At 61.2% G+C, this 59,296-nt stretch overlaps 2 protein-coding genes across 4 annotated transcripts; both read left to right on the top strand.

Moving 5' to 3' along the window:
- Positions 1-8,027: 8,027 nt before the first annotated feature.
- On the top strand, positions 8,028-34,677 carry SMARCA4 (SWI/SNF related BAF chromatin remodeling complex subunit ATPase 4). Of its 3 annotated transcripts, XM_088525774.1 has the most exons (34): positions 8,028-8,286; positions 8,914-9,046; positions 9,152-9,550; positions 9,971-10,069; positions 10,943-11,201; positions 11,633-11,759; positions 11,895-12,068; positions 12,686-12,859; positions 13,785-13,952; positions 14,266-14,316; positions 15,269-15,399; positions 15,867-15,924; positions 16,591-16,709; positions 17,290-17,440; positions 17,886-18,049; positions 18,182-18,248; positions 18,597-18,707; positions 19,740-19,982; positions 20,589-20,702; positions 20,877-20,984; positions 21,788-21,874; positions 22,465-22,511; positions 22,667-22,833; positions 25,460-25,623; positions 26,864-27,091; positions 27,295-27,393; positions 27,692-27,769; positions 28,648-28,866; positions 31,969-32,228; positions 32,561-32,669; positions 32,859-32,960; positions 33,055-33,187; positions 33,395-33,534; positions 34,561-34,677. In XM_088525774.1, the coding sequence occupies exons 1-34, from the start codon at positions 8,065-8,067 to the stop codon at positions 34,591-34,593; spliced, it is 4,938 nt and encodes a 1,645-aa protein (XP_088381900.1). In that variant the 5' UTR covers positions 8,028-8,064; the 3' UTR covers positions 34,594-34,677. The 3 variants fall into 3 exon arrangements, with proteins under 3 accessions (XP_088381900.1, XP_088381915.1, XP_088381908.1); XM_088525789.1 differs by lacking the exon at positions 27,295-27,393 and having other exon boundaries at positions 32,564-32,669; XM_088525782.1 differs by lacking the exon at positions 27,295-27,393.
- A 2,064-nt stretch (positions 34,678-36,741) lies between these two features.
- LOC148596235 (low-density lipoprotein receptor-like) lies at positions 36,742-45,334 on the top strand. Its single transcript, XM_088525765.1, is given in 19 exon segments — positions 36,742-36,799; positions 39,093-39,215; positions 39,290-39,409; positions 40,175-40,537; positions 40,609-40,731; positions 40,824-40,946; positions 41,029-41,148; positions 41,221-41,346; positions 42,160-42,331; positions 42,409-42,636; positions 42,727-42,845; positions 44,005-44,144; positions 44,219-44,360; positions 44,444-44,611; positions 44,682-44,761; positions 44,828-44,877; positions 44,879-44,967; positions 45,050-45,207; positions 45,283-45,334. Coding segments are annotated over 19 exon segments (2,538 nt in total). The 3' UTR covers positions 45,319-45,334.
- The last annotated feature ends 13,962 nt before the right edge of the window (positions 45,335-59,296 follow it).

Here is a 59,296-nt window from a genome sequence, read left to right as displayed (position 1 = left end):
GGGCGGTCGGGAGCGGCGCGGGCGCGCATGCGCGCTACGGGGGCGCGCGGGGGGGAGGCGGCGGCGCGCGCGCGCGGCTCGCGCTCCCTCACGGCCGGTACCGGCGGCGGCTCCGGTTCCGGTTCCGGCTCCTTTGTTGGCCCCGCCGGGGATGGGCCCGGCGCGAGGCTCCGGCGGCCCCGAGCGCGGTAAGAGCCGGCGCGGGGGGGCGAACGGCACCGGCGCGGGGGGTCGGGGCGGGGGGGGGGGGAGAGGCTACGGCGGCCCCCGAGGGTCACGCGAGCTCGGAGTCGCGCTCGTGCCTATTGTTCGCCCCCCGGTATTGTTTCACCCCCCGGGATTGTTTCCGCCTCCCCCCGGGGCGCTCCGGGCCTCGCTGCAGTTCGACCCCCCCCATCTTCATCATCATTTTCATCCTCCTCCTCCCCATCCCGCCCCTCCCCCGCATCCCGTTTCTTTATTTGCCCTTCCAGCATCCCCCATTTGACCCCTTCTTTCATCGCCCTCCTTTTATTCCCCTCATTTAACCCCTTCTTTCCATCCCCTCCATCTCTGCAGCCCCCCCAAAAATCTCTTTTTCTCCCTCCTTTGTGGCAGGGAGTCCCCAGTGCTGCCCCATCCCGATCCGTCCTTAGGACCCCATCCCATATCCCCATCATCCCCCTGGAATAAATCCCGTGCCCCCCCCTCCTGGTGCCCTTCACCCTTAGGGAGGACGCAGCCCCCCCTCCCCAGCATTCCCGGTGTCTCCAATGCTGCTTCCCCACAAAAGGATCCGCTGGATCCCGCGCCGGCGACGGGATCCGTGCGGAGCAGCCGCTCCGGCTCCGCGGGATCCCACCCTGCGCGCACAAAGGAGAGCGGCGCCAGGGCCCTCCTTGCCGGAAAGGATCCGGAGCGAGGAGGGGGCCGCACGACGGGGGGGCTTTTTCCAGCATTCCGGGGGATTTTCCAACATTCGGGAGCAGCCACCGCTTGGAAAAACCCCCCGGCAGCAGCTCCCGGCCAAGGCAGCCCCGGGTCTCCGAGTGCATCCAAAAAGCCGGGGGCTGCCCCAATATCCTATTCCGCTCATCCGTGCTCCTCCGTTCCCTGATTTTTTGGGAAAAGGAGGGATCCCCCTCCCAGCCGCCCGCGTCTTTTGTTCTGAGCTGCCGGCGTCTTTATCCCGAGCGAGCGGTGGGATTGGGAAGCGGGGGCTGTGCCGGGGGTTTCCGGTGCCCCTTCCCAAATCCAGGCTCCTTTTAATGCTGCGGCTGCCGAACGCTCCCGTTTTCCGTTTGCGACGGCCCCTAAACGCGTCGCGCCGCTCTCAGCCCGCATTAAAACCTTGGAGGCCTTTGGAATGACAGCAAATCCTAGGAAATTCCCATTAAAAACATATCCCTGATCCCAATTTTTGAAAAAACCCTGCATAAACGCCCGGGTTTTTCTGTTCCCAGACATTTAAAGCTCTCGAGACGGAGCGTTTTCCTGCTCCGTGCGGATGGGATTTTCCGCCTGCGCAAACGCGGCGGCGGTTTCGTGCGGAGCTCGAAGGTTTTTGTCCCTTTTTTTCCCTATTTTTGTTGGGATTTGTGAGCACCGAGCGCCGCTGGCGCCGTTGAAGGAGGCCGGGCAGGCGAGCTGGGAGAATCCGCTAATTTTCCGCGTTAAAATAATTTGTATTTTCCTCCTTCGCAGAGCGGCGTCTAGAGAGGAGCGGAAGAGGGGATGTAATTAAAGGATTTGTGCAGCTGGGTTTGAAAATTCATGAGTTGCGCTAAGATCCTCCGCGATCCGCGTGGATTTTGGGGCGGATTCGCTTCCCTTCCTGCACAGGTTACGTTTTCGGCGCTGCCCAACGCCCTTATGGGCAAAAAGACTGTCCCAAAATGGGGCTTTGGGGCCTGTTTTGATGTTTCCATTTGGGATTTTCACCATGTAGGGAGATAACGCAGCCAAATCCTGCCGGTATCTTTGGGAATCCCATCCCACCTGGAGGAAGTGCTGGGAGGAAACGTCTCTTTGAGGAGAATTTTTCCTAATAAATTTAAATCCTTCTTGAGGGTTTCAAACCTTCCCAAGGTTCCTAATAAAAATTCTGTTAAACTTTTCCTGGTGCGTGAGAGCAAAGAGAGACAAAAACTGCCTCAAATGCCAACAAACGCGTAAGGGGATAACTGCAAATTGCGAATGTAGGGGTTGGTTTAGCAAAAAAGACCTTTTTTTTCCAAGAGAGCAACTTTTCTTTGAGCCAGATGATCACAGTGGTTTCTTCTGGTGGTACGAGCGCTGAAAAAGCGCTGAAAAGCTGCATAAATAAGAAAAATAAGCAAGGCTGCCCATGACAAATGGCTAAAAAAGGCAAAAATCAATTTTTTTCTTCTCTAAACAAGGGCTTAATAACAACTCCCAGCTGCCGATCTTCTTTTTTTTTCCCTTTTTAATCAAATTATGGTCATGAAAACCCATCGGTCGCATTTTGAAAGCGCCCGAGCGCGTGGATTTCCGTTGCCTTAACGAGCGCCGCGGTCATTAATTTTAATTCTTTCGGCTCGCGGTGCCGGGGTGTCACCCCGTGTCACCCAGGTGTCCTTGGCCCCCTTTTTTCAGCATTTTTAGCGTTTTTAGCATTTTTAGCGTTTTGCGCCAACCAAGCGCAGAGCAGCAGGGCGGGCTCCTTTTCCTCAGGATTTTAACCCAAACGGAACGAGCTGCATTCCCGGCTCCAGCACCCTTGTGCAAGTGACTTTCCAAAGCATTTTCCGTAGCGTTCTGGATTCGTTCCCATCTTTAATGGTCTGATGAGCAGCCTCATTGCAACAATCTCCTCGCGTCTCCGATGCTCTTCCGTCAGCGCGATGCTCCGGAGTCGGACGCTGCCGTCGTTTCTGCCCCCGAAACCAGTAAATATGGGCTGAATAAATATGTTTTTTTCACAAATTGCCATTTTTCTCTCCGCAGCGCTGTGTTAAAAACTTGCAATCCCGAGACCTCAGGGGCCGTCACCGCTGGGAGATATCGGAGACCTCCATGTCCATAGGTACGTTCCCCTCATCCCCTCATTCCTTGAGGAATTCTTTCCATTTCCCAAGCTAGGCTTTATGGTTCTGAGCGGAAACATCCGCTCAGGTACATTAGGAAGCCAAATATCTCTTAATTTCAGCCATTAGAAATAAATAGAAGGTTTCCCTTACCCCAAACGGGTGATATTTGTGCTGTCCCGGTCGGGATTTTTCCCGACACCGTCTGGGTGACATCCGAGGATGGAGCTGCCATTGGATTCCAGCAAAAGCGCTCGGTTTGGCAGGAAAACGTCCTTCCAAATTCCCTAGTTCTCCTCAAAGCGCAATATTTATTTCATCCCTGTTCTCCAAACAGCAGTTGTCCTTGGAAGCGCTTGGAACCCGGGTTTGCGCAGCTGGAATAACGTGTTATCTATTAACAGCCAGAGGCTGTAATACATAACCCGGGGTGGTAAAAATACACCCAAAAGGAAACATTTTTTCATCGCTTGTGACAAAAGTTACAGGTTTGTGGGTCAGCAGTTCCCGCTTTGAGTTGGCACCGTCCTGATCTCGCCAGGATAAATTTAAATAATCCTAATAGTTACCTGTGTGTTAGTAATAAACGCTTGGCTCAAGAGAGAGGAGAAGGAAACAGCTTTTATAAGTTCAATTTTTCCCTGGGAGACGTCTCCAAAGGGCAGGAAGTAGCAAGAAATGAGCCTAAATGCAAAGAAATGAGCTCGGATCTAAATACCCGGGTTCTGCCTTAAGACAAAACTCGTTGTTTTCTGGCTCTCCGCTCAGCCCCAGCCCTTTAACCATGAAAATGTGAAACTGAAACTGTGCGAGAGGCGACTTCCACACTAGCAGGTCGCTGAGAGGACCATAGTGGAGCTAGAAATATGCAAAAAACAGCAAAAAGGGTTTAAAACGCAGATTTTCTGCTCCGGTCCCTTGACTTCTTATGCAGCTGTGCAAATCCCGACCTGTTCAGCTGGATTCTAGACCTAAAAAACTCGCTGCTCTCACCGCGAGGTTGGGAGGCAGCAGTCGAAGGACTCAGTGCCACGATCATTTAACACCTCCTTTCTTTTAAGCTGGGAAACGTGAAGCCTGAAGAGCCTGTTTTTTTTTTAAAAAAGCGCCGTTTCTGCGGCTTTCGAAGGCTGTTGCACAAGCTGGATGGTGAAGAAAGGGCAGAAATGGGTGCGCAGCTTTTGGGAACCCCCACATAGGTGTTTTAAGAGAGAAACCCCCACATAGGTGTTTTAAGAGAGAAACCCCACATAGGTGTTTTAAGAGAGAAACCCCACATAGGTGTTTTAAGAGGGAACCCCCACATAGATGTTTTAAGAGGGAACCCCCACATAGGTGTTTTAAGAGAGAAACCCCACATAGGTGTTTTAAGAGGGAACCCCCACATAGATGTTTTAAGAGAGAAACCCCACATAGATGTTTTAAGAGGGAACCCCCACATAGATGTTTTAAGAGGGAACCCCCACATAGGTGTTTTAAGAGAGAAACCCCACATAGATGTTTTAAGAGGGAACCCCCACATAGGTGTTTTAAGAGAGAAACCCCACATAGGTGTTTTAAGAGAGAAACCCCACATAGGTGTTTTAAGAGGGAACCCCCACATAAGTGTTTTAAGAGAGAAACCCCACATAGGTGTTTTAAGAGGTGAAGGCTGCTGCGGAGGGGGCCTGAATTTAGGACGGTGACAGCGACTCTCCGTGTCCTTATCCCCGTGCCCGGTAAGTCTGGCCCTTCCTGAACACGGTGGGAACCACAATGTTTTTTCTCCCATCTTCAAGCTGGAATTTTCTGGCAAAAACCCAGAGGCCGCTTGATTTTTTTCCATTATTTTCTCTGTGCTCTTGGAGCCGTTACGGAGCCACACAGACTTTTGGGGCTTCCCAAAGGGTCGGTGGACAGGGAAAAGGGTTGCACTTGCTTCCATACTGCCTCCTAGCAGACCTTCTGCGCCCTTTAAATGAAAATATTGCAGTGAATTCTCCTTTCTCATGACCATTCATTAATATAAAGGTTCATTTAATCCATAACACGCTTTTTTTTCCCCCCATCGCCTCATGTTGGAGAGAATGCCCTTGGCTTCTCCCTCCGACGTGTTTACAAAACACCACAGAAGTTAATTACAAATAAACACCCGGGCAACCACAAATTGCTAGAACAAATCCGAGGGAAATGCCATCCAGCCCAGCGTCCCGGCGGAGCGAGGATTCGGAAGGCAGCGTTGGAGGCAAGAAATTCCCTACCCCGTTTGCTCTATATTTCACCCCAAGCTTTAGCCACAAAAAAAAAAGGACCGTAATTAATGACGATTGGTCTGGATGGCTAAAAATCACCTCCAGTCGCCTCTTAAAATCTCATTTAATTAGTGAGAAATGCCTTTAATTTGTATCGCAGTGTTTCCCTGGAGATATAAAAAAATAGGAAATACAAAAGATGCTGCTAATGCTGGATCTTAACTAAAGTTGTTATAATATTACCTTGCCTTTTAAAAGGAGGGATATCTGCTCCAGAGGAAGGTATAAAAATATATATTTTTATACCCTTCCCAATGTGTATCCAGTATCATATATATCATTTTATCCCATGCTGCCAGGCCGTAAAGGCAAATATCAGCTTCGTGGTTGCTTTCCTTTAAAATAAGGAGCCCCAAATTCCCAATAATTGCATGTGGTTTCCCCAGGCTCGGAGAAACGGGAGTTTTGGAATGGATAACGCCGCGTCCTTGTCCTGTAGCTGCAGTTTAATTTATATTACCTGCCTTGCAAGTGTAGGAATCTTTTCTTAATCTGGACATTAATCTGTGGGTTTATGTCCTGTGAAAGCTACAGCGCAAGTGCATTTTTTAAGCAAAAAATGTGTTTTTTTTGTATCTATCTCTAACCCATTCTGATGGGGCTGTCAGCAAAGTGGTCAGAGCTGAATGCAGTAAATGTTCTGTACATTAACCATGCATTGTGCTCATTCACAGAATTCAAAATATTAAAAAAATACATACCTACATTTCCCTTTTTCACCGTATTTTGAAATAAAAATAATTTGTTTTGGCATTATATTCACAGAATTGGAAATCTTAAAAAAAAAAAAAGTGTGTTTCCCCTTTTCACCATACTTTGAAATAAAAATAATTTCTGTTTAGCTTTCTAATGGCCTTTTCCAGCTGAAGCCTCCCTGTGGCAAAGGCTTTCTCTTAGCTGGAATTTGCAATTATTTGTCAAAGGGAAACGCAGGTTTTGCTTCAGATGAAGCAAAAATATATTTTATATATATCTTTCAGTCTCCTTTTAAAGGAGACTAAAAAAATGTGATTTAAAGGAGATTAAAAAAAAATCTACACCTGAAATATTGCTGCAGCTGCAAATACGCTTCCAAAATGTTAAGTGAGAATGTGTTTTTAATAGCTATATTGTGCTCGTGGGGGTCTGAATTGGCTCAAACTAACCAGAAACCCGAATTTCACCTGAAATACACAGGGAGCAGTGGAAGAAAGATGCATTTCCCTGCGATTTGTCCTAAAATGGCCTGGAGCAGCTCCGGCAACTCCCAAGCCCGAGTTGACTGGGTTTTGGGCTTTAATGGGACCTTTTTTGCCCTCAATTCACCCTAAAAAGACCTGGAGCAGCTCCGGTGCCTCCCAAGTCCGAGTTGAGCAGGATTTGGGCTTTAATGCGACCGTTTTTGCCTTCAATTCACCCTAAAATGGCCCGGAGCGGCTCCGGCGCCTCCCAACCCTGAGTCGAGCTGGTTTGGGGTTTTAATTGGACCTTTTTAGCTCTTGATTTGCCCTAAAATGGCCCGGAGCAGCTCCGGCACCGCCCGAGTAGAGCAGGATTTGGGCTTTAATGGGGCCTTTTTAGCCCTAGATTCACCCTAAAATGGCCCAGAGCAGCTCTGGTGACTCCCAAGCCCGAGTCGAGCGGGTTTTGGGCTTTAATGGGACCTTTTTAGCCCTCGATTCACCCTGAAACGGCCCGGAGCGGCTCTGGCAACTCCCAAGCCAAAGTTGAGCGGGGTTTGGGCTTTAATTGGACCTTTTTAGCCCTTGATTTGCCCTAAAATGGACCGGAGCAGCTCCAGTGCCTCCCAAGCCCGAGTCAAGCGGGATTTGGGCTTTAATGGGATCTTTTTTCCCCTCGATTCTCCCCAAAATGGTTGGGAGTGGCTCCGGTGCCTCCCAAGCCCGAGTCAAGTGGGATTTGGGCTTTAATATGACCTTTTTAGCCCTCAATTCACCCTAGAACGTCCTGGAGCAGCTCTGGTGCCTCCCAAACCCAAGTTGAGCGGGATTTGGGCTTTAATTGGACCTTTTTTCCCCTCGATTCTCCCAAAAATGGCTCGGAGCGGCTCTGGCACCTCCCAAGCCCGAGTCGAGCGGGATTTGGGCTTTAAAGTGACCTTTTTTGCCCTCGATTCACCCTAAATTGGCCCAGAGCGGCTCCAGCACCTCCCAAGCCCGAGTCGAGCGGGGTTGGGGCTTTAATTGACCTTTTTTCCCCTCGATTCTTCTAAAAATGGCTCGGAGCGGCTCCGGCACCTCCCAAGCCCGAGTCGAGCGGGACTTGGTCTTTAATTGACCTTTTTTCCCCTCGATTCTTCCAAAAATGGCCCGGAGCGGCTCCGGCGCCTCCCAAGCCTGAGTCAAGCAGGGTTTGGGCTTTAATTGGACCTTTTTAGCCCTTGATTTGCCCTAAAATGGCCTGGAGCAGCTCCGGCGTTGCCCAAGTCGAGCGGGATTTGAGCTTTAATGTGACCTTTTTTTCCCTCGATTCCCCCTAAAATGGCTCAGAGCGGCTCCAGCAACTCCCAAGGCTGAGTTGACTGGGATTTGGGCTTTAATGGGACCTTTTTAGCCCTCGATTCACCCTAAAATGGCCCAGAGCAGCTCTGGCGACTCCCAAGCCCGAGTCGAGCGGGATTTGGGCTTTAATTGACCTTTTTTCCCCTCATTTCTCCCAAAATGGCCCGGAGCGGCTCTGGCGCGTCCACAGCCGAGCTGAGGCCGCTCTCTCCCCGCAGGATCCTCTCCGGAGCCAGCGCCGTGACCATGTCCACGCCGGACCCTCCGATGGGCGGAACGCCGCGGCCCGGCCCGTCTCCGGGGCCCGGCCCGTCCCCCGGGGCCATGCTGGGGCCCAGTCCGGGCCCGTCTCCCGGTTCCGCACACAGTATGATGGGACCCAGCCCCGGGCCCCCCTCCGCAGGGCACCCGCTGCCGCCCCAGGGCCCGGGGGGCTACGCTCAGGACAACATGCACCAGATGCACAAGGTGAGTTCGGGCAGGTCGCCGCAAAAACGGCTCCTGTTTTAACAGAAATAGTCCAAATCCCCTCGATTTGGGCCTTTCCTGCACTCTCACGCTTCGTGTTTTTCCCAAAGAACGCAGAAACTGCACAAGGGTTGAGCTGATAGTTCAATTTTCTCAATTGGCAGCTCTGCTCTTGGTCTCTTAAACTCACTAAAAACCTACATTTCAAGCTCAGCTTGAGGATTTTTCATCCTAAATATGGAATAAAAGGAACATGAAGCTGCTCACAAAGATACCTGTCCTTGCAAGGGCTCCTTGGGAATTTGGAGTTAAATGAGCAAATAAACAAGCCCTCCTCTTTCCTTTCCATTTCCACAATTAAAGCATTTGCTCTTTTTTTAAAAAAAAAGAAAAAAATCTGCCTAAAACTCCTTTTTCTTAGCAATTCTCAGAAGTCCTGTAGTTTTTTTCGATCATCTCCAGTGTCGGAAGCTCCGAGGTGTAGAAATGGGAAAACATTTATTTTAAGTGTCTCTTAAATGTGCCCTTGCGTCGAGTCCCCTCCTTTCAATGGGGGGTCGTTAATCCGGGGCCTCGTTAGCGCCCGCTGCTCCAGCAGGTCTCAGGCTGTTGCTTTCCCCCTTGCAGCCCATGGATTCCATGCACGAGAAGGGCCTCGCCGACGATCCCCGCTACGGCCAGATGAAAGGAATGGGAATGCGGCCCGGCGGGCACGCGGGAATGGGGCCGCCTCCGAGCCCCATGGATCAGCACTCTCAAGGTTTGTTTCTTCCCAAAATCCTTCCTAATTTCATACGTGCTGTAGCTTTTGCTGTGATTTTTCAAAATTCCCGTTTTTTCCCGACTAATCCCCCTCTCCTTGCAGGGTACCCCTCTCCGCTCGGCGGCTCCGAGCACGCGTCGAGCCCGGTCCCGGCGAACGGTCCGTCCTCCGGCCCGGCCATGTCCTCCGGTCCCGGCGGCGTCCCGCTGGACGGCACCGACCCGCAAGCGTTGGGGCAGCAGAACCGGGGCCCGACCCCGTTTAACCAGAACCAGCTGCACCAGCTCCGAGCGCAGATCATGGCCTACAAGATGCTCGCCCGGGGCCAGCCGCTTCCCGATCACCTCCAAATGGCCGTGCAGGGAAAAAGGCCCATGCCTGGAATGCAGCAGCAAATGCCGACACTACCTCCACCCTCCGTGTCCGGGACAGGACCGGTGCAAGGACCAGTGCAAGGGCCTGGACCAGGACCAACACCTCCCAACTACAACAGACCTCATGGTGAGCGTTGAGGCTCGTGTTCAGCCTCGGGGGCAGCTCTGGCCTTCGCCGCTGCTTTTTCTTTCAGCCTCCTTTAATACCGGGCTGGTGTTGCCCAGCTTTGGGCTAAAAAACGAGATAATTCGGTTCGTGGCGATTTGTTTCCTGGGAGCGAGGACTTTGTCCGGGCGGGGAGGCTGAATCTGGGCCCTGTGGTGCCAAAGGAGGGAGGAGGAGAGACTCCTCCGGGCAATTCCGACTGTAGGTGGGTTGATTCATCCGCCTGTAGTCGGCAGGGACAGGCGCACCTGGGGCTTTATCCGCATGTGCCGTCCGGCTCTCCGGATAAACTCGGCTCCTGGTAAACGCGCGCTGGGTCAAGCGGTTGTGGATTTAATTGGAACGATGTCTTAACTGCAGCTTCTCCCTCTCCATGTGCAGGTATAGGAGGGCCTAACATGCCCCCTCCCGGACCCTCAGGAGTTCCCCCAGGAATGCCCGGGCAGCCCCCCGGCGGCCCCCCCAAGCCCTGGCCTGAAGGTAAAGCTGGGAGTTTCCTCGGAACCTCCTCGGAACCTCCTCGGAGCCTCCTCGGAGCCTCCTCGGAACCTCCTCGGAACCTCCTCGGAACCTCCTCGGAACCTCCTCGGAGCCTCCTTGGAGCCTCCTTGGAGCTTCCTCGAGGCCTCCTCGGAGCCTCCTCAGGGCCTCCTCCGAGCCTCCTTGGAGCTTTCTCGGAGCCTCCTTGGAGCTTCCTCGGAACCTCCTTGGAGCTTCCTCGGAGCCTCCTTGGAGCTTCTTTGGAGCCTCCTCGGAGCTTTCTCGGAGCCTCCTCGGAGCCTCCTTGGAGCTTCCTTGGAGCCTCCTTGGAGCTTCCTCGGAGCCTCCTTGGAGCCTCCTTGGAGCTTCCTTGGAGCCTCCTTGGAGCTTTCTCGGAGCCTCCTTGGAGCCTCCTTGGAGCTTTCTCGGAGCCTCCTTGGAGCTTCTTTGGAGCCTCCTCGGAGCTTTCTCGGAGCCTCCTTGGAGCTTCCTTGGCATGTTGCCATGAGGTGCTTCTGCCCGGCTGCTTGGAAATTGAGTTAAAACTCCCATAATTGGGGACTAAGCTCCCAAAAGAACTGGTTGAACTCACCTGTCCCTCTGCCCGGGATTTATGGCACTTAACAAAAACGTTTCCGTGCTCCAAGGCAGCCGTCCAAGGTTTAATGCCTTCGTGTGGCTCGGGATGCTGCAGGGTTTGTTTGCTGCCGAGTTTATGGCGTGCCAGATGGGTGGTGGCTTGGGAAGGCTTGGGAAGCCTTGGGAAGTCGGGCTTTGCGCGCACGGAATTGCTTTCCCGTTTCAAAGCGCCGCAGGAAAACACGGGGATTTTTTGTGAGGAAAAGGAGAGAAATGGGTTTTGTTTTCCGCCAGGACCAATGGCGAATGCTGCAGCCCCCACGAGCACACCTCAGAAGCTGATTCCTCCCCAGCCCACGGGCCGGCCCTCGCCGGCGCCTCCGGCCGTGCCGCCGGCCGCCTCTCCGGTGATGCCGCCACAGACGCAGTCGCCGGGGCAGCCGGCCCAGCCGGCCCCCATGGTGCAGCTGCACCAGAAGCAGAACCGCATCACGCCCATCCAGAAACCGAGGGGCCTCGACCCGGTGGAAATCCTGCAGGAGAGGGAGTACAGGTGAGGCCACGGCGCCGTCTTGGGAATTACGAGGTCCGGAGACGAAGGGACTGGCTCTTCCTTTGCTTTTCTCAGCCCCCTGGTGCTTTTTGTTCCCCTGAGGAGCACCGTAATGATTCCCTGTCCCGTTTTACATCTCATTAACGTGTCATGTACAGAGGGGTGAAACTTCCTGGGACATCTTCAGGCCATCTCATCTCCCGCTTCCAGGGGCTGACACCAGTCTGATGTTTTGTTAGGTGTCCATCTGCTAGGGAAGAGTCTGCTATAATAATTTCTTACAAAAGAGTTAAAATTCTGAACACCAAAAGGATATTGGGCTGCCGAGGACCTCCGTCATCCTAGAGAGGATCTGACAAGTGGGAGTTGTGTTTGGGAGCTTCATTTTGCTGCGTTTTGCCCGTTTTGAAACTCATCTCGTTCCTTCGCAGACTGCAGGCGCGTATTGCTCACCGAATCCAAGAGCTCGAGAACCTTCCTGGGTCCCTGGCTGGGGACCTGAGAACCAAAGCTACCATTGAACTTAAAGCACTGAGGCTGCTCAACTTCCAGAGACAGGTAGGTCCTTGTCACCCCAAAACACTTCCGTGTTCATTCTGAGCCTCGGCTGCCACGAAATGGAGGAAATTCTCATTCTCACAGTGCTGTTGGCAGAATTAAATCCTTTTTTTCGCACATCCATCTCTCCCAAAGCTGCGTCAGGAGGTCGTGGTGTGCATGAGGCGAGACACAGCCTTGGAAACAGCCCTGAACGCCAAGGCCTACAAGCGCAGCAAGCGGCAGTCCCTGCGCGAGGCCCGGATCACCGAGAAGCTGGAGAAGCAGCAGAAGATCGAGCAGGAGCGGAAGCGCAGGCAGAAGCACCAGGTCAGCTGGGGCACAGGGACACGCTGGGGTGAGGGCTGCCCCTTTCCAAGGCAACTGGAATCCCCAGGAGCCTTGGAGAGAGCCCCCAAGTTAGTCTGATGGCATAAATCCCGAGTGAAATGTTTTTGGAGTATTATGCTCAATGAGGAAACTCAGGCGTCTGTATTGAATAATATGGTAAAACTGTATTGAATAATACGGTAAATCTGTATTAAATAATACAGTAAATCTGTATTGAATAGTATAGTAAATATGTATTGAATAATGTAGTAAATATGTATTGAATAATATAGTAAATCTGTATTGAATAACATAGTAAATCTATATTGAATAACTTAGTAAATCCATATTGAATAACTTAGTAAATCCATATCGAAAAACCTAATAAATCCATATCGAAAAACCTAGTAAATCCGTATCGAAAAACCTAGTAAATCCATATCGAAAAACCTAATAAATCCATATCGAAAAACCTAGTAAATTTGTATTAAATAACCTACTAAATCCATATGGAATAATGTAGTAAATCTCACTTGGCTCTTGCTGTTAGAAGTACGTATTAACTCAGCAGAATGCACAAGCCCTGACTGCCTGGTTGTTTCTTTCCCTCGTTCCAGGAATACCTCAACAGCATCCTGCAGCATGCCAAGGATTTCAAGGAATACCACCGCTCCGTCACAGGCAAAATCCAGAAGCTCACGAAGGCCGTGGCCACTTACCACGCCAACACGGAGCGCGAGCAGAAGAAGGAGAATGAGAGGATCGAGAAGGAGCGCATGCGGCGCTTGATGGTACGGCCTCGCTCCAGGGAGCTCTATATGTGCATGTATATGTGTCACCGGGCGTTGCAGTGGGTGACAAGGTGACCACGAGGCGGCAGGGTGTCCCCAGGAGGTCAGTGGGATCCTGGGGGGCGTTAGGAGGAGGCTCCAGCAGGTCGAGGGGGTCCTGCCCCTCTGCTCAGCCCTGGTGAGGCCGCATTTGGAGCGTTGTGTCCACGTCTGGAGCGTTGTGTCCACATCTGGAGCATTGTGTCCAGTTCTGGAGCGTTGTGTCCACATCTGGAGCACTGTGTCCACATCTGGAGCACTGTGTCCAGTTCTGGGCTCCCCAGGACAAGAGGGATGTGGAGCTGCTGCAGAGAGGCCAGCGCAGGGCTACGAGGATGATGAGGGGCCTGGAACATCTGCCCTATGAGGAGAGGCTGAGGGAGCTGGGCCTGTTCAGCTGGAGAAGAGAAGGCTGAGAGGGGACCTGAGCAGGGTCTGTAGGTACCTCAAGGGAGGCAGTGAGGAGGATGGGGTGGCCTCTTTGCACTGGTGGAGAGCGATAGGACAAGAGGAAACGGCCACAAACGGAAGCACCAAAAGTTCCACAGGAACTCAAGGAAAAATTCCTAACATTGAGGGTGCCGGAGCCCTGGAACAGGCTGCCCAGAGAGGTTGTGGAGTCTCCTTCTCTGGAGACCTTCAACCCTGCTTGGACGCAGTCCTGTCCCCGTGCTCTGGGTGACCCTGCGTGTGCAGGAGGTTGCACTGGGCGATCCCTAGAGCATTCCCTGATTTTATGATATATTGATATATAGAGATATCAGGGGTGCATGATGAGTTGCTATGTACTTTGGGGTGTTCATGCTGCTTATGCTGTTCGTAGCCTGCTGCTGGTGTCAGCGACTTGTTGCTAGCAGGGTGTCAATGTTCCCTTTTTCCCCCTCAGGCTGAGGATGAGGAAGGCTACCGCAAGCTGATTGACCAGAAGAAGGACAAGCGCTTGGCCTACCTGCTGCAGCAGACGGACGAGTACGTCGCCAACCTCACCGAGCTCGTGCGGCAGCACAAGGCTGCGCAGGTGGCCAAGGAGAAAAAGAAGAAAAAGAAAAAGAAGGTGAGTTAAAAGGGAAGCTCTGCGCGCTGCTAGGGTGGTGCCTTGGCAAGAACCAGGCTGATTGCTGGTGGGGCCAGGGGAAAGTCAGGATTGAGGATTATCTCACTTGGAGGCTGTTTGGGACAGGAACCCGATTCTCAAGGGTGTTGCAGCTGGACTTGTCTGGCTGGGTCTGCAATTCCGCTCCCTTTTCCGGTTTTTCGGGGATAGTTGCATAATGAGCACAGCACCGAAGCGGCTGGTTCATCCCAGCTTTGCGTGTGTCCTTTCCTTCCGTGCGGAGCCGCTAAGAGTTATTTCCCTTTTCTTTCAGAAGGCAGAGAATGCGGAGGGGCAGACTCCTGCGATCGGACCAGATGGCGAAGTAAGCCCAATAATCTTATTTCATGCCGTGCCAAGGCGGATAGAAAACATTTGTTAGCCATGTGCTGGAAGGGCCTGTTGTAATCCCTCGTGCCTGGCTGGGACGATGAGTTTTAATGCAATAGGCAGCTAAACAAAATAGAACTTGCACCACGACGCAAAGAAATGTCTCTTTTGCCACCAGCAACGTGAGCGGTTTTAGCAGGAGGCCCCGGCCTTGCAGAAAGGCTTTGGACGTGCTGGGAAGAGCAGGATTTGGTATTTGGGACATCTGGGAGCTGCCGAGGCGGAGTTTGGCTTCCTCCTGGGACGCAGATTTCCTGCGTTATCTCCGATAAGTCAGTGTGGGGTTAGGATTCACCTCGCCCATCGCTCCGAGGGGATCAGGTCCCCTCCGTCCTCGGAGCGGGGCAGCTCCGGAGGACACTTCATTCCATAAGGGAATGGCTCCAGACGTGCACGTTGAGGATAAGCACAGCGATCATTGCCAAACACTCAGGTGCAGCTGCAATGAAGCTGTTAAAATACCTGCGAGGGATTCAGGACTTTACATATGTAAGCAGCCCGGATAATGCACCGGGATAATCCCGGCACTTAAAACTACATGTGCTTAAGACTTTGTGAAATCCCTTGGGAGCAGAAGAGCTTTTCAGCGGTAGTTAGTGATATTTTAAATTAGTCGCTCTTTTATTAAGGCTGGTTGGCATCTGAATATGCATTTTGTTCCACGTGCACAGTCTTAATTTGTGCATTCGTTTTTAAAAAGAAGATGTTGAATCTTTGCCCATCCTTTTAGGAAATGGTTGTTAAAACAGCCGCCTTCTTCCTCGTTGTTGTTGTAGTGGTGCATAAGTGGGATCGGTTAAAGCGGTGGTTATTGGTGTAAACACAAGCTCTGTTTTGAGGTGGAAAAGTCAAAAATACTCAACTGCAGCATGGTCTTGCTTTGTCAGCCTCTGGATGAGACGAGCCAGATGAGCGACCTCCCCGTGAAGGTGATCCACGTGGAAAGCGGCAAGATCCTCACTGGCACGGATGCGCCGAAGGCCGGACAGCTGGAAGCCTGGCTGGAGATGAACCCAGGGTGAGTCGTGCTGCATTTGTGCATGGAGCAATTTTCCCTCCCGGAGCCCTCCAGAGGGTTGGGAGCGACGTTCCGGAGTGGATCGGTGGCAGGAAAAGCGCTGAGCGTTGGCATGGGCCCAAACCCTAAACATTGGGAAGCTCCAAGAGCCCAAGGAAGTGGCGCTGGAGAGCAGAAAGGAAAGATTTCCTCAGTCGTGCTCTGTTTTGCAGCAGCTAAAATTATGTGGGAAAGATTTGCAGAAGTGCTTAGTGGGTGGCCCTGCACTTAGGCGTTTTTCCAAGAGCACATGTGAAAACTTGAAATCAGTAAGGAAAGATAAACAAGCATTTTATGATAAAAGTAATACTAATAGCAAAATTCCGGTTTAATCCAAGGGTTTATAGGCCCATGCTGATCTGGTGTTTTGTGTAGAGCGCTGTTGGTAGCAGATTTGAAATTAAACATTAATGTTTCTATTTAATTAGATACGAAGTAGCGCCAAGATCTGACAGCGAAGAAAGTGGGTCAGAGGAAGAGGAGGAGGTAAGGAGGAATATCACCAGCCATTTTTATGCTTTAATATTTCAAATATTCTTGAGAGAAGCAGCAGTAAATGTGATATACAGCACAAAGCTCGTCTCAGTGCTGAGCAAGTCCAACTAAAATAAGCACATTTAGGGTAAACTGGAAACCAATGTAAAGAGCAACCACAGGTAGTGTGGAGCAGGGAGACTTTAGTTTATTAGCTGTCTGTTTTTCTTCCTTAATATTTTTTCCACGTAATTCTTTGGACATTCAGAAGCAAATTCTGTGAAGTTCTGCCTCCCTTTTTCTTTTGGAGCTTCGTAACGCTGCTCCGGTGCTCTGGATTTCCTTGGCATGCTGACACAACAGGGATCATTTTAATTTAGTGCAGAGCGTCTCGTCTCCGGGGCTCCTCTGGCTTCTTCTTAGCCAAACTGTGTTTTCCTACCCTGGGTTCTGAGCAAAATAAATAGTTTTCCAAAAATATATATGGAGAAAATGCTCTGCACCTTTTTATTGGAGCCTGCTCTGCTGGTGCCCCTGGATGTGGTGCCTCTGGATGCGTAGCTGGAGAGTTTATCCCATGGATGTGCTTTGTGCGGACTCGGTCACTCCTCCCAGGGCTGTTGTGCAGGTTTTCCTGCCCTTTCCAGCATGGGAATAAGTCACTGTCTCCCCTGGCAGGAGGAGGAGGAGGAACAACCGCAACCTGCTCAGCCTGCCCTGCCTGTAGAGGAGAAGAAAAAGATCCCGGATCCAGACAGTGACGATGTGTCGGAAGTGGATGCCAGGCACATTATTGAGTAAGCTCCACCTGGCTGCCTTTATGGTTTAAATGTGGTGGTTCCCTCTTTTTTCCCCACATTAGAGGTTGGGATGGAGGGCCAGGACGGAGAGGTTGCTCCAAGGAGCTTTGCTGGACACTGGTACCTGCTAGAGGGAAATGTGTGCTGCTTTTCCTTGGGGCAAAAAGAAATCCTTGTGCCCCTTTGGCTGCAAGAAGCCTTTCACCACGTGAAGTAATGCTCTAATTTTAGGTACTTTAACTTTTACACTTTTAAACTCTGGAGAATCTTTGCTGTTAGCACAGCACAGATCAAGTACCCCTGGATTTTTGGCTTACAATGTGGGTAGGATTCAGAATATTGGGGCTTCTGTTTCGAAGCCGCTCCGTCTTTTTCCCAAATCCCAAGTGTTTTGTGTCGAAGGAGGGAAATACAGAGGGACAGGCGGTGTTTGCCTTGCTCCTGCTTCACGAGAGCAGCTTTCCAAAATGAAAGCTGAGCTAGTTTGGGTTAGGAGAAAGGAATTAAGCATCCCAGGCATCGCTGGGGCTCCTGAGCTGTATCCCAAAGGGAATGTGTCCATGTTTCCCCCCTCTAGGAATGCGAAGCAGGATGTGGATGACGAATACGGAGTCTCCCAAGCTCTGGCAAGGGGCCTGCAGTCTTACTACGCTGTGGCCCACGCGGTCACCGAGCGGGTGGACAAGCAGTCCACGCTCATGGTCAACGGCGTCCTCAAGCAGTACCAGGTGAGAGGCCGTGCCCGGGAGCAGCGTTTTGGGCAGGAAACAGGGAAATCCGGGTTATTCTGGGACGTTCCTGGCCGCAGGAAGCAGGAGCTGAAGGAAACCCCTGTAGAAACATGATGAGATTCGATGAGAGGGAGAGGTGAGGTGCAATGACCCGGGCTGCAGAGCTTTGGCTGCTGTAAAATAACGAGCCAGGCTTGCTTAAAATGAAAAATGTCACCTCGCCGCCTGCTCCTCAAAGGAGAGGAATGCATTAAGGCCAGTGACTGGTTTTAAATAATTAAAACAAGCTGCTTAATAGTGCATAGGGAGTTCATCTGCATAATGCATGAGATGGGGGTGGGCGTGTGCAGGTCATTAGCATATCCTGGATATGCGGCTCGTCTGGCTGGAGTCATTGTGCTTCATTTTCACCTCTTAATTCCTCTTTTTTTTTTCCCTTCAGATCAAAGGTTTGGAGTGGCTTGTGTCCCTGTACAATAACAACCTGAACGGTATCCTGGCAGATGAAATGGGTCTGGGCAAAACAATCCAGACCATTGCTTTAATTACATACCTCATGGAGCACAAACGAATCAACGGACCCTTCCTCATTATAGTACCTCTCTCGTAAGTGCAACGGGCAAATTCGTTGCCCCTTTTCAGTGCAGAAAAGCAGAGAAAACGCTTGGCTGTGCTCTGACTCTCTGTTATGCAAGGCCCACATTTACCATTCCCTTTTTCCTCTTTTTTTCTTTCCAGAACTCTGTCAAATTGGGCATACGAGTTTGATAAATGGGCTCCTTCTGTGGTGAAGGTCTCATACAAGGCAAGTACTGGCTTGATTTTTGCACTCACCTCCTGGGCTCTTTTGGCTGCTCATTTTGCAAGGATTCCTTGAATACCAGTTTGCATTTTCCCCTCCCTGGTATAACAGTGTTTCCCTTATCAAAAGGAATATGAGACTCTTCCTGGCACTAAATAGATTAAATCCACATTTGTTTTTCATTTCTTAACAAGAGAAAGAATCTGACTGCTGCTGCCTGCACAAATGTTCTAGCCACAGTGCCTTTATATAACTCCAGCCATTGTTGTCATGTTGATAATAACGATTTCTACCACTTCTCCTTTCCAAGGAATTATATTTTCACTCAATATTTCTTTCTGGAATCTTCAGGGCTCTCCAGCAGCAAGACGAGCATTCGTACCTCAGCTTCGAAGTGGAAAATTCAATGTCTTGCTCACTACTTACGAATATATCATCAAAGATAAGCACATTCTTGCCAAGGTGAGTTCTCCCAGCAAAAAGCAGCAGGATCTCCGTGGAATTCCTTGGATCTCCTTGGGAATTATTTATATTGCAGCAGAAGGATCACCCAGCCTCATTGAGGCATTGCACCCTTGTAACGGAGAACATCACCGTCCAAAAGATCTTGCCATTTAAGTGGGATTTAATTTACTTTTCTATTCCTTTCCCCTCTTGGGTCTCACTATCACGTGCTAGGATGAGAAGAGCTGCTGCCTACCCCAATCTGCTGGAGTATTCTCTGTGCCATTCATTATTTTTGGCTGCAAATCTTGTGATACTAGCTGTTTTTTTCCTTTTAAAAAAAGAAAATCCTGGGGCTATAAATACTGACTGGAAACTATGCAGGATTTTCTTGGCCTTTCCCCCCCAGCTGATCAGTGGAGGGTATTTATATACTTCGCAGCGTGCCACGGGGCAAAGATCCAATGTTTTGGGATTCCCCGAGGTTTGAGAAGTGCCGTTTCGGAAGAATGCAGCCGATCTGTGAAAACCCCTCACGGGAGCTGGCTTCATCTTTGCTTAAAATTAGCTCAACCTGGCACAATAAATAGGCAGCGCGGCTGAGCTTGGTGCCCAGGGCCCACGTGTGTTTTCGGATCCATTCCGGGTCATTTCTTACCTTGACTAGTCTTTGGAGGGAACTGTCTCCTCTTGTCTGCTCTCTTTGCACTGCTGAGAGTTAAATAAATCTGATTGTTTGTGGCTGAAAAGCTCAAGAAACACTGAAATCCCCCAAAGCCAGCATCAATCTCTGTCATCTATCTCACATTAGCATTCCTCCTTTTTTCCCCTTGCTCCTTCTTTTTGTTTTTTTTTTTGTCTCCGAGCCAGAACTATAAAGTGCTCCTGATGGGAGCAGCTTTGGAGAAGTTTGGGTGGGTTTCCACGACCCCGTTTAGCTTTGATCTCTCCTGCTTCCAAATTGGCCCAGATTTGGAGGTTGTCGGGGCCGTTCTCCGCTCGCAGCCGGAGCTCAGGCTCTTGCCCACGCTCCTCTCCTCCTGCCCGCAGATCCGTTGGAAGTACATGATCGTGGACGAAGGGCACAGGATGAAGAACCACCACTGCAAGCTCACGCAGGTCCTCAACACGCACTACGTAGCCCCGCGGCGCCTGCTGCTCACGGGGACCCCGCTGCAGAACAAGCTGCCCGAGCTGTGGGCCCTGCTCAACTTCCTCCTCCCGACCATCTTCAAGAGCTGCAGCACCTTTGAGCAGTGGTTTAACGCCCCGTTTGCCATGACAGGAGAAAAGGTATGGATGGAAGGAAGCAGCGGGAGGGCAGCTTAGGTGGGGGCAACACAGTTCTGCTGTTTTAACTTCTGCTAATTGCATTAGGATCATCATCTTCCTGTAAAATAGGGGTCCTTTAGCATGGGACTGACTGGTAGAGTAGAAAACTCGGAGTGTAACTGAGTGCTGGAAACGAGGGTCGAGGGGCTGTTCTCCCATCACTTAGAGCATCCATGTGGGAAGCTGGTTGGGCTCCTGCCAGGATGGATTCCCCAACCATGGAGGTGCTTTTAGTGCCATTATGTTCCTGGTTACGTGTCTGTGTGAAGAAACTCCTGCATTACAGCAGCTGAGGCTGGACAGAACAGGTTACCAAACAGCTTGGGGAAGATAAGGGAGCTTGAGCTTGAAAAATAAAATCAATGCAGAAACCTCAGGCTGTGGGAATTGCCTCAAAGAGACTTTAGGCTGGAAAACACGTTCTCAAAGTGCAGTTTATGGAGCATTTCTTCATTAAGTCTTACTTTCACCTTGGGAATCTTGCAGTCCATGAGGGCTGTGGAGGAAAGAGAGGAGCTCCTGCTGCTCATCACGTAATGATGTGTTTCCTGGGGTCTGGTAAAACAGGTGGATCTGAACGAAGAAGAAACAATTCTGATAATTCGGCGTTTACACAAAGTGCTGCGGCCCTTCCTGCTCAGGAGGCTGAAGAAGGAGGTCGAAGCGCAGCTACCTGAGAAGGTAAAGCCTGGAGGAACCGCCTCATCCGACCCTTCCTGCGTATCCATGTTCATTCCCACCTTGGTTTCACGTGGGGAATTTTGCTAAGAAGTAGCTTAAAAGGTTCCTTTCCAGGGGGGTGTTTTGCAGCTGCCCGCGTTCCCCTTGGGACTCACCTCTCCTTGGTCCTTGCAGGTGGAGTACGTGATCAAGTGCGACATGTCAGCCTTGCAGAGGGTGCTCTACAGACACATGCAGGCCAAGGGGGTGCTCCTCACGGACGGATCCGAGAAGGATAAAAAGGTTTGGCTGAGGAATTCCCTGTTTTGGGCAGTGCAGCGGCTTTGCAGGACCTTTCTGCTGGTGGAGTCGCTGTTAGTTCCTGGTAGACTCCAACCAGCAGCACGAAAGCCAGATCTGGCCCCTCTTGTTCCTTAAAGGAATTTTGGAGACTCTGTCAACTGTTTTAGAGCATCAACGGGCCAGTCCTGTGCTAAACATACGGGTTGTCCCTGGATTATGGATTGAGGCTGATCCACTACAAATCCCTCGTGCTTAGAGAAGAGCCTTGGAGGATGTGGTGGGTCTCACTGCATGGAGAGCTCTCTGCTCACCGAGGCCACCAGCTCGCTGTTAAAAGCAATTAAAAAGTCAAATGGCAATTAATTAACCAGAGGGGGAAAAAGAGACACTTGGGATTGAAAACAAAGAGGTGGAGATAAAATTCCTTATTCTTCCACCTACCTCCTTTCTGCTCTCTGTTCCCATAGAGCAGCTGGCTTGTAAAAACCCATCACTCCTTAGATTTCTCAAGGTGATTTTCATGTTTTCCTTAAAACCTTGAAATTCATCCCCGATCTATTAGAGGAAAGCCTGCTGCTAATAATAATTAGGAATAATTAATAAGCCCCAGGGCAGGGCTGTTTGGGGCAGCTTTTCCAGCTGTGCAGCCGGCCCTTTCCCAGGACTTGCTGCGTGTTGGATATGCAGGGAATATCCACCCGGAGCCTTGGCCTGTGCATTCCAAGCTCGGCACATCCAGAAGGGTTTTCCTGGGCGCTGCCCTCGCCGTTCCAAACTCACCCTTTTCCATCTCCTTTGTGCAGGGTAAAGGCGGTACAAAAACCTTAATGAATACGATCATGCAGCTGAGGAAAATCTGCAACCATCCCTACATGTTCCAGCATATAGAGGTAACGTGTCCGTTTTTGCACATTTCTTGGTTACAGATTCTCTAGAAACTTGTAAAAACTCTTCTGTCCACCAAATCTGCCCTCTGATTAAGGGGAGGTGTGAAGAGCTGCTAAGCCAAACGGTTCTTGTTGCTGCTCAGACCAGCCAGGATCCGTGTGTTAAAACCACAAGTGCAGGAGCCAGCAGATAAACTCTGCAGCCTTGGGTGGACCTCAGGCTCCTTCCAGAACCTTCCTTCTTGCCCTCCAAAATGCTGGGAAATCTGCTCAAACACATTCAGTGAAGCAGTGTTGCCTAAAAGAGCAAAATCAGTTGGATTTGCTGAGCCCTTTTGAGACAATCTCTCTGTCCATATAGGGAGCAAAACATCCGTTTTTTTATCCAGCAACGGGCAAAACATGTAAAAACGCTTCATTTCTGCGCCTGCCTCCCAGCACAGCTGCCCATTTCACACAAAGGCCCTTTGCTGCTGTTGCCCCTTCTCTGGGCCTGGCAGCCAGCTTTCTTTCTAGGGCTTTTCCAGGACTTTGCAGGATTCCTTGCTTGGAGGACAGGGTTTTATTGACGTTTTTCCTCTTTCTGCTTGCAGGAATCCTTTTCCGAGCACTTGGGTTTCACTGGAGGTATCGTGCAGGGGTAAGTGGAGGATTTTAGAGTTACAGGGAGTGATTTTTTAGCATCTTTGTGTGTGTGCACGTGGGGTTGGGGCATTGGTGCAATGCTGCAGCGGGTGCTGATCCCTCCCGCTTGGTTTTTAGCGCTGAATTCCCGTTTCCCCCCTTCTCTCCCAGCCTGGATTTGTACCGAGCGTCAGGGAAGTTCGAGCTCCTGGACAGGATTCTTCCCAAACTGCGAGCCACCAACCACAAGGTGCTGCTCTTCTGCCAGATGACCTCCCTCATGACCATCATGGAAGATTATTTTGCCTATCGCGGATTCAAATACCTCAGGCTGGACGGTGAGCGAATTCCCCGCGCAGGGCTGCGAATCCCGGTGCCCTCGGAGCTCCTGGAAATCCCACGTGTTTCCATTGGGAAGCTGCTGCTCTGCATTTCCCGCTGTTCCCTTGGAGCAGCTGGCGAGGGAGATGGATCTGGGAAAACCAACGCATCCGTAAGGCAATAAACCACATGCAGGATGCAGGAAAAAGGGAAAAAGAGACTAAATGGCAGCCCTTGAGTTTATAAAATCTCATGCTGCTCAAGATAAGTTAATCTTATCTACTATTAAATCTTGAAAACCTGGAAGATGCCATTAAGGGCCAGGTGATCCTATCCTGTATTGAAGTAATGGGAATATAAATTAGTTGAAGTCTGATTTTAATTCAGGAGGAGCGCACCGTAAACCTTAAGGTGGAAAAAATCTAATCTCACAAAGAAAGAAAGTCAATTTAGCATTTTATGTTGGAATGAGACATTAAATACTTGCAAAAAGATAAAACCCAGGGATGAAGCCATCAGGTGGCTGCCAGATCCTGCCTTCTTGGCTAGCAAAAGCGTCATAATTTTTAGGGACTTGGCTTCTGAATAAAGATAAAATGACCGGGAAGTCAGAAGTGCAAAACAAGATTCAAGGCCTTAATTTTAATTCAGGCTTCTTGACTTAAAGAATGACACGAATTAAATCGCTCCTTCGATCACAAAAATCCATGGGCTGCTGCGGCATCGTACGGAATCCGGCCCTTCCTGTTAGGAGCAGGGCAGTAATTCCCCCCCTGCTCCTGATCCTGCTGCCTTCCCAATGCTCCGCAGGGAGAATCCCTGCCCGTGGTGCCGAGGCCTTGACAGCCGTCGGCAGCAACAGCCGTCGGCAGCAACAGCCGCCACTTCTTGCGCCTGTTCCCTTTGCTGTAGGGATGAGTGTGTCCGTGCTCTGCCCTCTCCCTAACTCCTCTTGACACGTCTGGGAGTGTGCGGAGACCCCGCGGGATTGCGGAGCTGAATTTCCATGGATCCCGCATGATTGCGGAGTTGAGTTTCCCTGGATCCCGCGGGATTGCGGAGCTGAATTTCCCTGGATCCCACGTGATTGTGGAGCTGAGTTTCCCTGGATCCCGCGGGATTGCGGAGCTGAATTTCCATGGATCCCGCATTATTGCGGAGCTGAGTTTCCCTGGATCCCGCGTGATTGCGGAGCTGAATTTCCCTGGATCCCGCGGGATTGCGGAGCTGAGTTTCCCTGGATCCCACGGGATCGCGGAGCTGAATTTCCCTGGATCCCGCGGGATTGCGGAGCTGAGTTTCCATGGATCCCGCGTGATCACGGAGCTGAGTTTCCCTGGATCCCGCGTGATTGCGGAGCTGAGTTTCCCTGGATCCCGCGGGATTGCGGAGCTGAATTTCCCTGGATCCCACGTGATTGTGGAGCTGAGTTTCCCTGGATCCCGCGGGATTGCGGAGCTGAATTTCCATGGATCCCGCATTATTGCGGAGCTGAGTTTCCCTGGATCCCGCGTGATTGCGGAGCTGAATTTCCCTGGATCCCGCGGGATTGCGGAGCTGAGTTTCCCTGGATCCCACGGGATCGCGGAGCTGAGTTTCCCTGGATCCTGCGTGATTGCGGAGCTGAGTTTCCCTGGATCCCGCGGGATTGCGGAGCTGAGTTTCCATGGATCCCGCGTGATCACGGAGCTGAGTTTCCCTGGATCCCGCGTGATTGCGGAGCTGAGTTTCCCTGGATCCCGCGGGATTGCAGAGCTGAATTTCCCTGGATCCCGCGTGATCACGGAGCTGAGTTTCCCTGGATCCCGCGTGATTGCGGAGCTGAGTTTCCCTGGATCCCGCATGATTGCGGAGCTGAATTTCCCTGCATCCCACATTATTGCGGAGCTGAGTTTCCCTGGATCCCGCGGGATTGCGGAGCTGAATTTCCCTGGATCCCGCATGATTGTGGAGCTGAATTTCCCTGGATCCCGCATGATTGCGGAGCTGAGTTTCCCTGGATCCCGCGGGATTGCGGAGCTGAGTTTCCCTGGATCCCGCGTGATTGCAGAGCTGAATTTCCATGGATCCTGCGGGATTGCGGAGCTGAGTTTCCCTGCATCCTGCGGGATTGCGGAGCTGAGTTTCCCTGGATCCCGCATGATTGCGGAGCTGAGTTTCCCTGGATCCCGCATGATTGCGGAGCTGAGTTTCCCTGGATCCCGCGTTATTGCGGAGCTGAATTTCCATGGATCCCGCATAATTGCGGAGCTGAGTTTCCCTGGATCCCGCATAATTGCGGAGCTGAGTTTCTGATCCGCAGCCACAACTCGCTCTGGGGCTGAACGGACCCCAGGTTTTTCCTATATGAGCGATACCCCCGACTCCGGCTGTTGCTCTTCCCTCACAGCCGTTCTATGGAAAGCAACTGTGCGTCAGGCGCGCCGAGTCGCGCTGTAGCGTCCCGCCGGCGGTCCCGTCACCGCGACCGGGCTCTTCCCGGGCTTCCTTCCGCCTGTGCCGTTGTTCGTCACCGGCCGCCGTTGGAGAGGGGCTGCAGCACCAGTGGCTCCTCGCGTTGTCCCTGCTCCGTGGGGGACGGAATTCCACCTCATCCCGCGGTGCCTGGCGTTATTGCGGGAATAATCCTGCCTTTCCTTGTAGGAACCACTAAAGCCGAGGACCGGGGCATGTTGCTGAAGACTTTCAACGAGCCCGGCTCCGAGTACTTCATTTTCCTGCTGAGCACCCGCGCGGGCGGCCTGGGGCTGAACCTGCAGTCCGCGGACACCGTCATCATCTTCGACAGCGACTGGAACCCGCACCAGGTAAACAGCCCCCAAGCACAACCAGGAAGGCGATTCCGAAGGCCGGGAAAGCGATTCCGAAGGCCGGGAAAGCGACGGAGAAGAGCTCGGAGCCTCGGAGTTTTAGCACCTCTCCCTGCCAGCCCCGGCCTTTGGCCTTAGCGCCAGGACGGTCCCTTTGCACCGTGCGTCTCCCTGCAAACGCTGCCGTTTTTTCCTCCCAAAAAGGCCCGTTTTGCCCCTCCGATGCTGCCAGCCCTTGAGTCGCTGCTGAGTTTTGCCCCTTGTGTAGGAATTGGGCATTTCCTCAGCTCCACGAGCTGCAGGGAGCCTCGTGCGGCTGCGTTTTGCTAACAGCAACACTTAAAAACTCCCCACGAGCGGCTGCGGGCGCAGAGCCCTTGCTCCTCCATGGCACGTGCTGCGTTCAGACACCCCAATTTGGCTCCTGTGCTTTGCTCCGAGCCCGGTGCCGGCTGGGAAAGCCTCTGGAAAGGGCTTTCCAGGAGGAAAAGGAGCTCCCAGGGACAAACAGCTGGAATGCTACATGCAACAGCGTGATGGATCCTTCTTTTGTTATTACATCCAGTCCCCTAAGGACGGAGTAGCCATGGAAGCACGCGTTGATTATCCGGGAAGCCCCTTTCCCGTTGCGGGGAAGCCAACGCTTCCCGTGGGAAGCGGCTGCCTCGGGAACCCCCCGGCCCATGGAAGCACACGTTGATTATCCGGGAAGCCCCTTTCCCGTTTGGGGGAGCCAACGCTTCCCGTGGGAAGCGGCTGCCTCGGGAACCCCCCGGCCCATGGAAGCACACGTTGATTATCCGGGAAGCCCCTTTCCCGTTTGGGGGAGCCAACGCTTCCCGTGGGAAGCGGCTGCCTCGGGAACCCCCCGGCCCATGGAAGCACACGTTGATTATCTGGGAAGCCCCTTTCCCGTTGCGGGGAAGCCAGCGCTTCCCTTGGGAACCCCCCGGCCCATGGAAGCACACGTTGATTATCCGGGAAGCCCCTTTCCCGTTTGGGGAAGCCAACGCTTCCCGTGGGAAGCGGCTGCCTCGGGAACCCCCCGGCCCATGGAAGCACACGTTGATTATCCGGGAAGCCCCTTTCCCGTTGCGGGGAAGCCAGCGCTTCCCTTGGGAACCCCCCGGCCCATGGAAGCACACGTTGATTATCCGGGAAGCCCCTTTCCCGTTGCGGGGAAGCCAACGCTTCCCTTGGGAACCCCCCGGCAAACCCTGCGCACCTTCCCCGGCAGGACCTGCAGGCGCAAGACCGCGCGCACCGCATCGGGCAGCAGAACGAGGTGCGCGTCCTCCGCCTGTGCACCGTCAACAGCGTGGAGGAGAAGATCCTCGCCGCCGCCAAGTACAAGCTCAACGTGGACCAGAAGGTCATCCAGGCCGGCATGTTCGACCAGAAGTCGTCGAGCCACGAGCGCCGCGCGTTCCTGCAGGCCATCCTGGAGCACGAGGAGCAGGACGAGGTAAGGGGCAGCCCCGCGCCGCTTCCCGCGACACCCGCGCGCCGCCGGCGCCCGCGTTTTTGCCGCCCCGCTCTCTGCGGCGGCCGGAAGGAGCATGAGCACTCGGTGCTATCGAAGCGGCTTTTCGCGTCGGGGGAAAAAAAAAAAAAAAAAAAGTGCCGGATTGACAGCCCTGGAGACTGAAGTCCTCTATTTATCCACAGAACAGATACAGCGCGGGCAGCGGCAGTGGCAGTGCAAGCTTCCCCCACACTGCCTCCACCCTGTGCCTGAACGCTGAGTTGGAGGAACCACCTCTAAAGGTGAGAGGGGTTGTTCAGTCTCCACGCCCATTCAATCCTCGGCCTTGCTGCTGAGTCCGCCCCACGCACGTGCCAGCTCTCGACACTGCTTTTGCCACGTGGATGCCCGAGAGCACCCCCAAAACCACACGAAAATCGACACAAACACCCACATTTTTTCTTTTTCCGCGGGCAACCGAACCAGCGTCGGATGGTTTCAATGTTCGGTGCCGCATTTTTTTTTTCCGCTCCCGAGCGTACGAACGGCCGCGCCGGCTTCTCTCGCCGCTGACCGGGGGGTTTTCTTGGGATCCCGCAGGAAGAAGATGAGGTTCCCGACGACGAAACGGTCAACCAGATGATCGCGCGCCACGAAGAGGAGTTTGACCTTTTCATGGTGAGCATGGCACAGGCGGCGGAGGAGAAGCGAGGCCTGCTGTTCTCCGGGGTCTAAAACGGTCTTTCTAACAGAAATCAACTGAGAGTGCTTAACGGAGCCGTGATTCGTTCCGAGTCCAACAGGTAAAGGGAAACAGCAGAGCGGGGGCTCCCAGGACCCCCGCTAAGGGACGAGGCGCTGGGGGCCGCAGGGACAGCAGGACGCGGGGACGGAGGCGCCGGCGAGTTCGGCCCCGGCCCCGTTCGGCGCCGGCCGGGGGCTTTAATGCCCCCCTAGACCGGTCCCGGTCGAGCCCTTAAGAAACCAGGAGGTTTTTTGAAGCTCTTGCTTTAAAATAAGAGCAAAATCCAAGTGTCTCCCGTGCACAAAAGCTCCTGTTGGAGAGGAGCAGTTAAGGAAAGAGGTGGAGGCCAAAGTGGCTCCTCCTGCAGGAGGAGGAGAACGTTCAAGCCAAAGCCTCGGTGGAGCCTTTCCCGCCTCGGCATTTCTTATTCATTAATTAAATGCATTAAGCATTAATTATAACGGGCTGTTTGTGTCTCCTCCGGAGCCCCCGCCAAGTCCCGCACGTTTGTCCGTGTGCCGGCCGCGCTTCCGCTGGGAGCGGAAAACGGCGGGTGAACAATGCGGATTCATCCAGCGGGGCGGCCGGATTAACGAGCCCAAAGGGGCTAATTGGCCCTAGTAGCCGCTTCTGCTCCGGATTCATCAACCCGGTCCAGGGCTTGTGGTTGAGCAGCGGCCGCGGAGCCGTAAGCGGCTGGCGGCGCCGGAGCCCTTTGGCTTCCCGCCGCGGTCGTTCCCGTGCGGCCGCCGGGATCCCGGCGCGCTCCGGAGCGCCGCGCCGGCCCCACAGCCCATCCCTCTCGTTGTAGCGCATGGACCTGGACCGGCGGCGGGAGGAAGCGCGGAATCCCAAGCGCAAACCGCGGCTCATGGAGGAGGACGAGCTGCCCTCGTGGATCATCAAGGACGACGCCGAGGTGGAGAGGCTCACGTGCGAGGAGGAGGAGGAGAAGATGTTCGGCCGCGGCTCCCGGCACCGCAAGGAGGTCGATTACAGCGACTCGCTGACCGAGAAGCAGTGGCTCAAGGTATACATGGTACAGCACCGTTCTCCACTGGCCTTCTCCGTCGGCATCGCCAATCCCGGAGCTTCCCGGCTCGCGCGCGGCGCTTGCTCTGCCGGGATTTGGGGCATCCCGGGAAAATGGGGCGTGCTGCCGAGCGGCGCCTTGGGAAGCAGGAATAGCCTCAGCTTTAAGCCGTGATGTCGAGGCCGGGGTTTCCCCGTCCCGGAGAGGCTCTAACAGCCCCTGCTCCGGCTGCTCCCTCTTGTGATCCCCATTTCCCCCCAAACCGCTTGGAAAAATCCCTCCTTTATGGTAAAATCTCCCCAAAATCCCCCTCGGGAGGCCGGGGCTGCCTCCTTCAAAGCCCAGCCGCCGATCCGGAGCGGGACGAGGCGCTTCCGTGGGGCGATTCCCATGGGACGAGGCGCTTCCGCGGGGCGATTCCCATGGGATGAGGCGCTTCCGTGGGGCGATTCCCGCGGGATGAGGCGCTTCCGCGGGGCGATTCCCATGGGATGAGGCGCTTCCGTGGGGCGATTCCCGTGGGATGAGGCGCTTCCGTGGGGCGATTCCCGTGGGATGAGGCGCTTCCGTGGGGCGATTCCCATGGGATGAGGCGCTTCCGTGGGGCGATTCCCGTGGGATGAGGCGCTTCCGTGGGGCGATTCCCGCGGGACGAGGCGCTTCCGCAGGGCGATTCCCATGGGACGAGGCGCTTCCGTGGGGCGATTCCCGTGGGACGAGGCGCTTCCGCGGGGCGATTCCCATGGGACGAGGCGCTTCCGCGGGGCGATTCCCATGGGACGAGGCGCTTCCGTGGGGCGATTCCCATGGGACGAGGCGCTTCCGTGGGGCGATTCCCGCGGGACGGGGCGCTTCCGCGGGGCGATTCCCGCGGGACGAGGCGATTCCCATGGGACGAGGCGCTTCCGCGGGGCGATTCCCACGGGACGAGGCGATTCCCATGGGACGAGGCGCTTCCGTGGGGCGATTCCCATGGGACGAGGCGCTTCTGCGGGGCGATTCCCATGGGATGAGGCGCTTCTGCGGGGCGATTCCCATGGGACGAGGCGCTTCCGCGGGGCGATTCCCATGGGACGAGGCGCTTCCGCGGGGCGATTCCCATGGGACGAGGCGCTTCCGCGGGGCGATTCCCATGGGACGAGGCGCTTCCGCGGGGAGATTCCCATGGGACGAGGCGCTTCCGCGGGGCGATTCCCATGGGACGAGGCGCTTCCGCGGGGCGATTCCCATGGGACGAGGCGCTTCCGCGGGGAGATTCCCATGGGACGAGGCGCTTCCGCGGGGCGATTCCCATGGGATGAGGCGCTTCCATGGGGCGATTCCCGCGGGACGAGGCGCTTCCGCGGGGCGATTCCCATGGGACAAGGCGCTTCCGCGGGGCGATTCCCATGGGATGAGGCGCTTCCGCGGGGCGATTCCCATGGGACAAGGCGCTTCCGCGGGGCGATTCCCATGGGATGAGGCGCTTCCGCGGGGCGATTCCCATGGGACGAGGCGCTTCCGTAGGGCGATTCCCGCGGGATGAGGCGCTTCTGCGGGGCGATTCCTGCGGGACGGGGCGATTCCCATGGGATGAGGCGCTTCCGCGGGGCGATTCCCATGGGACAAGGCGCTTCCGCGGGGCGATTCCCATGGGATGAGGCGCTTCCGCGGGGCGATTCCCATGGGACGAGGCGCTTCCGTAGGGCGATTCCCGCGGGATGAGGCGCTTCTGCGGGGCGATTCCTGCGGGACGGGGCGATTCCCATGGGACGAGGCGCTTCCGCGGGGAGATTCCCGCGGGCCAAGGCGCTTCCATGGGGCGATTCCCGCGGGACGAGGCGCTTCCGCGGGGCGATTCCCGCGGGACGAGGCGCTTCCGCGGGGCGATTCCCGCGGGACGAGGCGCTTCCGCGGGGCGATTCCCGCGGGACGAGGCGCTTCCGCGGGGCGATTCCCGCGGGACGAGGCCCTTCCGCGGGGCGATTCCCATGGGCCGAGGCGCTTCCATGGGGCGATTCCCGCGGGACGAGGCGCTTCCGCGGGGCGATTCCCGCAGGACGGGGCGATTCCCATGGGACGAGGCGCTTCCATGGGGCGATTCCCGCGAGACGGGGCGATTCCCGTGGGATGAGGCGATTCCCATGGGACGAGGCGCTTCCGTGGGGCGATTCCCATGGGACGAGGCGCTTCCGCGGGGCGATTCCCGCAGGACGGGGCGATTCCCATGGGACGAGGCGCTTCCGCGGGGCGATTCCCTTGGGATGAGGCGCTTCCGCGGGGTGATTCCCGCGGGATGAGGCGCTTCCGCGGGGCGATTCCCATGGGATGAGGCGCTTCCGCGGGGCGATTCCCGTGGGACGAGGCGCTTCCGCGGGGCAATTCCCATGGGATGAGGCGATTCCCATGGGGCGATTCCCTTGGGACGAGGCGCTTCCGCGGGGCGATTCCCATGGGACGAGGCGCTTCCGTGGGGCGATTCCCGCGGGATGAGGCGCTTCCGTGGGGCGATTCCCATGGGATGAGGCGCTTCCATGGGGCGATTCCCATGGGCTGAGGCGCTTCCATGGGGCGATTCCCATGGGATGAGGCGCTTCCATGGGGCGATTCCCGTGGGACGAGGCGCTTCCACGGGGTGATTCCCACGAGACGGGGCGATTCCCGTGGGATGAGGCGATTCCCATGGGACAGGGCGCTTCCGCGGGGCGATTCCCACGAGACGGGGCGATTCCTATGGGACGAGGCGATTCCCAGGGGACGAGGTGCTTCTGCGGGGCGATTCCTGCGGGACGGGGCGATTCCCATGGGACAAGGCGCTTCCGCGGGGCGATTCCCGTGAGCCGAGGTGATTCCCATGGGACGGGGCGATTCCTGCGGTACGAGGCGCTCCCGCGGGGCAATTCCCATTGGACGAGGCGCTTCCGCGGGGCGATTCCCGCAGGACGGGGCGATTCCCGTGGGAAGAGGCGCTTCCGTGGGGCGATTCCCACGGGACGGGGCGATTCCCATGGGACGAGGCGCTTCCACGGGGTGATTCCCGCGGGATGAGGCGCTTCCGCGGGGCGATTCCCACGGGAAGCGGCTCCCGCCGGCGCTAGCGGCTGTCGCTCCCCGCGCCAGGCCATCGAGGAGGGGACGCTGGAGGAGATCGAGGAGGAGGTGCGCCAGAAGAAGTCGTCGCGCAAGCGCAAGCGCGACGCCGACGGCGCCGCCGCCGCCGCCGCGCCGACCACCAGCACCCGCAGCCGCGACAAGGACGACGAGAGCAAGAAGCAGAAGAAACGGGGCCGCCCGCCCGCCGAGAAGCTCTCGCCCAACCCGCCCAACCTCACCAAGAAGATGAAGAAGATCGTGGACGCCGTCATCAAGTATAAGGACAGGTAGGGGAAGAGGGCGGCGTTCCCGGCTCTTCTCCCGGTTCGCCGGAGCGGCCGCGACTTGCAGAGCGCTTCCCGTGTCCAGCTGGCAGCTCCCTGTGGAGGGCCGGGAATGAGGGATTCATTGTGGCCTCTTCCCCATGGAGCTCCCTAATTAGCCACGGTAGCCGCTCCATGCCCGGCACGCGCCGTCCTGCGGCTCCCGATCCGCCTTTTCCAGCTTCCGCGGGTCGCTCGGCTCCTCAAAAGGCACCGGGGCCGGGCCGCGGGCGCCCGCTTCCCGCAGCGTTCCGGAGCGAGGGAAGCTCCTCACGTCCTTCCCTCTTCCCTTGCAGTAGCAGTGGACGGCAGCTCAGCGAGGTCTTCATCCAGCTGCCTTCCCGCAAGGAGCTTCCCGAGTACTACGAGCTCATCCGCAAGCCCGTGGACTTCAAGAAAATCAAGGTAAAGCCGCCGGGAAAACTCATCCCGCCTTTCCCGGCCGGAGCGCCCGATCCCGGCCGGAGGGCGAGCTGCGCTGCGGGCACCGGAGCCGCCGCTCTCCTTGTGTTCCCGGCATTCCTGGAACGCTCCGAGGAGCGGGGAACGTTCCCGGCGTGCGGAAGCCGGGCTGATTTGTCCCCGTTCCTGCAGGAGCGCATCCGCAACCACAAATACCGGAGCCTCAATGACCTGGAGAAGGACGTGATGCTGCTGTGCCAGAACGCGCAGACCTTCAACCTGGAGGGCTCCCTGGTAAGGAACGCGCCGGGAGCCGATCCCGGATCCCGCGGGAAGAGCCGGCCGCGCTCCGGGGGCGCCGGCGCTGACGGCGGCGCCGCTCCCGCAGATCTACGAGGATTCCATCGTGCTGCAATCCGTGTTCACGAGCGTGAGGCAGAAGATCGAGAAGGAGGAGGAGAGCGAAGGCGAGGACAGCGAGGAGGAGGAGGAGGGGGAAGAGGAAGGATCCGAGTCCGAGTGTGAGTCCCATCCCGCGGGAACATGCGCGTGCCGGCGGGAGGGATGCGGAGCCCGGAGCTCCTTCCCCGAGGAGCAGCGTGTCCATGGGAAGCTCCTGCTGCTCCGGGGGGAGCGAGGCCGTCCGCGGGCTCCGGCACCGGGCGCTGCCGGATGCGGGAAGCGGGATCCGGCTCGGCGTGACGGCCGTTCCCGCCCGCTTCCCGCAGCGCGCTCCGTCAAGGTGAAGATCAAGCTGGGCCGCAAGGAGAAGGCGCCGGAGCGGCTCAAGGGCCGGCGGCGGCCGAGCCGCGGCTCCCGCGCCAAGCCGGTCGTGAGCGACGACGACAGCGACGAGGAGCAGGAGGAGGTAACGGAGCGGCCGGGAACGCCCCGCATCCCGCCGGGACCCCCCCGCGTCCCGCCGGGAACCCCCCGCGTCCCTTCCAGAACCCCCTGCATCCCACCGGGAATGCCCCGCGTCCCGCCGGGAATGCCCCGCATCCCGCTGGGAACGCCCCGCATCCCGCCGGGAACCCCCGACATCCCGCCGGGAACGCCCCGCGTCCCTTCCGGAACCCCCTGCGTCCCGCCGGGAACACCCAGCATCCCACTGGGAACGTCCCGCGTCCCTTCCGGAACCGCCCGCATCCCGCCGGGAATGCCCCGCATCCCGCCAGGAACCCCCTGCATCCCGCCGGGAACGTCCCGCGTCCCTTCCGGAACCCCCCGCGTCCTGCCGGCAACGCCCCGCATCCCGCCGGGAACGTCCCGCATCCCGCCGGGAACCCCCGACATCCAGCCGGGAACACCCCGCGTCCCTTCCGGAACCCCCTGTGTCCCACCAGGAACGCCCCGCATCCCGCCAGGAACCCCCTGCGTCCCTTCCGGAACCCCCCGCGTCCCACCGGGAACGTCCCACGTCCCGCCGGGAACGCCCCGCATCCCTTCCGGAACCCCCTGCGTCCCGCCGGGAACCCCCCGCATCCCGCTGGGAACCCCCTGCGTCCCTTCTGGAACCCCCTGCGTCCCGCCGGGAACGTCCCACGTCCCGCCGGGAACGCCCCGCGTCCCTTCCGGGACCCCCTGCGTCCCGCCGGGAATGCCCCGCATCCCGCCGGGAACGTCCCGCATCCCGCCGGGAACATCCCGCGTCCCTTCCGGAATCCCCCGCGTCCCGCCGGGAACCCCCGCATCCCGCCGGGACCCCCCCGCATCCCGCCGGGACCCCCCCGCATCCCGCCGGGAACCCCCTGCATCCCGCCGGGAACCCCCTGTGTCCTGCCGGGAACGTCCCGCATCCCACCGGGAACGCCCCGCATTCTGCCGGGAACGCCCCGCGTCCCTTCTGGAACCCCCCGCGCATCCGGGCTCACCGCTTCCCTCTCGCCCCCAGGATCGCTCCGGCAGCGGCACCGAGGAGGACTGAGCGCCACATTCCAAGGGGAGCCCCTTCCCCGCCGGAGCCGCCGTATTCCCTTAGCTCTACCGGGTAGCGACCGCGTAGTATCCGTAGTATCCAACCTCTTCCCTATTTATCCGGCGGAGGGACGGAGTTCCGGCCGGCTCCCTTGTAACAGCATTAACCGTTCCCAAGGATTGCGGCTCGGGGACCGCTCGGGATCTCTCCATGATTATCCCTGTTTTTCCCTCTCCCTGGCAGGCCCGTTCCGGGATGGGCCGGCTGTAGTTTGGCCCCGTGGATGCATGTCCGTAGCCGCCCACTCCTAGTACTGTATTTTCCGGAGCCGGCGCCCGCCGGGAACGCCGGGAACGCGGCGGCGCCGGCCGCGTGTGTCAATGTCACTGGATTTCAAGCAGTAATAAATTAAGCGAACGCGGACGCGGGATCCGTTCCGGGCGCTCCGGCTGCTCCGCGCGCCGGTTTTTTGGGATCTTTCCCTCCTCCGCTCGCCCGAGGGACCCGGATTCTGCTCATTCCTGGGATATTTCCCTGCCTCCGGGTCGGAGGGAGCGGCCGGGTTCTCCATCGGATCCGTGTCCGGCTGCTGCTAACGAGGGTCCCCCTTCCTGTCCTGGGATATGGGATAGTGCCAGTGTCATAGGGAATAATGGGAATATCGCTCAGGATAGCGGGAATTTTGGCTCCCTGTGAGCCAGGAGCGTTTAACCCCCCCGCCATGGTGCAAACGGACGCATCCGGTGGGATGTTGCCCCCGCTCCCCTTTTCCCTTTGGGAATCTCGGGGCAGGAACCTGGGAATTCCGGGAAAAGCAGCAGGACGGGGGCTGGCCCGGGGGGCTCCTATTCCCTGTCTCCCATCCTGAAATTCCAGCGCCGATCCCGCATTTTCGGGGCCGTCCCGCAGCTCCGGAGCAGAGCGACGATTCCCGGGATGCGGCGTTCCCGCCCGGCTCCATCCCGGCCCCGCCGGAGCGCCCCAAAACTGCGACGTTCTGTCCCCAAAACGGCCCCGGTGGCACCGTGTCCCCGTCAGGCGGCGACTTGGGGGTGACACCGGGTTTTGGGGGTGACATTGGGTTTTTGGGGGGAGACGCCGGGTTTTTGGGGGGGAAAAGCCATTTTTTGGCAGCGACGCTGGGTTTCGGGGGGAGATGCTGGGTTTTTGGGGGGCGACACTGGGTTTTGGGGGGAGACGCTGGGTTTTTGGGGACGATGCCGGGTTTTTGGATGGCGACTCCAGGTTTTTGGAGGCGATGTCGGGTTTTAAGGGGGAGACACTGGGTTTTTGGGTGAAGACACCGGGTTTTTGGGGGCGATGCCGGGTTTTGGGGGGAGATGCCGGGTTTTGGGGGGCGACGTCTGGTTTTAAGGGGGAGACCCCGGGTTTTTGGGGGTGATGCTGGAATTTTGGGGGAGACGCCGGGTTTTTTGGGGGCGACGCCGGGTTTTGGGGGGCGACGTTGGGTTTTTGGGGGAGATGCCGGGATTTTGGGGACGATGCCGGGTTTTTGGGGGGTGACGCTGGGTTTTGGGGGCGACACCAGTTTTTTGGGGGACGACACTGGGTTTTTGGGGGGCGTCACCGGGTTTTGGGAGGCGACGCCGGGATTTTGGGGGGCGACGCCGAGTTTTTTGGGGGAGACGCCGAGATTTTGGGGGCGATGCTGAGTTTTTGGGGGCAACACCGGATTTTGGGTGGAAAAGCCGTGTTTTTGGAGGCGATGCCGGGATTTTGGCGGTGATGCCAGGATTTTGGGGGACGACGCCGGTTTTTTGGGGATGACACCGGGATTTTGGGGGACGATGCCGGTTTTTTGGGGGGAAACGCCGGGATTTGGGGGCGTTCCGGGCGTTTCTCCCGGTCCGCGCGGGGCGGGGTCCCCTCGCTCCGCCCCGCCCCGCCCCGGCGGCGGCCGCGTCACCCCACGCGGAAGCCCCTCCCCCCACGGGTAAGCCCCTCCCCCACGCGGAAGCCCCTCCCCCTCACGCGGAAGCCCCTCCCCCTCACGCGGAAGCCCCTCCCCGGGCGCTGCCCCTTGAAAGGCGGTGGCGGCGCCGGGGCCGCCCCCCCCGCGACAGCGGCGGAGCCACGTGCGGAACCGGCGGCACCGGAGGAGGAACCGGCGGCACCGGCGGAGGAGGCGGCGGAGCCATGAGCCGAGCGCGGCTGGCGGCCCTGGTGCTGCTCGGCCTCGTGGGGGCCCCGGCAGGTGAGCGGGAGGCACCGGGAGGAACCGCAGGGACCCGGGAGGCACCGGGAGGCACCGGGGAGGAACCGCAGGGACCCGGGGAGGCACTGGGGGGAACTGGACGGGGCCGGGAAGGCGCCGGGAGTCACCGGGTGGCACCGGGAGTCACCGGGAGGACCTGGACGGGGCCGGAGAGGCACCAGGGGGTACGGCAGGGCACCGGGGCGGCACCGGGAGGTACCGCAGGACACCCGGGAGGCACCGGGAGGTACCGGGGAGGCACCGGGAGGAACCGGGCGAGGCCGGGAAGGCACCGGGAATCACCGGGTGGCACCGTAGGGGCCCGGGGAGTCACCAGGAGGCACCGGGAGGAACTGGACGGGGCCGGGGAGGCACCGGGGAGTCACCGGGAGTAACGGGACGGGGCCGGGGAGGCACCGGCTGGCACCAGGAGGCACCGTAGGGACCCGGGGAGTCACCGGGAGCTACCGGGGAGGCACCGGGAGGGAGCGGAGGGGCTCAAGGAGAGACCGGACGGGGCCGGGCAGGTACCGGGGAGCAGCCGGGAGGCACCCGGGGCCAACGGGGACCCCCGGGGCCACCGGGAGGAGCCGCCGGGAACCCCCGGGGGTCCCGTTTCCCGCCGGGGGTCGCGGGGCCGCCGTGGCCGCCGGGCTGGGCGGGAAAGGGGCGGGGCGAGGGGTGGCCCCGCCCCGACACGCGGCGCGCGGGCCAACCGCGGCGCGCGCCCCGCCCGGCGCCGCCGCGTCCGCGCTTCCCATTGGCCGCGGCCGCAACTGGCCACCGGCCCGAACGGGCCAATGGGAGCCCGGTGCGCGGAGGGGCGGGGCTTTCGCACGCGCCCGGGATGGGGCCCCGTAGAGCGGGGCTGGGTCCGGACCGGGACCCGGTCCTGCCCCATAGACCCGGACTAGGCCCCAATGGGGCCCGGTCCTGCCCCATAGACCCGGGCTAGGCCCCACGCAGGTCCCATGGACACGAGTCCTGCCCCATAGTCTCGGGGCTGGGCCCCATTCCTGCCCTACGGGGCTGGTTCCTGCCCCATTAAGTCTGTTGCTGCCCCCTGGACTCAGTTTCTGCCCCATAGACAGGGGCTGGGCCCCAAAAGGGTCTCACAGGTCCCGTTTCTGCCCCATGGAGGCAGTTCTGGCCCCATAGATGCAAGGTTGGGCCCCGTTCCTGCCCCATGGAGCCCGTTCCTGCCCCATAGACAGGGGCTGGGCCCCAAAAGGGTCCCACAGGTCCCGTTCCTGCCCCATGGAGCCCGTTCCTGCCCCATAAACCGGGGCTGGGCCCCAGAAGGGTCCCACAGATCCTGTTCTTGCCCCATGGAGGCAGTTCCTGCTCCATAGACCGGGGCTGGACCCCAAAAGGGTCCCACAGGTTCCGTTCCTGCCCCATAGATGCGAGGTTGGGCCTTGTTCCTGCCCCATGGAGCCCATTCCTGCCCCATGGAGCCCGTTCCTGCCCCATAGACAGGGGCCGGGCCCCAAAAGGGTCCCACAGGTCCCGTTCCTGCCCCATAAACCGGGGCTGGGCCCCAGAAGGGTCCCACAGATCCTGTTCTTGCCCCAGGGAGGCAATTCCTGCTCCCTAGACCGGGGCTGGACCCCAAAAGGGTCCCACAGGTCCCGTTCCTGCCCCATAAATGCAGATCCTGCCCCACAGACCTGCAGCTGGGCCCCACACACCCCATTCCCGCCCCCCTCCAGCACAGACACCCCAAGGCCCCACTCCCAAGGTGGGGCCAAAGGGCCGGATCCGCCCGCGTGGGTCGGGATGGCCGGAACCTCCCCCGGGATCAGGGAACTTCCCTGGGATCAGGGAACCTCCCTGGGATCAGGGAACCTCCCTGGGATCAGGGAACCTCCCCCGGGATCGAGGAACCTCCCCTGGGATCCTCCCCGGGATCGAGGAACCTCCCCCGGGATCGAGGAACCTCCCCCGGGATCGAGGAACCTCCCCCGGGATCAGGGAACCTCCCCCGGGATCGAGGAACCTTCCTGGGATCGAGGAACCTCCCCCGGGATCGAGGAACCTCCCTGGGATCAGGGAACCTCCCCCGGGATCGAGGAACCTCCCCCGGGATCAGGGAACCTCCCCCGGGATCAGGGAACCTCCCCCGGGATCAGGGAACCTCCCTGGGATCAGGGAACCTCCCCCGGGATCAGGGAACCTCCCCCGGGATCGAGGAACCTCCCCCGGGATCGAGGAACTTCCCTGGGATCAAGGAACTTCCCTGGGATCAAGGTCCGCGGGAGCGGGGCCGGGTGCTGAGCTCCCTGTTCCGCAGGCGCTTCCGAGTGCGGCGGTGGCCGATTCCGCTGCGGCGACGGCCGCTGCGTGCCGGCGGCGTGGGTGTGCGACGGCAGCGCCGAGTGCTCCGACGGCTCCGACGAGGCCCCGGAGACGTGCCGTGAGTGCCGCGTCCCGGCGCGTCCCGCGGCGCCGGCTCCCGCGCCGATCCGCGTCCTCCCGTTCCGTCCGCAGGCTCCGTGTCCTGCGCGCCGGGGGAATTCCGCTGCGGCGGCGGCGGCCGCTGCGTCCCGGCGCCCTGGCGCTGCGACGGCGCCGAGGACTGCGAGGACGGCTCGGATGAGCGCGATTGCCGTGAGTGCTCCGGGGGGAAGCGGGAGGGCGTCCTGGAACCGGGATGGTGTCCGGGAAGCGGGATGGCATCCTGGGAAGCGTGGGATGGTGTCCGGGAACCGGGAGGGTGCCCTGGAACCGGGAGGGCGTCTGGGAAGCGGGATGGCGCCCTGGGAAGCGAGATGGTGCCCTGGAACCGGGATGGTGCCCTGGGAACCGGGATGGCGTCCTAGGAACCGGGAGGGCGTCCTGGAACCGGGATGGCGCCCTGGGAAGCGAGATGGCGTCCTGGAACCGGGATGGTGCCCTGGGAACCGGGAGGGCGTCCTGGAACCGGGAGGGCGTCCTGGAACCGGGAGGGCGCCCTGGGAAGCGCGGGAGGGTGCCCTGGAACCGGGATGGTGCCCTGGAACCGGGATGGCGCCCTGGGAAGCGGGATGGCGCCCTGGGAAGCGGGATGGCGCCCTGGGAAGCGCGGGATGGCGTCCTGGGAAGCGCGGGATGGTGCCCTGGGAACTGGGATGGCGTCCTAGGAACCGGGAGGGCGTCCGGGAACCGGGAGGGCGTCCTGGGAACCGGGAGGGCGTCCTGGAACCGGGAGGGCGTCCTGGGAAGCGGGATGGCGCCCTGGGAAGCGGGATGGCGCCCTGGGAAGCGGGATGGCGCCCTGGGAACCGCGGGATGGTGCCCTGGGAAGTGGGAGGGCGTCCTGGGAACCGGGATGGCGCCCTGGATCCGGGATGGTGTCCGGGAAGCGGGAGGGTCTCACGGAGCCACTTCCCGCAGCGGCGCGGCCGTGCGGCGCCGAGCAGTTCCGCTGCGGCAGCGGGCCGTGCGTGAGCGGCGCCTTCGTGTGCGACGGCGAGGCCGACTGCGAGGACGGCGCCGACGAGCGCGGCTGCCCCGCGGCCACGTGCGGCGCCGGCGCCTTCCGCTGCGGCGACTCCCGCTGCATCCCGCGCCTCTGGGCGTGCGACGGCGACGCCGACTGCGCCGACGGCTCCGACGAGGCCGCGTGCGGCGGCGCCGCCGGCCCCGCGCCGTGCCCGCCGCTGCAGTTCCACTGCGGCAGCGGCGAGTGCATCCACCAGCGCTGGCGCTGCGACGGCAGCGCCGACTGTCGCGACCGCTCCGACGAGGCCGATTGCGGTGGGTGGTGGCGGCGGCCGCCGCGCGGGTGTTGTCCCTTTTCGCGGTGCTCACCGGGCTCGTCCCCGCAGCGGTGGCTTCGTGCCGCCCCGACCAGTTCCAATGCGACGACGGCACCTGCATCCACGGCAGCCGGCAGTGCGACCGCGAGGTCGACTGTAGCGACATGAGCGACGAGGTCGGATGCGCCAACGGTGAGGCCGCTGTGTTGGTGTCACCGCCGGTGTCGCGCGCCGGTGTCACCCCGCGCGCGGCGCCAGCGTCCGCTCTGCGTCCCCTCCCGCAGTGACAACGTGCGACGGGCCCCACAAGTTCAAGTGCCGCTCAGGCGAGTGCATCCCGCTGGAGCGGGTGTGCGACAGGCGGCGCGACTGTCGCGACTGGTCCGACGAGCCCATCAAGGAGTGCGGTGAGCGCCGGGAATGGAGCCGGGAAGGGACCGGTACCGTCCCCCGCACCGGGGCTCAGCGACCGCCGCGCTCCGTCCCCAGGTGTCAACGAGTGCCTGGACAACCGCGGCGGCTGTTCCCACATCTGCAAGGACCTCCGGATCGGCTACGAGTGTCTGTGTCCCGAGGGCTTCCGGCTGGTGGACGGAAAGCGCTGTGAAGGTGACGGCGGCTCCGGGCGGCCCCGCTCGCGGTGTCCCCGCTCCGCCTGACGTCCCCCGGCTTCTCCCGTAGACATTGACGAGTGCCAGGACCCCGCGACCTGCGGGCAGCTCTGCGTCAACCTGGAGGGCGGCTACAAGTGCGAGTGCGGCGCCGGCTACCGGCTGGACCCGGCGGGCAAGGCCTGCAAGGCGGAGGGTGAGCGGGCGCGCCGGCGTCACCGTCGCCCGTGGTGGTGTCACCCACGGCAGTATCACTGTCATCCATGGTGGTGTCACCCGCAGCGGTGTCACTGGCAGTGGCGTCACCCGCAGTGGCGTCACCATCACCTGCGGCGGCATCACTGTCACCCATGGTGGCGTCACCCATGGTGGCGTCACCCGCGGCGGCGTCGCTGGCGGTGGCGTCACCCGCAGCGGTGTTACCGTCACCCGTGGTGGCGTCACCCGTGGCAGCGTCGCTGGCGTCACCATCACCCGCAGTGGCGTCACCCGTGGTGGCATCACCCGCGGCGGCATTGCTGGCGTCACCATCACCCGTGGCAGTGTCGGTGTCACCCGTGGTGGCGTCATCTGCGGTGGCGTTGCTGGTGTCACCGTCACCCGCAGCGGTGTCACCCGTGGTGGCGTCACCCATGGCGGTGTTGCTGGCGGTGGTGTCACCCGCGGCGGTGTTACTGTCACCCCTGGTGGTGTCACCCGCGGTGGCATCACTGGCGTCACCGTCCCCCATGGCGGTGTCACCATCACCCGCAGTGGTGTCACCCGTGATCGCGTCACCCGCGGCGGCGTCGCTGGCGGTGGCATCACCCGCAGCGGTGTCACCATCACCCACGGTGGTGTCACCCGCAGTGGCGTTGCTGGCGTCACCGTCACCCGTGGTGGCGTCACCTGCGGCGGCGTCGCTGGCAGTGGTGTCACCCATGGCAGCGTCACCCATGGCAGCGTCACCATCACCCGTGGCGGTGTCACCGTCACCGGCGGTGGCGTCACCGGCGTTGTCCCCGCGCAGGTGCCGCGGCGGCGCTGCTCTTCACCAACCGGCACGAGGTGCGCCGCATGGCGCTGGACCGCAGCAACTACACCAGCCTGGTGCCGCACCTCAAGCACGTGGTGGCCCTGGACGTGGACGTGGCGCGCGGCACCGTCTACTGGTCCGACCTGTCCCAGAGGACCATCTACCGGTGAGGCCGGCGGTACCGTCGCGGCACCGCGCGGCACCGTCGCGGCGCCCGCTCATCCCGTCTCCTCGCTCCCGCAGCGCCGCCATGGAGCGCGCGGGTGACGCCGGCCACCACGTCCCCGTGGTGGCCGCGGGGCTGCGGGCGCCCGACGGCCTCGCGTTCGACTGGGTCCACGGCAACATCTACTGGACGGACTCGCAGCTGGGGGCCGTGGCGGTGGCCGACGGCGCCGGCGCGCGCAGGGCCACGCTGGTGCGCGAGGCCGGCTCCAAGCCGCGCGCCATCGCGCTGGACCCGCTGCGCGGGTGCGTTGGTTGCCCGCGCGGGTCCCTTTCCCGGTCCCGGGAATGCTTTTTCCGCGCGCTCATTCCCGCGCGCTCGTTCCCGCTCCGCAGCTTCATGTATTGGACCGACTGGGGCGTCGCGGCCAAGATCGCCAAGGGCGGCCTCAACGGCGCCGACCGCTTCGCGCTGGTCACCGAGAGCGTCGAGTGGCCCAACGGGCTCACGCTGGGTGAGGGGGGACGCGGCCGCTCCTGTCCCCGTCCTGGTCCTTGTCCTGTCCCTTGGCCACATCTTTGTCCCCATCCTGGTGCCATCTCCATTCTCATCACTGGTCCTATCACCTTGTCCCTGTCCTGTCCCCAGTCCTGGTCCCCGTCCCATCCCCGTTGTCCTTTTCCCCTCCCCATCCTATTCTTTTCTCTGTCCTTGTCCCTGTCCTGTTTCCTGCCCCCATCCTTGTCCCTGTCCTGGTGCCAGCACCATCCTGGTCCCATCTCCTTGTCCCTGTCCTGGTGCCATCCCCATCCTTGACCCTGGCCCCATCCTGGTCTCCATCCGCATCCCTGTCCTCATCCTCAGCGTCTTCCCCATCATGGTCCCTGTCCTTGTCCCCGTCACGGTCCTTGTCCTCGTGCCCATTGTGGTCCCTGTCCTTGTTCCAACACCCATTTCAATCCCTGTGCCCATCGGAGTCCCTGTCCTTGTCCCAGTGCCCTTCGTGGTCCCCATCCGTATCCTGGTGCCCATTGTGGTCCCCGTCCATGTCCTGTGCCCATCCTGGTCCCTGTCTTTGTCCCTGTGCCCATCCTGGTGCCAGTCCTCATGGCGGTCCCCGTCCATGTCCTCGTGCCCATCGTGGTCCCTGTCCTCATCCCGCTGCCTCTCCTGGTCTCCGTCCCCATGCCCATTGTGATCCCTGTTTTTTGTCCCCGTGCCCATCCCAGTCCTCATCCCTGTGTCCATCACGGTCCCTATCCATCCCCATCGTGGTCCCTGTCCCCATCCTGGTCCCTGTCCCCATGCCCATTGCGGTCCCTGTGCCCATCCTGGTGCCTGTCCCCATCGTGGTCCCCGTCCGTGTCCTCGTGCCCATCGTGGTCCCTGTCCTCATCCCGGTGCCCATCCTGGTCCCTGTCCCCATGCCCATTGCGGTCCCTGTACCCATCCTGGTGCCTGTCCCCATCGTGGTCCCTGTCCTCATCCCGGTGCCCATCCTGGTCCCCATCCCCATCGTGGTCCCTGTCCTCATTCTGGTGCCCATCGTGGTCCGTGTCCCCGTTCCCATCACGGTCCCCATCCTCATCCCGGTGCCCATCACGGTCCCCGTCCGTGTCCCCGTGCCCGCGGCGGTCCCCGTCCTCACCCCGGCGCCTGTCCCGTCCCCGCAGACCTGCCGTCGCAGCGGCTGTACTGGGTGGACTCCCGGCTCCACGCGCTCTGCAGCGTCGACACCGACGGCGGCAACCGCCGCACGCTGCTGACTGACGCACAGGCGCTCGCACACCCCTTCGCCGTCGCTGTCTTCGAGGTGAGGCCCGCGTCACCGTCACCACGACCCCCGCGTCACCGGCACCGCCGCCACAACCCCCCGTGTGCCCGCAGGACACCGTGTTCTGGACCGACGTCAGCAGCGAGGCCATTTTCAGCGCCAACCGCCTGACGGGCGCCGAGGTGACGAGGGTGGCCGAGAACCTGTTCTCGCCCGAGGACCTCGTCCTCTACCACGAGCTGAAACAGCCCCCAGGTACCGCATTACTCCGTCCCCCCGTCCCTCCGTCCCCGTGTCCTCCGGTTCGCGTCACCCCTTGCTCTTTGTCACCCTTCCAGGCGAGAACTGGTGTGCGGGTGACAACGGGGGCTGCAGCTACCTGTGCCTGCCGGCGCCCCGCGTCACCCGGCACTCGCCGCGCTACACCTGTGTCTGCGGTGACGGGCAGCGCCTGGCGCCTGACGGACGCGCCTGTCTGCCAGGTATAGCGGGTGACGTGTCCCCCGGTGGGCGCCGTGTCCCCCCAGGCGGGTGACATGTCCCCAGCAGAGCCACTCACTTGTCCCCCATCCCCAGCAAATGCTTCAACAGTCGCCATGACGGTGACAGCGACGACGACGACAACGTCCCCAACACCCGTCACGAACGTCACCCACGCACAGCCGCGGGGGGCCACGCACAGCCCCGGCCTCCCGGCTACAGCCGTCCCGTCGGGTACGAAGGCTCCGTGTCCTCCCCGGCTGCCGCCGCCCCCTTTTCCAGCCCCTTTTCCAACCCTTTCCGTCCCCTTTTCCAGCGCAGAGCGGTGTCGCGGCGGACAGGCGGCGGGGCGCCGCGGCGCTCTTGGTGGTGCTGCCCCTGGGTAGGTGACACCGCGGTCCCCCAGGGCCCCTTCAGCGCCCACCCGACGCTGCCGTGACCCCCCGGCCTTCGTCCCCCCGCAGTGCTCCTCATCCTCCTGGCCTTCGGCGCCTTCCTCGCGTGGAAGAACTGGCGCCTCCGGAACACCAACAGCATCAACTTCGACAACCCCGTGTACCAGAAGACCACCGAGGACGAGATGCGCATCAGCCGCAGCCACGAGGGCTACAGCTACCCCGCGGTGAGCCGGGTGACGGCGGGTGACAGCGGGTGACGGGGTGCGCGCGTCCCCGCGCTGACGTCCCGCTCTCCGCAGCGACAAGCGCTCAGTCTGGAGGACGACGCGGCCTGAAGGCGCCGGAGCCGCCTGTGCCACGTCCCCTCCCGGGTGCCGCCGGATTCCGGAGCGCCGGCGGCGACACCGGAGCGGCCCCGGAGCAGCGGCCGCTTGTGGAGGAGGAGGGAGAGTCCGGTGGATGCAGGGCCGAGCGCGGGGCGCTTGTGCACGGATGCGCGGGGTGTTGCGCACAGTCGCGTGGGACGCCTGTGCACAGCCACACAGGACAACTGTGGACAGCTGCGGGGGATAAGTGTGCACAGCCGCACCCAGCCGTGCAGGGTGTTGTGCACAGCCGCAGGGAGACACCTCTGGACAGCCGCACAGGAGGCCTGTGCACAGCTGTGCAGGGTGTTGTGCACAGCATCGTGGGACATTGTGCACAGCCGCACAGGCTCTTGTGTCTAACTGCACAGCCGCGTGGGATGGTGTGCACAGCTGTACCCAGTTGCACCAGGTGTTGTGCACAGCCGCACAGGAGGCCTGTGCACAGCCGCAGAGGCTGTTGTGTGTGACCGCACAGGATCACCGCACAGCCGGGCGGGATGCTGTGTACAGCCGCACCCAGCCATGCCGGGTGTTGCGCACAGCCGCACCGGGCGTTGTGCACAGCCCCACAGGCTGTTGTGGGTGACCGCACAGGATAACCGCACAGCCGTGCGGGACGCTGTGTACAGCCGCACCCAGCCATGCCAGCTGTTGCGCACAGCCGCGCGGACGCTTGTGCTTGCGGGTTCTTTCTGCCAACACTGTGACAAAAAAGCTGCCAAGGGGCCTTGGGGGGGCTACCCCTGCTGCCACCCGGTGCCTTGTGGTGACACAGCCAGGACTCAGTAAAAGCCACTCTATTTATTGTCACCGTGACTCGGCCTCGGTCCCGGCGGCTGCGGGGGGACCCGGACGCCGGGGCCCCGCGGAGGGGAGGGGGGCACCAGGGTCCGTGACGGTGTCAGGGGCCAGCGCGGAGCTGGGGGGGGAAGGGGACAGTGTGGGGGGGCAGCCTGGGGGGGGACAGGCACCACACACGCGTGTAGAGCCCCACAAGCACCGCACACACGTGTAGATCCCCACGTGCATTGCACATGCATGTAGAGCCCACATGCACCGCGCACGTGTGTAGAGCCCCACGTGCATTGCGCACGCGTGTAGAGCCCCACATGCATTGCACACGCGTGTAGACCCCCACAGGCACCGCACACGCGTGTACAGAGCCTGGAGTGCAGCACACATGCACATGCAGAGCCCCGCGGGCATCACGCACACATCTGCATCGCACACGCGTGTGCAAAGCCCAGGACACATTGTACATGTGTGTATAGAGCCCCGTGCGTGTTACACGTGTGTAGCGCCCTGCTCACATGCATGTACAGAGCCCCGCACGCACCGCACACATGTGTGCACAGTTGCCATGCGCACGCGTGGAGCCCCCTTCACACTGCCCATACGTGCAGGGCCCCCTGCACACGTGTAGAGCCCCATGCACACGCGTGCACAGCCCGGTACGTCCCATCCACGCGTGCACAGCCCGGTACGTCCCCCCCATGCGTGCACAGAACCCCGTACGTCTCGCACACACGCGTAGAGCTCCCTGCACACGCGTGTAGAGCCCCATGCACACGCGTGCAGAGCCCTGTACGTCCCATCCACGCGTGCAGAGCCCTGTATGTCCCGCACACACGTGTAGAGCCCCCCGCACACGCGTGCAGAGCCCCGTCCGTCCCGCACACACGTGTAGAGCCCCCCCGCACACACGTGTAGAGCCCCCTGCACACGCGTGCAGAGCCCTGTCCATCCCGCACACACGTGTAGAGCCCCAGCACACACGTGTAGAGCCCCCCGCACACGCGTGCAGAGCCCTGTCCATCCCGCACACACGTGTAGAGCCCCAGCACACACGTGTAGAGCCCCCCGCACACGCGTGCAGAGCCCTGTCCGTCCCGCACACACATGCAGAGCCCCCCACACACGCATGTAGAGCCCCGTCCATCCCGCACACACGTGTAGAGCCCCCCGCACACGCGTGTAGAGCCCCCCGCACACGCGTGCAGAGCCCCGTACATCCCACACACGCGTGTAGAGCCCCAGCACACACGTGTAGAGCCCCCCGCACACGCGTGCAGAGCCCTGTCCGTCCCGCACACGCATGCAGAGCCCCCCACACACGCATGTAGAGCCCCGTCCGTCCCGCACATGCGTGTAGAGCCCCCCGCACACACGTGTAGAGCCCCCGCACACACGTGCAGAGCCCCGTACGTCCCACACACGCGTGTAGAGCCCCAGCACACACGTGTAGAGCCCCCCGCACACGCGTGCAGAGCCCTGTCCGTCCCGCACACGCGTGTAGAGCCCCCAGCACACGCGTGTAGAGCCCCCCACACACGCGTGCAGAGCCCCGTCCGTCCCGCACAGGCGTGCAGAGCCCCGTCCGTCCCGCACACGCGTGTAGAGCCCCCCGCACACACGTGTAGAGCCCCGTCCGTCCCACACACGCGTGTAGAGCCCCCTGCACACACATGTAGAGCCCCCCGCACACGCGTGCAGAGCCCCGTCCGTCCCGCACACGCGTGCAGAGCCCCGTCCGTCCCGCCCGCCCCGCGGTGCCGCTGCCCTCACCGCCTCGTCCCGGCTCTCCGGGGGCTCCGGCCGGCCGTGCCGTGGGGCTGCGGGGGGCTCCGCGCTCGGCTCCTGCCTGCGGGGTTGGGGGGGGGCTCAGGGCGGTGCCCCCGCACATTCCCTCCCCCCCGAGGGGCCCAGGCGTCCGGGCGCGCTCACCCCGGCGGCCCCTCGGGCGCCTCGTGGTACTCGCTGCCGGAGCTGCCGGAGCTGTCGCCGTCGGAGCCGCTCCCGGCGCCGCCGCGCTCCGGCCTGCGGGGTGGGCACGGGGTGAGGGGCCCCGGCGTCCGGGACCCCCCCAACTGCCCCCCATCCCTGCAGCGACAGCCCCAGCCTCTTCCTTAATTGCCCCCACCCCCCTGCCCGGACACCCCCCCGATCACCCTGGAATTGTCCTCTCACCTCCTGGAATTGCCCCCCTTCAATTGCCCCCCACCCCCTGCAAATGCCCCCCCGGCAATTGCCCCTACTCCTGCCTGCCCCTCCCACAATTGCCCCCCTGCATTAACCTCCCACTCTCAAAAATGCCCCCCTACCCCCCGCAATTCTCCCCCTGTAGTTACCTCCCACCCCCTACAAATGCCCCCTTCCCCCACAATTGCCCCCCATAGTTACCCCCCACCCCTTACAAATGCCCCCTACCCCCAATTGTCCCCCCCAGTAGTTACCCCCACCCCCTATAAATGCCCCTGCAATTCTCCCCCCGTAGTTACCCCCTGCCCCTACAACTGCCCCCCTACCCCCCGCAACTGTTCCCCTCGTAGTTACCCCTGCCCCCTACAAATGCCCCCCCACAGTTACCTCCCACTCTCTACAAATGCCCCCCTACCCCCCTGCAATTGTCCCCCCCGTAGTTACCCCCCACCTCCTACAAATGGCCCCCTACCCCCCGCAATTCTCCCCCCGGGTAGTTACCCCCCACGTCCTACAAATGCCCCCTACCCCCTGAAATTCTCCCCCCCCGTAGTTCCCCCCTGCCCCTACAATTGCCCCCCCTGCCCCCCTCATCCCACCCCGCACCTGCGCCCGGCGCCGCTCCCCGCGGCCGGGGGGCCGCCCCCCCCCAGGCGCTCGCGGGCCTCGCGCAGGTCGCCCAGCGCCCGGCGCAGCTGCCGCTCCAGGACGGCCACCTTGGCGGCCAGCGCCCGCGCGGCCGGCGGGCCCAGCTCCCCCTCGGCCACCCCCACGGCCACCGAGCGGCGCGCGGGGCCCTCCGGCCCCACGGCCACCGAGCGCCGGCCCCGCGCGGGGACGGGGACCGGGACGGGCCTGGCGGCGCCGCCCGCGCCGAATCGCGGGACGATGCCCACGGCGTCGACGGAGCTGCTGGAGCCCGGCCGGGATCTGGAGCCGATGATGTTGAGGGAGGCGGTGGAGCCGGTGCCGGATCGGGCGCCGATGGCATCGATGGAGCGGGTGGAGCCGATGCCGGATCTGGTGCCGATGGCATCGACTGAGCGGGTGGAGCCGATGCCAGATCTGGTGCCGATGGCATCGACGGAACTGGTGGAGCCGATGCCAGATCCAACAGCATTGATGGAACTGGTGGAGCCCATGCCGGATCTGGTGCCGATGGCATCGACGGAACTGGTGGAGCCCATGCCGGATCTGGCGCCGATGGCATCGAACGAGCTGCTGGAGCCGACGCCGGATCCGACAGCATTCATGGAACTGGTGGAACCGATCCCAGACCTGGAGCCGATGCCGGATCCGATGGTGTTGATGTAGCTGGATCTGAGCCCGACGCCGAAGGCATCGACGGAGCTGCCAGAGCTGAGGCCGGATCTGAAGCCGATGCTGTCAATGGAGCTGGTGGAGCCGACGTCCGCGCCGGAGCCGGGGATGCCGGAGACGCCGGCAGAGCCGGAGCCGACGGTGTCGATGGAGCTGGTGGAGCCGCGCGCGGTGCCGTTGGGGGAGCCGATGGTGCTGCCGTCGGAGCTGTCGCCGGGGTCGGCGTCGCGGGCGCGGAGCTGGGCCGCGAGCTGCCGCTTCTCCTCCTGCAGCCGCGCCAGGCGGGCGCGCAGCGCCGGGATCGTCTTCACCTGCTCCTCCAGCTCGCGCAGGCGCCGCAGGGCCAGCGCCATCTGCTCGCGCACGAGCCGCAGCGGCGCCGGGCCCGGCGAGGCCGGCGTGCCGGGGCCGCCCGGCGAGGCCAGCGCCGAGCGGCTGCCGCCGGCGCTGGCGCCCTCGTCCTGCAGGCGCCGGCGGGCGTCGCGCAGCGTGCGCTCCACCCGCGCGTCGCGCGGCGCCTCGGCCCCCGGCGCCCACGAGCCGCGGCGCGGCCGGCGCCCCACGGCCACGCGCCGCAGCGTCAGCCCCTGCTCGATGGCCTCCACGTACTTGAGGAAGTCGAGGTCCAGCCGGTAGCCGTAGGGCGTCTCCAGCGAGTACGGAGCCTCCGCGGGCCCCCCTGCGCCCGCAGGCGCGTCAGGCGGGGACGGGACCGTCCCCGCGGGTCCCCTCCCCGTCCTGCCTGGCGGGGCCCAGGCGTCCGGGCCGTGCACTCACCTGGGAAGCCGGGCTCCACGCGCAGGACCTGGGCCATGTCGGCGCCGACGCCTGGGGACAAGGACAGTGTTTGGGTCACGGCGGGGCTGGCAGCCCATCCCGCTCCCGCCCCCAGGCCCGGGGAGAGGGCCCAGGCGTCCGGGCTGCCGGCCAAGCGCCGCGCGCGGAGGGAGCTGGATCCCCCCGGCTCTTCCGGGACGGCCCCCACCCTCCTGCCCCAGGGGCCCAGGCGTCCGGGGGCCCCGTTTGCCTCCACCGCACCCCTCCTGAGCCGGGAGGGACCCAGGCGTCCGGGCCCAGCATGTGACTCCATTGGATTTTTCCGTCCCCGCAAACCCCAGGCCGCAGTCGATGGGTCCTGCCCTGCAGGGACGGGGACGGTGATGGGGACAAGGACGGCAGCTCCTGCCCCTTTTCCGCCCCTCTTTTCCAGAGGGGCCTCGTGGCCGAGGGGGACCGTCCCCGGGCCCGCTCCCGCCCGGACGCCTGGGCTCCCCATCGGGCGCCTCCTTGGCCGCACATGGAAGCAATTAGGGCCGCGGCTCCGGCTCCTCCGCCCAGAGCCCCCGCGCTGCGGAGCGGGACGGGCCGGGAAGGGCCGGGGGCGCCCACCCCCGCGGCGCCCGTCACCCCGCGGCGCCCGTCACCCCGCGGCATCCGTCACCCCGCGGCATCTGTCACCCACAGCGCCCATCACCCCGGTGTCGGGGCTGCTCCCGCTCCCCAGCCCGGACTCCCGGGCCCTCCATCCCACCCGGACTCCTGGGCGCTCCGGAACCACCATTTCCCCACCACGACCCCCCCAATCCAAGCAGCCCGGAGGGCCCCCCCGGTCCCGGTCCCGGGGCCGCCCCGCGCCGCTACCTCCCGCTCCGCGCCGCCGCCGCCGCCGCTCGCGGCCCCGCGCCCGCCCCCGCCCGCCCCGCCCGGGGGAGGGCCGCGGCCGGACGCCTGGGCCCCCTCCCCGGACGCCTGGGTCCCTCCTCCCCGCCCCGGACGCCTGGTCCCATCCCCGCATTCCCGGACACCCGGGAGATCCGCACCCCCCCAACACCGTTAGAACCGGCGGTACCGGTGGAGGAGCCCTCGAGGCCGTTAGCGCCGCGGCCGCGGAGGGAGCCGGGACGCCCCGTCAGGGCCGTTAGAGCCCTCAGGGCCGTCAGAAGGCGGCGGGAGCCGTTAGAGCCGTTAGGAAACGGCGGGAACCGTTAGGGCTTTTAGGAGGCGACGGCGGGAGCCGTTAGGAGGAGGCGGCAGGAACCGTTAGAGCCGTTAGGAGGCGGCGGGAACCGTTAGAGCCGTGAGGAGGCAGCGGCGGGAGCCGTTAGGAGGCGGCGCCCTCAGGGCCGTTAGAGCGGCGCCTCCTCAGCTCGTTAGAGCCGTTAGCAGGCAGCGGAGCCGTTACAGCCGTTAGGAGGAGGCGGCGGGAGCCGTTACAGCCGTTAGGACACGGCCTCGCAGCCGTCAGGGGCGGCCGCGCGACCTCAGAGCCGTTGGATCCGTTAGGAGGCGGCGGCGGGAGCCGTTAGAGCCGTTAGGAGGAGGTGACGGGAGCCGTTAGAGCCATTGGATCTGTTAGGAGAAGACGGCGGGAGCCGTTAGAGCCGTTAGGAGGCGGCCGCGAGTGCCGTTGGAGCCGTTAGGAGGCGGCCGTGGGAGCCGTTAGAGCCGTTAGGAGGCGGTGGCGGGAGCCGTTGGAGCCGTTAGGAGGCGGCGGGAGCCGTTAGAGCCGTTAGGAGCAGGTGACGGGAGCCGTTGGAGGCGGCGGGAGCCGTTAGAGCCATTAGGAGCAGGTGACGGGAGCCGTTAGAGCCATTGGATCTGTTAGGAGGCGGCGGCGGGAGCCGTTAGAACCGTTGGATCTGTTAGGAGGAGGTGGCGGGAGCCGTTAGAGCCGTTAGGAGGCCGTGGGAGCCGTCGGGGCGCGGCCTCTCAGTCGTTACCGCCGGCAGGGGGCGCCGCGCGGCCGCGGGGCCGTTGGGGCGGCGCGAGGCGCTCGAGGCGCCGTTGGGGCCGTTGCGGTTCCGGTTCCGGGGCCGGCGGGGCCGGGGCCGGTGCCGCGGGCCATGGCGTGGCAGCGGCGCCAGCTCGGCCCGCTGCAGGGCGTCCTGCTCGCCACCTGCGCCCTCATCGCCGTGAGCCGCTATGGGGGCGACGGGGCCCTGTGGGGTCTGGGGGGACTATGGAGGCCCTATGGGATCTGGGGAAGGGGGCTATGGGGCTCTGTTGGGGCTATGAGGCCATGTGGAGTCTGGGGGGGCCTATGGAGGCCCTATGAGATCTGGCAGAGGGGGCTATGGGGCCCTATAGGGGTTATGGGGCCCTGCAGGGTCTAGCGGGGCTATGGAGGCCCTATGGGATCTGGCAGAGGGGGCTATGGGGCCCTATAGGGGCTATGGCGGCCCTGTGGGGTTGGAGGGAGGGGGCTATGAGGCCCTATGGGGGCGATGGGGCCCTGTGGGGTCTGGGGGGACTATGGAGGCCCTATGGGATCTGAGGGAGGGAGCTATGGGGCTCTATTGGGGCTATGGGGCCCTGTAGGGGCTCTGGAGGCCCTATGGGATCTGAGGGAGGGGGCTGTGGGGCTCTATAGGGGCTATGGAGGCCTTATGGGGTCTGGGAGAGAGGGCTATGGGGCCCTATAGGGGCGATGGGGCCCTGTGAGGTCTGGTGGGGGGCTATGGAGGCCCTATGGGATCTGGAGGAGGGGGCTATGGGGCCCTATAGGGGCTATGGGGCTCTACTGGGGCTATGGGGCCCTGTGGGGTCTTTTGGGGGCCTAGGGAGGCCCTATGGGATCTGGGGGAGGGGGCTATGGGGCCTTATAGGGGCTATGGAGGCCCTATGGGATCTGGGAGAGGGAGCTATGGGGCCCTATAGGGACTATGGAGGCCCTATGGGATCTGGGAGAGGGAGCTATGGGGCCCTATAGGGACTATGGAGGCCCTATGGGATCTGAGGGAGGGGGCTATGGGGCCCTGTCGGGTCTAGGGGGACTATGGAGGCCCTATGGGATCTGGGAGAGGGGGCAATGGGGCCCCATAGGGGCTATGGAGGCCCTATGGGATCTGAGGGGGGGGGGGGCTATAGGGCCCTATAGGGGCAATGGGGCCCTGTGGGGTGGCCCATGGAGGCCCTATGGGATCTGAGGGAGGGGGCTACAAGGCCCTGTCGGGTCTAGGGGGGCTATGGAGGCCCTATGGGATCTAGGGGAGGGGGCTATGGGGCTCTATAGGGGCTATGGGGCCCTGTCGGGGCTATGGAGGCCCTGTGGGCCTGGGGGAGTGGACTATGGGGTCCTATAGGGGCTAAGGGGCTCTATGGGGGCTATGGGGTCCTGCAGCGTCTGGGGGGGGGCTATAGAGGCCCTATGGGATCTGAGGGAGGGGGCTATGGGGCCCTGTTGGGTCTAGGGGGACTATGGAGGCCCTGTGGGATCTGGAGGAGGGGGCTATGGGGCTCTATAGGGGCTATGGGGCCCTGTCAGGTCTAGGGGGGACTATGGAGGCCCTATGGAATCTGGAGGAGGGGGCTCTGGGGCCCTATAAGGGCTATGGGGCCTTGTGGGGTCTGGGGGGGCCTATGGAGGCCCTATGGGATCTGGAGGAGGGAGCTATGGGGCCCTATAGGGGTTATGGTGGCCCTATGGGGTCTGAGGGATGGGGCTATGGGGCCCTATAGGGGCGATGGGGCCCTGTGGGGTCTGGGGAGGGCTATGGAGGCCCTATGGGATCTGAAGGAGGGGGCTATGGAGGCCCTATGGGATCTGGGGGACGGGGCTTTGGGGCCCTATAGAGGCGAGGGGGCCCTGTGGGATCTGAGGAGGCCTATGCAGGCCCTATGGGATCTGGAGGAGGGGGCTATGGAGCTCTATGGGATTTGCGGGAGGGGGCTATGGGGCCTTATAGGGGCTATGGAGGCGCTATGGGATCTGGAGGAGGGGGCTATGGGGTCCTATAGGGGCAATGGGGCTCTGTCAGGTCTAGGGGGGCTATGGAGGCCCTATGGGGTCTGGAGGAGGGGGCTATAGGGGCTATGGAGGCCCTATGGGGTCTGGGGGAGGGCCCTATGGGGCCCTGTGGGGTCTGCATGGAGGCTATGGGAGGTCTTTGGGGCCCTATGGAGTTTATGGTGGAGACCTATAGAGGCTCTGTGGGGCTTGTGGTAGTGCTATGGGGTCCCTAAGGGGTCTGGGATGGGGTTGTGGGGGGTCTTTGGGGCCCTGTGGGGGTTTATGGTGGAGACTATGGGCCTCTATGGGGTTTGTGGGGGTGCTATGGGGGCCTTGTGAGGTTATGGGGGTCTATGAAGGGTCTTTAGGGCCCTGTGGGGTTTATGGTGGAGATCTATAGGGGCTCCATGGGGGTTGTGGGGTTGCTATGGGGGCCCTATGGGGTCTACGGGGGTTATGGGGAGTTCTGAGGCCCTATGGGGTCTGTGGGGAAGCTGTGGGGGTCTTTGGGACCTTATGGGGTTTGTGGAGGAGACTATGGGGCCTTATGGGGTCTGTGGAGGGGTCTGGGGGGTGTTCTGGGGCCCTATGGGCTCTGGGGGGAAGTTGTGGGGAGCTAGAGAGGGCTATAGGGCCCTATGGGGTCTGTGGAGAGGTTTAGGAGGGCCGTGGGGCCCTATGGGCCCGTTGTATGTTGTGGGGAACATGGGGTGGCTCTGGGGGTCTGTGGGGCGGTTCTGGGGGCTCTCTGGGATCCGTGGGGCAGTTCTGGGAGCTCTCTGGGGTCTGTGGTGTGTGGGGTCCATGGGGGCGGTCCTGGGGGCTCTGGGGGTCCCGTGGGGCAGTCCTGGGGGCCCTCTGGGTCCCGTGGGGCGGTCCTGGGGGCTCTGGGGGTCCCATGGGGCGGTCCTGGGGGGCTCTGGGGTCCCGTGGGGCAGTCCTGGGGGCCCTCTGGGTCCCGTGGGGCGGTCCTGGGGGGCTCTGGGGGTCCCGTGGGGCAGTCCTGGGGGCCCTCTGGGTCCCGTGGGGCAGTCCTGGGGGCTCTGGGGGTCCCATGGGGGCGGTCCTGGGGGACTCTGGGGGTCCCATGGGGTGGTCCTGGGGGGGTCCGGGGGTCCCATGGGGCAGTTCTGGGTGCTCCGTGGGGCAGTCCTAGGGCTCTGGGGTCCCATGGGGTGGTCCTGGGGGTCCCATGGGGCGGTCCTGGGGGTCCCGTGGGGCTGTCCTGGGGTCCCGTGGGGCTGTCCTGGGGGCTCTGGGGGTCCCGTGGGGCGGTCCTGGGAGCTCTCTGGGGCTCCGTGGGGCGGTCCTGGCGGCTCCGTGGGGCGGTCCCGGGCCCCTTGCCCGGGCTGACGCGCGGCCGCAGCTCTGGGGCTGGGGGCTGGCGGTGCTGGGGCTCTGGAGCCGCCTGGCCAGCGGCTCCTTCGGGCGCGTGGCGGGCGCCCGCGCCGTCGTCTTCGTGCACGTGGGCGACGCCTGCGTGGCCGCCGGCTGCGCCCTGGGGCTGGCGGGCGCCGCGGGCGCCTGGGGGGCCTGGGCCCGGCGCCCCAACCTGCTCCTGCTGGTACGGGCCTGGGGGGCGCGGGGGGCAGCGCGCGGAGGCCGAGGAGGAGGTTGAGGAGGAGGAGGAGGAGGTTGAGGAGGTGGAGGAGGAGGTTGAGGAGGTGGAGGAGGAGGTTGAGGAGGTGGAGAAGGAGGTGGTGGAGGAGGTTGAGGAGGAGGAGGTTGAGGAAGTGGAGAAGGAGGTGGAGGAGGAGGTTGTGGAGGTGGAGGAGGAGGTTGAGGAGGTGGAGGAGGAGGTTGAGGAGGTGGAGAAGGAGGTTGAGGAGGTGGAGAAGGAGGTGGTGGAGGAGGTTGAGGAGGAGGAGGTTGAGGAAGTGGAGAAGGAGGTGGAGGAGGAGGTTGTGGAGGTGGTGGAGGAGGTGGTGGAGGAGGTTGTGGAGGAGGAGGTGGAGGAGGTGGTGGAGGTGGTGGTGGAGGTGGTGGAGGACGTCGTGGAGGTGGTGGAGGACGTCGTGGAGGTGGTGGAGGACGTCGTGGAGGTGGTGGAGGAGGAGGAGGTGGTGGAGGTGGTGGAGGTGGTGGAGGACGTTGTGGAGGAGGAGGTTGTGGAGGTGGAGGAGGAGGTGGAGGAGGTGGTGGAGGAGGTTGTGGAGGAGGAGGTGGAGGCGGTTGTGGAGGTGGTGGAGGTGGTGGAGGACATCGTGGAGGTGGTGGAGGACGTCGTGGAGGCGGTGGAGGAGAAGGAGGTGGAGGAGGAGGTTGTGGAGGTGGTGGAGGTTGTGGAGGACGTCGTGGAGGTGGTGGAGGACGTCGTGGAGGTGGTGGAGGACGTCGTGGAGGCGGTGGAGGAGAAGGAGGTGGAGGAGGAGGTTGTGGAGGTGGTGGAGGTTGTGGAGGACGTTGTGGAGGTTGTGGAGGACGTCGTGGAGGCGATGGAGGAGAAGGAGGTGGAGGAGGAGGTTGTGGAGGTGGTGGAGGTTGTGGAGGACGTCGTGGAGGTGGCGGAGAAGGAGGAGGTGGTGGAGGACGTTGTGGAGGTGGTGGAGGAGGAGGTTGTGGAGGTGGTGGAGGTGGTGGAGGACGTCGTGGAGGTGGTGGAGAAGGAGGAGGTGGTGGAGGACGTTGTGGAGGCGGTGGAGGAGAAGGAGGTGGAGGAGGAGGTTGTGGAGGTGGTGGAGGTGGTGGAGGACGTCGTGGAGGCGGTGGAGGAGAAGGAGGTGGAGGAGGAGGTTGTGGAGGTGGTGGAGGTTGTGGAGGACGTCGTGGAGGTGGTGGAGAAGGAGGAGGTGGTGGAGGACGTCATGGAGGTGGTGGAGGACGTTGTGGAGGCGGTGGAGGAGGAGGAGGTGGTGGAGGACGTCGTGGAGGTGGTGGAGGAGGAGGAGGTTCTGGAGGACGTTGTGGAGGTGGTGGAGGACGTTATGGAGGCGGTGGAGGAGGAGATGGAGATGGTGATGAGCTAGCAGAAGTGCTGGTGGAGATGGAGGTGGAGGAGGAGTGGGAGATGCAGGTGGTGGTGCTGGGGACGGAGGTTGTGCCGGAGGTGAAGGTTGTGCCAGAGGTTGTGCTGGAAGTTGTGCTGGAGGTGAAGGTTGTGCCGAGATTGTGCCGGAGGTGTTGGAGGTTGTGCCGGAGGTGCAGGTTGTGCCGGAGGTTGTGCCGGAGGTGCAGGTTGTGCTGGAGGTTGTGCCGGAGGTGCAGGTTGTGCCAGAGGTGCCGGAGGTTGTGCCGGAGGTGCTGGAGGTGGTGCTGGAGGTGCGGGTTGTGCTGGAGGTTGTGCCGGAGGTGCAGGTTGTGCTGGAGATGGCGAAGGCTGTGCCGGAGGTGCTGGAGGTTGTGTCGGCGGTTGTGCCGGAGGTGCAGGTTGTGCCGGAGGTGCAGGCTGTGCCGGCGGTTGTGCCGGCGGTTGTGCCGGCGGTTCAGGTTGTGCCGGAGGTGCAGGTTGTGCCGGTGGTTGTGCTAGAGGTGGTGAAGGTTGTGCCGGAGGTTGTGCCGGCGGTTGTGCCGGAGGTGCAGGTTGTGCTGGAGGTGGCGAAGGTTGTGCCAGCGGTTGTGCCAGAAGTGCAGGTTGTGCCAGAGGTGCAGGTTGTGCCGGCGGTTGTGCTGGAGGTGGTGAAGGCTGTGGCAGCGGTTGTACCAGAAGTGCAGGTTGTGCCAGAGGTGCAGGTTGTGCCGGCGGTTGTGCTGGAGGTGGTGAAGGTTGTGCCAGCGGTTGTGCCAGAGGTGCAGGTTGTGCCGGCGGTTGTGCTGGAGGTGGCGAAGGCTGTGCCGGCGGTTGTGCCGGAGGTGCAGGTTGTGCTGGAGGTGGTGAAGGTTGTGCCGGCGGTTGTGCCGGCGGCCGTGCCGCGGTGCCGCGGTGCCGCCCGGCCGCGGCGGTGACGCGCCCCGGCCCTCGGCAGTTCTTCGTGGTGGTGACCGTGCTCTTCGTGGCCGAGGTGGCCGCCGCCGTCTTCGTCTACGACTACACCCCCTTCGTGAGCAACGGGGGGCCGGGGGGGCTGGGGGTCCCGGCAGCTCCTGCCCCACGGGGACGTTGGGGGAGGTCCCATGTGGGGGTGTCCCCAAGGTTTTGGTGTCCCTGGGGGGGATCTCAGGGCTTTGGGGGTCCCATTAGGAGGTTCAGGGGGATTTGGGGTCCCATGAGGGTCTCCCAGGGGTTTTGGAGTCCTATGAGGGTCTCCCAGGGGTTTCGGGGTCCCATGAGGGTCTCCCAGGGGTTTGGGGTCCCGTTGGGAGGTCCAGTGGAATTTGGGGTCCCTAGGGGGATTCCAGGGGTTTGGGGGTCCCACTGGGAGGTCCAGGGGGATTTGGGGTCCCTTGGGGTTGTTGCTAGGGGGGATCCCATGGGTTTTGGGGTCTCATGAGGGTCTCCCAGGGCTTTGGGGGTCCCATTGGGAGGTCCAGGGGGATTTGGGGTCCCTAGGGGGGATTCCAGGGGTTTTGGGGTCCCATTGGGAGGTCCAGGGGGATTTGGGGTCCCTTGGGGGTGTCCCTGGGGGGGAGCCCATGGGTTTTGGGGTCTCATGAGGGTCTCCCAGGGGTTTTGGGGGTCCCATTGGGAGATCCAGGGGAATTTGGGGTCCCTTGGGGGTGTCCCTGGGGGGGATCCCATGGGTTTGGGGGTCTCATGAGGGTCTCCCAGAGGTTTTGGGGTCCCATTGGGAGGTGCAGTGGAATTTGGGGTCCCTAGGGGGTATTACAGGGATTTTGGGGTCCCACAAGACAAGTGTCTCCCAGGGGTTTGGGGGTCCCATTGGGAGGTCCAGGGGGATTTGGGGTCCCTTGGGGGTGTCGCTGGGGGGGATCCCATGGGTTTTGGGGTCCCATGAGAGTCTCCCAGGTGCTTGGGGGTCCATTGGGAGGTCCAGTGGAATTTGGGGTCCCTAGGGAGGATTCCAGGGATTTTGGGGTCCC

The sequence above is a fragment of the Tinamus guttatus genome, unplaced genomic scaffold (genome assembly GCF_059628265.1).
Source record: "Tinamus guttatus ecotype Peru unplaced genomic scaffold, ASM5962826v1 Tinamus_guttatus_pri_ptg000024l, whole genome shotgun sequence".
NCBI lineage: Eukaryota > Metazoa > Chordata > Aves > Tinamiformes > Tinamidae > Tinamus > Tinamus guttatus.
This window is presented reverse-complemented; position numbering and strand designations above follow the sequence as displayed.

What these genes read in the sequence shown, in the direction of transcription:
- SMARCA4 (XM_088525774.1), top strand. Translation starts at nt 8,065, where the DNA reads ATGTCCACGCCGGACCCTCCGATGGGCGGAACGCCGCGGCCCGGCCCG. An exon ending in CAACTACAACAGACCTCATG is followed by an intron (nt 9,551 to 9,970) that starts GTGAGCGTTGAG and finishes CTCCATGTGCAG; the next exon opens with GTATAGGAGGGCCTAACATG. An exon ending in TGGAGGAACCACCTCTAAAG is followed by an intron (nt 27,394 to 27,691) that starts GTGAGAGGGGTT and finishes GGGATCCCGCAG; the next exon opens with GAAGAAGATGAGGTTCCCGA.